The 68932-nt window shown below is 42.5% G+C and overlaps 1 protein-coding gene across 1 annotated transcript; it reads right to left on the bottom strand.

Moving 5' to 3' along the window:
• Positions 1 to 13234: 13234 nt before the first annotated feature.
• On the bottom strand, positions 13235 to 45408 carry LOC137658902 (uncharacterized). Its single transcript, XM_068394023.1, has 4 exons — positions 44017 to 45408; positions 43370 to 43590; positions 35328 to 36801; positions 13235 to 14483 (listed from the first exon to the last, which is right to left on the bottom strand). The coding sequence occupies exons 1-4, from the start codon at positions 45406 to 45408 to the stop codon at positions 14451 to 14453; spliced, it is 3120 nt and encodes a 1039-aa protein (XP_068250124.1). The 3' UTR covers positions 13235 to 14450.
• Positions 45409 to 68932: the final 23524 nt, after the last annotated feature.

Genomic DNA, 68932 nt, shown 5'->3' with positions numbered 1-68932 from the left:
ATATTCACAATAAAAATATACCTATTTCAAAATAAGTTTCTGTTTGGTTGGAAACCTTTTTTTTCTCAAGGTGTTTGTAAGTTTAATGTTCATAACTTCACGTCGAATATGTTTTATTAATTTTCCTTAGATTAATAATGTTCCCAAAATATTAATATTTTTATTATTCTAGTCACAAATAACATTGTAGCTTGTTTGCAGTATGAAAGCTTATTTTTGTGTATCAAAACATTAAATGACAAAATTGATATTGAAAGGATAAAATTTCATGCCTACTGGTTTTAAGCTTTGCATATTCTTTATACTAAAGATACAATCAATTGCCTCACATTCTAGTTTAGAATGTAGCTAATATAGTTAAACAGTTGTAGTTTGAAACATTTTAAAAATTGTTTATATTAAAAGATTTTATGAGGAATAGTGACTAAATTTGTTATATCGAAGCGTTAGTTTTTCCATGATAGACTTGAGAAGGAAAAAATTGGTAAAGTTTTTAATCAATGTTCATGTAATATTACTTGAAAGTGGATGTTCTATCAGTGTTTTTAATGTCAAACAAATAGATTGTTCCCAAGAGGTTTAAAGGGTTAGTTATACCTAAGGAAAGAGTTAAGATTGATATTTTTGTACAGAGAATTCTCAGACACATCTGGTTCTTGAAAAGCTAAACTTAAGGGATATAGAAAAGAAGGAATTGTACCCAAGGTGCTGCCACAGAGGGAAGAAAATAATCATGTGATTAGTTATTTAGGACAATGGGAGTACTAATTACCTATAGGGAAGTTCAAAGAAAAAAAAATACTGTAAGATAACTTTCAATGTAGCCATTGTCTTTGGTTAGAGTTCTCATGCTTGAGGGTACACTCGGGCACACTATGCTAGCTTATTTCTCTTCCACTTGTTTTGTTAGAGTTTTGTTATTTTGTATAGGAAATATTTATTTTAATGTTACTGTTCTTAAAAATATTTGATTTTCCCTGTTGGGGCCCCTGGCCTTACAGCATCCTGCTTTTCCAACTAGGGTTGTAGCTTAGCTAATAATAATGATGATAATTTTGGAGCAGTAGAGCTATGGTATTTCAAAGGTTATTTCTTGCAAATTTCTTGCGATTGAAATTTTCAGTTTTAATAAAAATGTAGGTTGTTCTTTAACCTACCAAAAGTGGTTTTATAGGTAAAATTACTTGGCAAATCTGATGAAAATAATTTCATATAAATAGGGTGCAATTTGAAAATGGTAGTTTTAGATTTATTCACATTTAGGTAGCAATACAGATATCAAATGCTTAAAACCAGTTGATTTATATATACTGTACAAGTTTTGTCATTTAAGATTTTATTAGATGCAAATATCAGTCCTTGAAACTTGAGACGAGAGATGCCTGTATAACTCGTGACTATATTAATTAGAATGATTATCTCAAATATTTTTTTGTAAATGATAGATGCTACTTCATAAGGTCTACTGTATTCGAATAATTAGTATAGATAATACTTGAAAATACAAGAGCCAGGGTTCTGAATGATATTTATGGAACAAAAAAGACAAAAATGCCAATGGTGTAACTACATATATTAAATAAGGTATATGTCCCAGCATTTGGACATCAGTGATTAGCAATATGGACATTACTGACTTACCTTAGTCGTATCTCAGGTTCGTTATTGTCAGAGAACTGCTAAAGGTTTATTCATGATATTAAGTAAAAGATATTTGAATCTCATTTCCAGTTTGGATGGAGTGGATTCTAATTTAAATATTTTGACTCGATATAATGAATTAAACCCTTAACAGTTCTCTGACTATAATGAACCTTAGATATGACTAAGGTAGTCTTTAATGTCTGTTACTAATCACTGAAGTCCAAATAATGGGATGTCTACCTTTACTTTTGTAATTATACCATTAACATTGTCCCTTTTTTTCATAAGTTTTCATTCAGGACCCTAGTTCTTGTAACTTTTAAGTATTCTTGTCTATACCAATTATTCCAAGTTATGCAATAGACCTTATGCAGTAGACCTTATGCAGTAGACCTTATGCAGTAGCGTCTCTTATTTATGGTAAAATATTTGAAGTGATCATTATAACTTATCTTGAAAATATTTTGTTGGTATTTGAATTGTGTAATTAACATATGTGTTAATATATGGCACTCTGCTTTATTTTCATGAAAAAGAAAATGTCTAGTGCTTAATTCCTATATCAATTTTCTTTTATGTAACATGGTGTGAATTCCGAAATAAAATGCATATAAAAGGTATTACAGTATTTAATTCAGTTAACCTCATATATACAAAGAAAACCTGAAAAAAAACCAAAGAAAATGCAATGAGACAGAGTATTCTCCTTCTATTAAACCTCATATGACAGAGTGTTCTCCTTAAATGGCCCCCCTGCCCCTTCTAGTACCAGCAAATGCCTTATTCCCCATGAAAAAAAGAGCTAAAAGGCTCATGAACTAGTCCTATCTCCTAACTAGCCACTTATCCCTTAGGACCGCTATTAATCCCCACATACAGTTCGTTCACTCCCGTACTGAGGGGATGAGAGCAGCAGTATAAATGTTTGATGAATATAAAGTACTAAGTCAAGATGGCCGAACTTTATCGGTATTTCATGTTGGACCAAAGTCCACTTCTTGAACCAGATGTCTGTCCAGCAAGTTTTATCCTAACTAAAGTCATGATAATAATATTTCCATTAGTTTACATTTCTCAAAAGCCTCTTATTCAGTCTTGAAGATACTAAATTAAAATATTAGGTACAAAAGTATACCTAAATTTGTTCTTAAAGCCTTCACTTAATACAATATGGCTGAAGAAAAACTTAGGAATTCATTAAAGACTTTTATTGTAGAAGATTAAATGTCAAACATGAAACAGGTTTCAGTGTAATCAATTTAGTTGTATACAATAATTGAAATAAACACAAGTCAATGACATATATCAAATTCATGAAACCCCTTTTTCTGAAAGCTTTAAATGCCTTAGATTCAAAGAAAAGTTGATGTGTGTCATGCATAAAGCTCTTGATTCGACCAAGAAAGGCTCTTTGGCGAGTCACCCTTCATATATGACAAAAACCCCGTTTTCTTTGTTTATCCATTTTCTATTTTTTTAACAACTGTACTTGCATTTAAAGCTCAGTATTTGGGGTTACATATTTTATGATTGTGTAAGTAAGTAGTGATTTCTCTAATAGAAAGTAAAATTATTAATAAAAAAAAAAAGGAGAAAAAGGAAAGCCCACCAAGGCCATCCCCTGTCCCACCTAGTAACCAGAAACTTGATGCAAAATTTTCTCCTGAAGAAGCAATGTTACTAGGCCCTTGAATGCTTTCCTTTTCCTTCTTTTTTTTTTTTTTTAATTTTATTGATAATTTTACAAACAATGATATCAGGATTGTGATTTAATGACTTCAAGAATAGTTTGTAGTTCTCCTGAAGTTAAATGGTAAAGCATTTATGTCATTATTTACATTACTATAAGGCAGATTCTAGTTATGGTTACAGTACAATAATTCTTTAATGAAATGAAATTATATACTTAGACAAGAAAAACATCATTAATATTTCTATATTGGAAAATAAATAAAAAAGATAAACGTAGTAAAAGAGTCATTTTCAAGCCTTTGTGCAGTTTCAGAACGATCCATTACTACAGACACCTGAAGCTCACTGAAAAGCAGACAAGATTCACAAATGCCAAAGTTGCCTCCCTGTCTCGCCCCATTTAATGCACATGATTGAGTCGGGTAAAAGAGAAGAGATGTGCAAGACTACTGCCCTGACCATCCTTGCTACTTCCCCCAGCAGACAGTCAGATCGGACCGAAGTACGCATTCATCTTACACACGGACACCTGAATCTCTTTAGCTGTGTAATAAAGTTCTCAAATGCAAACCCTAGAAAAGGCAATGCTGGAAAGCAAGTTTAACCTGAAACAATTCATATGAATCCTATTAAACTTAAGCCTATAACCAATACCCCAAAACTATACATTACTCCTAGAAATAAAATGGCTTATACAGATATAGAATTAAATAAAAGTCAACCCCACAAAATACCATCCTCAATGTTTGCTATCTTCAATTTATAATTCCTTAATGCAGTATACTATCCTCAGCATATAGGTCCTTAATATAATCTACTCCTAATCTTATAACCTCTTACAATACTATTCTTAGCTCACAATCCCTTACTGCATTACCACAAGCATATACTTCCTTACTAAGGCATCCTCAGCCGATAGTCAAAGACGATTCTTTATTATTTAACATGTATTTTACGCAGGTCCTGCGAAACTTAATGTATCGCTGCACGTTACGGTCAAAATGATAATTTTCGAGCTGTTTTAAGCAATCAAAATAATTTGATACTCTCTGGATTTTTGTCCTTAACAGACTTTAGATTAACCCAACATGAAATGGAGTTTAAAATAAAATTTTAACATCACCAGATGAACTCGGAAACAAGAGACAAACACAGGAGACGGACAGACGGAGATTGTTCGCAAAGTACAATATTCTCTGCTGAAAAGCAGTAAAAGATGAACAGATATTAAATTACAGATATGATTTTAGTATTGTTTGGAACACAAACGTCTCTGATTTCCTTATACGTTAGTTAAAAAAACGTACTAACGAAGGCAAATATATCTTTAGATGATTAAATACCCAATTATCTATAATAACCAGCAGTTGACCAACGCAATGACTTTTAATAATGATGAATCGTTACGCATTTTAATTCAAAATGATAATAAACTAGAATCGTTTTCGTAATAGAGAAACACAGGACCAGGAATTATAACTTATATTTAAGTTAATTATAGTTACGAAAATATATATTTGTAAAAGCAAAGCATCAAACTCAAATCTCTCTGAATAAAAGGACAATTTAAAACCTAACATTTATTTCTAAGTGACTTTATGACGACGGAAATTTTCTCCTTGATAATTCAGAAAATCATATAATTAATATCACAAAACTTTAAAATGGAGAAAAGAATTTGCTTTTTGAAGATTTTTCTTATAAAAAATCATAAAAAAATTTAATCCTTTAAGTTAAATACACAGTTATCTCCAAAAATCTTTATTTAGGCATACAGTGTACTAAAACTTCAAAGTGATTCTTTTACTTTATAATATATTTTTAAGATTTAAAAAACGACGTTCAGAAACTTAAAATACTCAATTTTCTATTACTGTATATACTCTGCTTACAGGATTTTACTCTTTGTGAATGCATTTTTGGAAGAAACTTGAGTTTGAAGTTTGTCAATGGGGTGACTGGGTGTAGTACTTATTAAATGGATAGAAGATATTTTTCACCTTTTCAGTTAAATAAAAAATTTTCATAAGCTATGCTACGTAAATTACAAGGCAAAAGCCACCCTAATTCTACTTAGAAAAAATGCAAACCTAATTCTATACAAAAAAAAGTTGTACCTACAATCCTATCAGTTTGACTTCCTTAAGAAAACATTGGAAAAAAAACTTCCCTTGTCCCCCTTGGAATGTGATCTATTGAAGAGAAATAATCAAAAGAACGACCTAACCTCTCTCTAATGATCTCACACCAATCACTACATATCAGCACAACACACTCACTCCTTGCAGTGGAATTCATAACACTTTTATACCACTAAGTCCCAAAATTAAATATTTACAAATTCTCATCACAACTCAGACTGATATCGAGGATCAAAATATACTGGGTTTTAATTATTTAGCTATACTGATGTGCAATGAATAACAATCTTGTATAGAAAAAGTGACTTAAAAAATATGTACTTGGTTACCAATAATGAAAACAAGAGAGAGAGAGAGAGAGAGAGAGAGAGAGAGAGAGAGAGAGATTTACCCTATCACACTGCATCGTGGAACAAGAAAAATAACACTAAAGTAGGTAGGTTATGCAATGTCCCAAGTGAGCTCCAATGACCTGTTATGAGCAAGCAGCTAAATCAATATGGTATCCTCAAAGAGTGCGGGCACAGACATAATTACTTACAAGGTCAGTAACAGGTACTTTAAAGGCATAAAAAAAACATAACCTTTAGTATTGTACGGTAACATTTTAAATTGTACCCTCTTTAAATATGACAGTTTGTGAATGTCTCATTACAAATAATAAGAAAGATTTTTTATTACTTTGACAACCATCAATGTTCTGAATGGGAACTATTTTAATCATTACAACTCTTATCAAAGTTCATGTCAGTTTCAAATATGATAAATTAATGCCAGTTATCTAATGAGTTATAAGAAAAACTGGCCTTACAATATAACAAACAACAAAAGCTAAAATGGCTACACAAAAAAATGTCATGTATGAACCTACCATTAATCCAATGTATAATCTAATAATTTTATAATTTCTGTATACTGTAAAGATATATAACCATGAAGTAGTTAACCCTTTTACCCCCAAAGGACATACTGGTACATTTCTCAAAACTCATCCCTTTACCCCATGGACGTACCGGTACGTTCTTGCAAAAAACTGTTATTTACATTTTTTTTTTTTTTTTGTATATTTTTGATAATTTTTTTGAGAAACTTCAGGCATTTTCCAAGAGAATGAGACCAACCTGACCTCTCTATGATGAAAATTAAGGCTGTTAGAGCAATTTGAAAAAAATATATACTGCAAAATGTGCTTGAAAAAAATAACCCCTGGGGGTTAAGGGTTGGAAAGTTCCAAATAGCCTGGTGGTAAAAGGGTTAATAGATTAAAAAAAGGAGTAAAGTGGATTATGAATTATCTATATTAGAGGGAATTAACAAACTTTTGAGTACGACACTCCAATCATTGTAAACTGCGCAGGTGTAAAATACCTAATATGTCTCTAACAATGTTGAGAATTTCCTCTAGGAAGTATACTATTTGAAGACAGGTCTATTTCTGCACATCAGTATTGCGTTAATCAAAAAAACCTACCTAGAAATCAATGCATCTTTAAAACACAGGTTAGGAGTATACGTAAACCAAGCAATTTCAGGGAAATGGAACTTGCATATCTTGACTAATGTAAGGAAATAAAGATTTCTTTGCCATAAATCCGGGAGACAGCATTTAAAACTTACAAACCTGATGAAATTCTTTGTCAATGTTTTATAAATCTATTCTTCTTACCAAATCAGTTTTCCTACCCTTTCAACAGCAGAAACATACACACACACACACACACACACACCTACACCTACACCTAGACAGCTTTCGTGTCAACGAGAAGATATTCAAGAACTTATTACACAATTCATCTAAAAATGATTAAAGTGTTATTTATCCCTCCTTCATGTCATGGGCACAAACGAAACGAGCCAAGAAACAAGATGGAATTTCTGAACCGAGCTGTGCACCTTTTCAGAGAGCCCAGGTATCTCGCCATAATAGAAAACTCTGAAATGCAAGACTCGAAAATGACCCTCTTACCATATTCCTTGAAACACTTACGTTAAGTACACTTATCATTAATCATTAACATTATAATTATACCTGAACTTTAAGTTTTTATGAAAAATTTGGAAATAACAATTACCATGAATTACACATTAATTTCAAAAAGAGCATAAACATATCTGGAGTACATTAAATCACAAGCCTTTTACATTAGAGAGACTTTACACTACTTACATTACACAGTTCAAAACAAATTTGATGTTTTTGTCATTGACACAAGTGCATAAAACTTGACTAGAAATGAAAATGATAGTACCAAAACCTGTACATTTGACATCATAACCTCCTACAATGTAAGCTTCATAAACATACTGAAAAATATGATTTAAATAAGATCATTTATACTAAATTCTAAAATCTGATAAACCATTACAAACTTGAAGAATTTGAGGCTTTTGAGCAAATTAATAATGGCATAACACCCAAATTTTTCATGACTTTAGCTGTCAGGATGAAACCTACACTGACAAGACACCTGAATCAAGAAGCATACTAAAAGTCAAACATATTTACCAATACAGACTGTCAGCCTTTGACCAGTACAATATATTCAAGCTAACACATTGTGCTACAGCTCTCAAGACACCAGTAAAAGAATGAAAAAGTTCTGTACATGAGGAATAAAATAACAGTCTAAAAGAACAAGTGGTTACTCTAGTTAAGATCAGGATCTACCTCATGAACCGTTCAGCCCTTTTTATGGTGAGGAATAAAACGGCAAATGCTGATGCTCAAAGAGGAGGGGGGCAGTGGGAGACACATCAGCCATATGAGGCGAAGGTCTTTTTTTTTATAACATTTCCAATTTTGGGATGAGGAAGGATCAAGGATGGGGAGTGGGAGATCTGAAATTGGAGGTGAGCATCAGGTTAAAATAAAAGAGAACATCTTCCTAATTAAAACTTATTAGAAAATGTATAAAATCTCCCATTACTTTTAACAATTAGCATTTTATTCAAGGTATATTCATGTAGCCCCAAGCAAATAAAAAAAAAGAGAGAGAGAGAGAGAGAGAGAGAGAGAGAGAGAGAGAGAAGAGAGAGAGAGAGAGAGAGAGAGAGAGAGAGAGGGGGGGGGGGCACACAGTAAAAAAATTCTACAGGAAAACTGATCATTAAAAGAAACCAATTTATTGAGAGAGAGAGAGAGAGAGAGAGAGAGAGAGAGAGAGAGGGGGGGGGGCAATACAAAACGTCAAAGGGAGGATGGGTAACAAGATAAAATTTGACTAATATTTAAGAATTATTCAAATATTAAACAATAAAAAATACGCGATACCATTCTGTTCTTTATCTTTACCATATAAATCAAATGAACTATGTTTGTTTTCATCCTTGGAAAACAGAATTGAAAAGAGGCATACATTATTTTCAAAAGCAAAAGTTAATTATTGGGCACTGTTTTCCTTAGCAACATACAATGAATTTACTGAATATGCTTTTAATATTTTCATATTTAAGAAACAAAGGGGGACAAAGCAAATCTTTAGCCAGGTTTATGATCGTTTGGCAGACAGCTTAGGAAGAAAAACTGAAGATACTACATGCTAACAATATACCTTGAATTCCATTAATACAGAAGTTCTCTTTTAAATATCCCCACAAAAATTAAAGCAAAATTATTAAAAATATATATAAATCTTAAACTCGTCAATTACAAATATTTTGTCACAGGAATCCCAAATAAATCTGGAACCTAAAGATTGGTAAGGAAACTGGAACTCTTGTAAACAAGAGTGATTGAAAAAAAGGAAACAAGGAATTGCTCAAATAGAAACAAGAAAACAGTCATAAAATAATAATCCAATGAGCGCACAAAACAGCTCCTAGACTAAGGTGTTTAGTGGATAATTCCATACACAAAGGGTAACTCAAATAATTACGTAGGCAATATAGTGTCTACGTAGGCAATATAGTGTTCTGTATAACTAAGAGATCACTTCATTATACAATGAGTGCCTAAGCCAACCCAATAAGTGTTCTAAATAACACTAAAGACAGAAGTATCCGGAATAATTTCCAACACCAAGAAGGGTCATGAATAACTGAAGTGGTGTCCTGAATAAACCAGTGTGTCCTACAAAATATTCTGCAAACGAGGGAATACTCCAACGGGTAAATCAAATAAGTGCCCCGATAGCTTAACGAATTAACAAACTCCTCAAATAACTCCATACATAAGGGATTCCAAGATTACGACATAGACTAATGAGTATTCACAATCCATGACTAAGTTGTTCCTCTAATAACTCCATAGACCAAAGAGTCCTACAAAAGGAGTTTTAATCACATCAAAACTAAGGAGTATAATCCAGAAAGCTTGGTAAATCAAGACATTATCCAACAGCCAATTTTTGCCCAAAGAAAATTCATAAAACAAGGGAACTCTCTAAGACTTTTTCAAATATCAAGTGCCCAAAAAACCTGATTACTAAAGAAAGCCCCCTTTTAATCCAAAAGTGACCAAAATTATATCTTTAACACAGAGTTATCTGAAAAAATCTGTAAACAAGCATTGCTCACAAACAACGCTATGAAGCAAGGAATGTCAAACGTAACTCAACAGACTCGAGAAATAACACACGGAATATCAGAATTCACTCTACAGAGATACTTTAAACCAAGCTGTATCACACCCTCACAAAAAAACAAGTCAAGGACATATCTAAAATCTCTTGAAACCAAACTGGCCCTTTCAAAACTGTCAGGTAAAACCAAACTGGCCCTTTCAAAACTGTCAGGTAAAATCAAACTGGCCCTTTTAAAACTGTCAGGTAAAACCAAACTGGCCCTTTTAAAACTGTCAGGTAAAACCAAACTGGCCCTTTTAAAACTGTCAGGTAAAACCAAACTGGCCCTTTCAAAACTGTCAGGTAAAACCAAACTGACCCTTTCAAAACTGTCAGGTAAAACCAAACTGACCCTTTCAAAACTGTCAGGTAAAGTGGCCTAAAAGTTTCCTTAAGGCAATCATAATCCTGGAACTTAGAAAAGCTTTGTAAAACTTTGCCAAGTCAAATATGAAAGAAAATATTTCAAATTGATATGGGAAGATCATAACTGTTTACATAACTTTGTTATAAATGTTTGCAACTAATAATAAGAATCCCAAAGAAGAAAATAATAGATACACTGGTGTACTTAAAGGTTTAAAGGCCGCTCATGAATGGCAGAGGCAAGGGACAGTGACATTACCCTATTGAGCTGGACAATGCCCTAGAGACTGACCACATACATATAATCAGGGCCCAAGCCCCCTCTCCACCCAAGCAAGGACCAAGGAGGGCCAGGCAATGGTTGCTGATGCCTCAGCAGATGGACCTAAAGGCTCTCCCAAACAAACATCGCCCCCTTTAGCTCATAAGGATGGTAAGGTTGCAGCGACCAAAGAAACAAACGAGTTTGAGCGGGACTCTAACCACAGTCTGGCATTCACCAGTCAGGGACGTTACCACATCGGCCACCATGTGGAAACAAACATGAGAAATTATTATTATTAACTAGTTATTGGTCTCCATAGATCTTATTAAAACATTTAACCCTTTTACCCCCAAAGGACGTACTGGTACGTTTCACAAAAGCCATCCCTTTACCCCCATGGACGTACCGGTACGTCCATGCAAAAAAATGCTATAAAAATTTATTTTTTCATATTTTTGATAATTTTTTAAGAAAATTCAGGCATTTTCCAAGAGAATGAGACCAACCTGACCTCTCTATGACAAAAATTAAGGCTGTTAGAGCAATTTAAAGAAAATATGCTGCAAAATGTGCTGGGGAAAAAATAACACCTTGGGGGTTAAGGGTTGGAAATTTCCAAAGAGCCTGGGGGTAAAAGGGTTAATACTCTGGATATCTAGAAATATTCTAAATTCAAATTCAATTTCAATGCTTTCCTCCAGTAACCACTAGAGCAAAATAATTTTAGATATTTCTTAAAAAGGATACAAACAAGAATCCTTCAGAAAACCTGAGATGTAAAGGAAACTAAAGTATGAAATCATCATCACATCTATGAATGAGATCCATATTTTCTATATAAAACAACACAATAAACCTATCATGAAAAGGGAAATAAACTTTTAGGTTTCAGGGCTTGATTAGGAATAAATTTTCAAGCTACACAGTCTTTGAACTGCGTGGATAGCCGCAACTCCTTAAAAACCCTAAAGTCTCCAACTCATCAAACCATCGATAATTAGCCAATGGTAAAACGTCAGCTTTCCCCAAGATCCCTGAAAAGAGACTACAAAACTTTTATTAAAAGTCTATATGTTCTCCGCGATAATAACTCAATGGACAGAACCTTCATATATAATCACTTACTAACAACATAAACTTGGTAGCTTGAGCAAAGTATACCACTGTCCGTTCAAATCAGTCAATTAACAAAAGGTAAGAATTACGATCTAACCAAATATATATCATGTGCAATTCTCCTGATTATTCAACATCATGAGCAGGTTTTAAATGAAAAAAGCAGGAAGAATGGAAGTAAATCACTGCAGCTGAAACTTTGTTATTCCCAGAAAATGCATCATCCAAGAAGTGAACTTAGAAAAAGCATGACAATTGTCTCATAGGTGCAAATGATGTGTTCTAATTAAAGGCAAAGCTGAATGGCCAACAAATATTCAAAGAATAGGAATGCCTATGGTAAGCAAAGACAAAACATTGCAATGACGAGCAAAAACACAGGGTCAAAATCCAAGAATTGTCCAACAAATACTCACAGAACAGGAAGCCCTAATGGAAAGTAAGGATAGAAACCAAACTTTGTAATGTCCTAAGCTTAACCCTTTTACCCACAAAGGACGTACTGGTACGTTTCACAAAAGCCATCCCTTTACCCCCATGGACGTACCGGTACGTCCTTGCAAAAAAATGCTATAAAAAATTTTTTTTTCATATTTTTTATAATTTTTTGAGAAACTTCAGGCATTTTCCAAGAGAATGAGACCAACCTGACCTCTCTATGACAAAAATTAAGGCTGTTAGAGCAATTTAAAAAATATATACTGCAAAATGTGCTGGGAAAAAAATAACCCCTTGGGGGTTAAGGGTTGGAAATTTCCAAATAGCCTGGGGGTATAAGGGTTAAATACATAGTCAAAACCCCAGAATTAAGTAGCTTTCCAATCTATCAGCCTTTGTCCAATATCCAAAGGTACCACCAAGAGAAATGGTACTATAGAAATACAATGAACAGTTGAAATCACTGTATGAAAGATCTTCACCCAGTAAGACCTCACCTAATTGAGAAATGGGTTATCAGTTGAACTTTAGGTCACAAAATTATATAAAGTTCAGATCAAATATCTGGACTTGTGATAATATATCATTTCAAAAACATACATTATACCATATAATCAGATTTACAATAGGTTTGGGTGGATGGATGGTGTGAAGAAAGCTCTGGGTGATAGGAGGATAGATGTGAGAGAGGCAAGAGAGCGTGCTAGAAATAGGAATGAATGGAGAGCGATTGTGACGCAGTTCCAGTAGGCCCTGCTGCTTCCTCCGGTGCCTTAGATGACCGCGGAGGTAGCAGCAGTAGGGGACTCAGCATTATGAAGCTTCATCTGTGGTGGAAATGTGGGAGGTTGGGCTGTGGCACCCTAGCAGTACCAGCTGAACTCGGTTGAGTCCCTGGTTAGGCTGAAGGAACGTAGAGAGTAGAGGTCCCCTTTTTTGTTTTGTTTCATTGTTAGTGTCGGCTACCCCCCAAAATTGGGGGAAGTGCCTGGGTATATGTATGTATGTACAATATTATTTTACTAAAACCAAGAAAAAAATGACCCAGAGATACCACAATGCTTGTTTGTAAAAAAAAATGGCTATCTAATATTAGTATTAAAAGTTTTAGCTATATATGTTTTCTGATTTATAAAAGTACTATGATCAAGTGGTTGAGTTACTTCAAATGCTACATAGAAATTTCAGCTATCAATTACAGTATACAGTAGTACAAATTTAGGTAGCATAAAAAAGTTATCCCATATGTGCTTAGAAGAATGACAAACATACAAGAATTGTGGTCAAATCAAATTAGAATTATGACACAAAACTGAAAATCATTTAACATTTTTCCATAGTCCTGATAAAACAAGATATTACCATCATTTTATACCGTGTACAAATACAAAAAAAATATATTTCAAGTAAAATTTTCAATCGATGACCATACAGTACATTCGTGAGAGAGATTTAATATTGAGGCTTCTAGTAAATTCAGTAAGACACAAAATAGCAGAAAACTCAGATGGTGATCAAAGTTAATGAAGAGGTGATTCGGTGATACTTCAAGTTGCAAATAAAGTATAACTTAATTCTACATTTTGTTCTATGTTGAAATTTTCAAATAGAAAAACTGACTGTAGTGTTTATGACAGTTAAGAATAAATTAGTATAATCTAAAAAGAAAACTATATTGCACAGACAGAAACAGATTTTAACCCTTTTACCCCCAATGGACGTACTGGTACGTTTCACAAAACTTATCCCTTTACCCCCATGGATGTACCGGTACGTCCTTGCAAAAAACTGTTTTTTACATTTTTTTGATAACTTTATAAGAAACTTCAGACATTTTCCAAAATAATGAGACCAAGCTGACCTCTCTATGACGAAAATTAAGGCTGTTAGAGCAATTTAAAAAATACATATTGCAAAATGTGCTTGAAAAAAAAAAAACCCTGGAAGTTAAGGGTTGGAAAGTTCCAAATAGCATTGGGGGTAAAAAGGTTAAAAATTATAGAAAAATAGTTTTGCAGTTGAATTCTAACAGCTAACTTCACCAGATTACACAGGCAAGATCAAGGTACTTGAAGCCTCACTGTTAACAGACCTACACAGGAATTTTAGAAAATGACTATTTCTCCCCCACACTTGAAACTATGGCAGGCATATTTGTTCACACTTGCACAGAAGAACAGAAGTTTTCTTGTGATTAACGGACATCAAAATTACATCTGCCATCAGTCATGGGTTAATCTCGAGCGACAAAATGTTATCCTGAAAATAAAAAACAATTATAAATAACTGCTCTTACCATTTAGGACAATAAAGATGCTTAAATCGGCAAGCTCAAAGATATAATAAAACATCATACAAAAACTATTAGATGAGATTATAGCAAAAAAAATTATTTTGTTTTTCATACCTATTCTTTCATGAAAACCAATAGAAAAAAAGGATGCATGCTTTCAATATATCAAGTTTATGAAAATGTTTTAACATGTAATCTAAATGAATAATATGAAAAATTTGTAGATAATTTGTATTTTTCCTAACTATACAAACCTTAGCTATTTATTAGGGGTTATACTTTCAGCGGAGCTGAAATGACGAGCCATTAAAATTTAGCGAGGGTTAACTATCCACACTGTTAGTTAGCGGGGGGTAGGGGGGGTAGCTCGCTACCACTCCCATTCACACATCTGTGATTTACCTCACTTTGCTTGGAGGTAGGACTTCAAGGGGGATAGGGCTGGCGGGCAAGTTTGTATAAATAGCTAAGGTTTGTGTAGTTAGCAAAAATGTTATTTTTATTAGTAAAATAAATTTTTGAATATACTTACCCGATAATCATGTAGCTGTCAACTCCGTTGCCCGACAGAATTCTATGGAGGGATACGCCAGCTATCACAATACTAGAAGGGGGTGTACTTACCAGCGCCACCTGTGGCCAGGTACTACAGTACTTCTTGTTGACACCTCCTCAATTATTCCTCGGTCCACTGGTTCTCTATGGGGAGGAAGGGAGGGTCGATTAAATCATGATTATCGGGTAAGTATATTCAAAAATTTATTTTACTAATAAAAATAACATTTTTCAATATTAAACTTACCCGATAATCATGTAGCTGATTCACACCCAGGGGGGTGGGTGAAAACCAGTGTACAAGATTAAAGGATAGCTAAGTATCCCATATTTCATATAACAGTTATCTCAAATAACAATGAAATAATAAGTACCTGGTAAGGAAGTCGAATTGAACCGTTACTCTGCCTCTTTTTTAAGTTCGTCTTCCTTACTGAGCGCAGCGTTCCTCTTGGAGGCTGAATCAACCCAAAGGTGCCAAAGTATATGGGGTTGCAACCCCTACTAAAGGACCTCTACAAAACCTCTAACCCAGGCGCTTCTCAAGAATGAATAGACCACCCGCCAAATCAAAAGGATGCGGAAGGCTTCTTAGCCTACCGTAACAACCATAAAAACAACAATAAAAGCATTCAAGAGAAAGGTTAAAAAAGGTTATGGGATTAAGGGAATGTAGTGGCTGAGCCCTCACCTACTACTGCACTCGCTGCTACGAATGGTCCCAGGGTGTAGCAGTTCTCGTAAAGAGACTGGACATCTTTAAGATAAAATGATGCAAACACTGACTTGCTCCTCCAATAGGTTGCATCCATTATGCTCTGCAGAGAACGGTTTTTATTAAAGGCCATCGAAGTAGCTACGGCTCTTACTTCGTGGGTCCTTACCTTCAGCAATGCAAGGTCTTCCTCCTTTAAGTGAGAGTGGGCTTCTCTAATCAGAAGCCTTATATAATATGAAACCCCATTCTTGGACATGGGCCTCGAAGGTTTCTTGATGGCACACCATAAGGCTTCTGACTGTCCTCGAAGAGGTTTAGACCTCTTAAGATAAAATTTGAGAGCTCTGACAGGGCAAAGAACTCTCTCTAGTTCGTTACCTACCATGTTGGAGAGGCTAGGTATTTCAAACGATCTAGGCCAAGGACGTGAAGGAAGTTCGTTCTTTGCTAGGAATCCAAGCTGAAAAGAACATGTTGCAGATTCGGTCGTGAAACCAATGTTCTTGCTGAAGGCATGAACCTCACTGACTCTCTTAGCTGTTGCAAGGCAGACGAGAAAAAGAGTCTTGAGGGTAAGGTCCTTGAAGGAAGCTGACTGGAGAGGTTCGAACCTAGGTGACATAAGGAACCTTAAGACTACGTCTAGGTTCCAGCCTGGAGTGGATAGACGACGCTCTTTAGACGTCTCAAAAGACTTAAGAATGTCTTGAAGGTCCTTGTTGGAAGAAAGGTCCAAACCTCTGTGGCGGAGAACTGAAGCCAACATACTCCTATACCCTTTAATCGTAGGGGCTGAAAGGGATCTCTCATTCCTAAGATGTAGAAGGAAGTCAGCTATTTGGGTCACAGAGGTATTGGTAGAGGATATTGAATTGGCTCTACACCAGCTTCGGAAGACCTCCCACTTAGACTGGTAGACTCTACGAGTGGAAACCCTTCTCGCTCTGGCAATCGCACTGGCTGCCTCCTTCGAAAAGCCTCTAGCTCTAGCGAATCTTTCGACAGTCTGAAGGCAGTCAGCCGAAGAGCGTGGAGGTTTGGGTGCAACCTGTCTACGTGAGGTTGACGTAGAAGGTCCACTCTTAGAGGTAGAGTCCTGGGGATGTCGACTAGCCATTGAAGTACCTCTGTGAACCATTCTCTTGCAGGCCAAAGGGGAGCAACCAGCGTCAGCCGTGTCCCTTCGTGCGAGAGGAATTTCTGCAGAACTTTGTTTATTATCTTGAACGGTGGGAATGCGTACAGGTCGAGATGGGACCAGTTCAGTAGAAAAGCATCCACATGAACTGCTGCAGGGTCTGGAACAGGGGAACAGTACAGCGGAAGTCTCTTGGTTATGGAGGTGGCAAACAGATCTATGGTAGGTTGACCCCACAAGGTCCAAAGTCTGTTGCACACACTCTTGTGGAGGGTCCATTCCGTGGGAATGACCTGATTCCTTCTGCTTAGGCGATCTGCTGAGACGTTCATATCGCCCTGAATGAACCTCGTGACCAGAGTGAGGTTTAGACCTCTTGACCAAATGAGGAGGTCCCTTGCGATCTCGTATAGGCTCCTCGAATGGGTCCCTCCTTGCTTGGAGATGTAAGCCAAGGCTGTGGTATTGTCTGAGTTCACCTCCACCACTTTGCCTAGCAGGAGGGACTTGAAGTTCAACAGGGCTAAATGAACTGCTAGTAGCTCCTTGCAGTTGATGTGGAGTAATCCCTGTTCCTCGTTCCACGTTCCCGAGCATTCCCGTCCGTTCAAGGTCGCACCCCAGCCCGAGTCCGATGCATCTGAGAAGAGATGAAGATTGGGGGTCTGAATAGCCAACGATAGACCCTCCCTGAGAAGGAGGTTGTGCTTCCACCACAGGAGAGTGGTCTTCATCTCTTGGGTGATTGGGATAGAGACTGCTTCGAGAGTCGAACCCTTGTCCCAATGAGCTGCAAGATGGAATTGAAGAGGGCGGAGGTGGAGTCTCCCTAGCTCGACGAACAGGGCCAGTGATGAAAGGGTCCCTGTGAGACTCATCCACTGTCTCACCGAGCAACTGCTCCTCTTCAGCATGCTCATGATGCACTCTAGGGCTTGGCTTATCCTGGGGGCCGAAGGAAAAGCCCGAAAATCCTGACTCCGAATCTCCATTCCCAGGTACACAATGGATTGGGAGGGAATGAGTTGAGACTTTTCTATGTTGACTAATAGACCCAGTTCTCTGATTAAGTCTAAAGTCCAATTGAGATTCTCCAGACAGCGACGACTCGTGGAGGCTCTCAACAGCCAGTCGTCTAAGTAAAGGGAGGCTCTGATGTCCGATAAGTGTAGGAATTTTGCTATATTCCTCATCAGATGAGTAAAGACCATAGGAGCTGTGCTTAGGCCAAAACACAGGGCTTGGAATTGGTAGACAACCTTTCCGAAAACGAATCTCAGGAAAGGTTGGGAGTCTGGATGAATAGGAACGTGAAAGTAGGCATCTTTCAAGTCCAACGAGACCATCCAGTCCTCCTGCCTGACCGCTGCTAAGACCGACTTCGTCGTCTCCATCGTGAACGTCTGCTTGGTGACATACGCGTTGAGCGCGCTGACGTCCAGCACCGGTCTCCAACCTCCTGTCTTCTTGGCCACAAGAAAGAGACGGTTGTAGAAGCCCGGGGATTGATGGTCCCGGACTATAACCACTGCCTTCTTCTGCACAAGAAGCGACACCTCCTGGTGCAATGCTAGCCTCTTGTCCTCTTCTTTGTAGTTGGGAGAGAGGTTGATGGGCGATGTGGTCAGAGGTGGTTTGAGGCAGAATGGAATCCTGTAACCGTTCCTCAGCCAACTGACAGACTGGGCGTCTGCACCTCTCTTCTCCCAGGCTCGCCAGAAGATCTTGAGTCTGGCTCCTACTGCTGTCTGGAGATGCGGAGAGTCAGTTTTTACCTTTAGATGTCCTGGAGCCTTTCCTGGACTTGCTCCTGTAAGAGTCTGGACGGGAGCTTCCTCGGCTGGGGGCTCTACCACGAAAGGGCGGTATGAACCTCGTAGCAGGGGTATCAGCCACTGGTGAGCGATAAGTCTTGGGGACTGAGGTAGTAACCTTAGACTTACGAGCCGATGAGGCTACAAGATCGTGTGTGTCCTTTTGTATCAGGGCAGCAGACAAGTCCTTAACCAGCTCTTCAGGGAAGAGGAACTTCGAGAGCGGAGCAAAAAGGAGTTGTGACCTTTGGCAAGGTGTAATGCTGGAGGAAAGGAAGGTACACAGCTGTTCCCTTTTCTTCAAAACCCCTGATACAAACATCGACGCAAGCTCACCAGATCCATCCCTAATGGCCTTATCCATGCAGGACATTAATAGCATGGCAGAATCCTTGTCCGCAGGAGAGGTCTTCTTGCTGAGGGCCCCCAGGCACCAGTCAAGAAAGTTGAACATCTCAAATGCTCTAAACAGTCCTTTCAGTAAGTGATCAAGGTCTGAGAAGGTCCAGCAAACCTTAGAGCGCCTCATTGCAGTTCTCCGAGGCGAGTCCACCAGACTTGAGAAGTCAGCCTGGGCAGAGGCAGGTACTCCCAAGCCTGGTGCTTCTCCTGTGGCATACCAAACGCTCGCTTTCGAAGTGAGCTTAGTCGGCGGGAACATGAAAGAAGTTTTGCCAAGGTGTTGCTTAGACTGCAGCCACTCCCCTAAGATCCTTAATGCTCTCTTAGAGGACCTTGCTAGGACTAGCTTAGTATAGGAGGACTTAGCTTGTTGTATGCCCAGCGAAAACTCAGATGGCGGAGAGCGGGGAATAGCAGAGACAAAGTGGTCTGGGTAAACCTCCCTAAGCAGAACCAAGACCTTACGAAAGTCAATAGACTGTGGAGAAGGCTTGGATTCATCCACGTCTGACGAGGGATCCAGGTGTGCCTCCTCATCATCAGACGCCTCATCACCAGAGTGTAGCGAAGATATCGGACAAGAATGCTGAACAGCAGAGTCAGAACGAGTAGGAACAATAGTAGTGGTTTCCTCTTCAAGTAACTGTTGAGGGAGAACCTGAGGCTCAGACTGCAAAGGCTGAATAACAGACGAAGCAGAAGGAAGGCGCATGGGTGGAGGAGGCTGACTCCTAGCATGAGTGGTTGAACCCAAGGATTGCGCTTGCTGAGCGGTTGGTGGAAGCGGAGTAGCAAGTTCCTGTTCCTGTGGTGTGAGCGGAGCGTGATGAGGTTGAGGCTGCGCAGAACAAGGTAAATGTCTCGCAAGCTGAGGCTCCTGAGGCGCAAGGCCAAGGTGTAGTGGAGCTTGCCTTGTGGATGGTTGAGCTCGCTGCAGCGAGAGCTGAGGAGACTGACTCATGGACGGGAGAGGTTGTTGTACCTCAGCCAATAGTTGCACCACTGGTGGAGCAGCAAAGGGAGGCGGAGGAAGAGAGGTATAATCCTCCTGATCCCATAGCAAAGGTTGCCTTAAAGAAGGCGGAGGCTGAACACCACTGGGAACAGCAAACTCAGACCGTGGCTCAACATCGTACGCCTGGCAGGTGGTACTGCGATCAGGCGGAGCAAGCGCAGGCGGAGCGAGCGCAGGCGGAGCGAGCGCAGGCGGAGCGAGCGCAGGCGGAGGGAGTGTAGGCGGAGGCGGAGGTGCAACACTCTCAGCCCGACACTCACGCATCAAGTCCGAAAGCTGTGCTTGCATGGACTGTAGTAGAGTCCACTTAGGGTCGGCAGAAACTACAGTAGGCTGAGGTAAAGCCTTAACAGTCGAGCTCTGTTGTGGCAGAACCTTACTCCTCTTGGGCGGAGTGCAGTCGACAGATGACTGCGGCGAGTCAGAGCTGAGCCAATGACTGCAACCTGGCTGAGCACTCGCGGACTGGACTCTGCGTTTAAGTGGTCTCGAGACCTGAGACCAACGTTTCTTCCCTGACAGATGATCAGCGGACGAGAAAAAGACGGGCTCAATCGTCTGCGGGTGGGAGTGACGGTCTTTGGAAGACACGCCCGCAACCACCGAGGATACTTCTGTGCGCCTAACAAGGCCTGCCGAACCCTTATGCCCTTCGACATTGCTTCTCCCCTGGGCTTGGGAGCTTGCAAGAGGTCCCGGACTGGGAGGACGACTGGCTCGCACAGAAGTATCCTCACGCACCACACTGGCACTGACACTAGCACTTGGCACTGCACTGACACTAGCACTCGTCACAGCACTGGCACTAACTCCACCCACTGCACTCTTGACCTTAAGTTCCTTGACTTCGGCCATCAGAGACTTATGGTCACTTACCACTGACTCTACTTTATCGCCTAAGGCCTGAATAGCACGCAAAACAACAGACATATCAGGCGGAGGGCAAACAGTAGGTTCGGGGGTAGCCACTACAGGGGTAGGAAAAGGTAGGGGATCATGAGGTGAGGAAAACAGTGAAGAGTGAGAAGAACTCCTCCTAACTCTACCTCTCTCTAACTTAGATGAATATTTTAAAAGACGGACAAATTCCAGTTCCGAAAGTCCGGCGCATTCCTCACATCGATTTTCTAACTGACAGGGCCTGTCCCTACAATCAGAACAAGCGGTGTGAGGATCTACCGAGGCCTTCGGAATACGCCTATTGCAAGACCTACATCGTCTATGGGAGGGGGCTTGCGAAATGTCAGACATCTTGAATCCAAAGAGTTAGCCAAAGGGGTTTCCAAAATCAAGCAAAAGATCGTTAACCGTTAATCAGGACTATATAAAAGCTATCTAGCTAATATAAGAAGGTTTCCAGTAATGCGACAGCCGAAATCTGAGAGAATACTTCACCAATTAGCCGTGAACAAACTCGAAGATCATAAGCGTATCCCAGAACGTCTTGCCGGAAGCACGACAGAGGAATAATTGAGGAGGTGTCAACAAGAAGTACTTGAGTACCTGGCCACAGGTGGCGCTGGTAAGTACACCCCCTTCTAGTATTGTGATAGCTGGCGTATCCCTCCATAGAATTCTGTCGGGCAACGGAGTTGACAGCTACATGATTATCGGGTAAGTTTAATATTGAAAAATACAAATTATCTATGAATCTGTCACTAGTTCCGTAACTGGAATACAAACCACGCTATTTATTAGGGGTGACTCACCCATTAGGAAGGGTGGATGTCCCTGCCAATCTGACTTTTGGCTTTACCCGGGGGCTCCTTATCTGAGTCCGCGGCCTAAGCAAGCTGTGTGTTGAGATATGCAGAAGTGTGACTGTCTAGCTAAAGTTATTCCGAGTATATTGTAGGAAAAACCTGATGTAACCAAGACTTTCCCAATACTACCACGCCAGGGTATGGGGACGCAACAGTATTAGCTTAATACTAGGTACACAAGGGAGAATGGTTTACCTGCAGTGGTTTGAGGTCAGCTTATGCAGAGAACCCAGGATGCTGCTTTCCCCACAAGGTAGTAGGTTGAAGAAAAGAATAAGAGCCAGTCAAATCTTTTCATTCACGCAGACTAAAACCGGGTAACAGTGCCCTCAACCTTCTGCTACTTGTCCAATAAGGAGCTTGAGGTATACAACCAGCTGTTGTGCAGCCACTACCGGACCAATAGAGATCGTATCGATTTCCTGTGGGTCACTTCTTGCAGGAGAAAGGTTGTGAAAGTCACCAAGAGCATTCACATCCTTTCTTGTAAAACCTGCGTCACAGAGTAATCTGCTAAGAAGGACCAGGAGCATAGCTATGCCACTGACATCGTGAGTCGTCATGTTAAGATGATGTTTTGGTGATCCTCCTCTAGTCTCTCCCAGTGCTGATGACAAGGGAAGGGACCAGGGTCGGCTGTTGCCGTTTTCTTGATGTAGAGTCTCATACCTCACCCTGGGTATAGTAACGGATGATCTGGATCGTCCGTTACCGAGTGGAGACTTGTGTAGGATCCGTCACCTCTGGAGACTGTGTCTGGCGACATACTCAGGGACGAAACTGAACATTGCCTTTTGCCCTTCTCATTAATGGGCCATGTGGAAAGAGAGACCATGAAGTTCCTTGACTCGTATGGTTGCTGTCAGTGTGTGTAGGAACATTGTCTTCTTAAATCAGGTGAAAAATTTGTTGCCTGGTGAAGTGGAACATAAGGAAGTCTCTTTAGAGATCAGAGAATTTGAACCATGTTCCGAGAGGAAGGTCTCAATTCCGACTGGAGAAAGGCAAGTTGTAAGTCCGTATGAGTTAGGAAAGGTCTATCGATGAGAGGATGTCCCTTCCTTTCAGTTTGAAGGTGAAGGATCAAGGTTGAGTGATCATCTTTACCTGTCGAAAGTGAATAGGGGGTCTTTTCCTCTTGTATATACTCGAGGATTCCGCTATTGCTGGAATAGAGGTATTGAGTGGAGAGAGACACTTTCATATGACATCAACCACACAAGATGTTATACTGCCTAGTAGACTGATGCTGAGGAATTCCTCAGATATCTAGACAACCTTTTCGCAAAAGAGGTACTGGGTAGTCTCCAGGCGTACAATCATAGCAAATCTATAGCTTGTGGTAGGTGTCGAAGTGGGTTGTCTGTGATGTGGAGAGGGTTCTCTTGGAGAGACTATCACGAGCTGCAAAAGGTTTGGAAACCGTTCTGCGTAATGCCATAGCGGAGCTAAGAGAGTCCTTGAGAGGCTGACCGATGTTCTAGCCTTCTTGAGTGCCCTTCTCCAGACAAAACAGGGACGAGACGTAAATGTCATTGTTGTACCCACCGTTGTTGGCCTGTTTTTTTCTTTTCTTTTTTTTGCCAGAAAGCCTTGGGGTCTAGGGCTGGGGAGCAACGGCAGCCTGAGGTTCAGGAGCGTTGCGAACAGATCCCTAGTTGGAGGACCCCGTAAAGTTGGGACTTTGTTAGCTACAAGGCGATCCAAAGACCATTCGGTATGCCTTATCTGAGATGCTGTGCACAGATTGTCGGCGAGCACATTCCTCTAGTCTGGAATGAAGCGGGCTGATAGTGGCACCGAACGGACTTTGGCCCATATTAGTGTTTATACTGTTAGATGGGAAGAGGCTAAGAGCAAGTTCCTTCTTGCTTGCCGATGTGAGGATGTATGTGGTGTGTGGTATTGTCGCCCATCACATCACTGAGTGGTCTGTTAGTAACCGATGAGGCTGCTGAAGGACCGGAAAGTTGGCCTTCATCTCTTAAGAGATTTAAGTGAAGGTACTTTCTGACTCTGTCCAGAGGGTTGAGGTTGTGTGGTGTAGCATTATGGTCCCTCCTCTCTTCTTTTGATATGTTCTACGCACAGCATCAAGTCTGAGGGGTGTGGAAGGATGAGAAGGTTATACCGCTCTGTAGATTCTCGACTGACTGCCATCCCTCGAGGTTCGTCCAAACTTCTGGTCTCATGGGGGTCAGAATGTCTGGGGGATAGAGGGCTTGATTCCAGTCAGACTCAAGTCACTCTGGGATGGGAGTTCTTCTCGTTTTGAGAAAGTTTGCGGAGATTGGTGTCTAAAATCATTCCCAGATACACCAGTCTTCTGGGAGGGAAGTAGGGAAGACTTCCACAGGTTTACCTTGATCCCCTGGATCTTGGTAAAAAGACTGTAAAGGAAAAGTTACGGTATTTAAATGTAAATTCCTGTTTACTTTTTTTTTTTTAAAGTAACTAGCTGTTTGAGAGTCCCTAGATAGTTTTCTTTGGACCTCTCTTTTGTTCAATCTAGCACTTTCTGTGCTACTCTCTCAAGCTTCAGAGGACAGCTGCGGGTGTGTCCCTAACCCGTCACGAAGTCCCGTTTTGTTCTTGGAAGAAATTGTTACATTTTAAGAGAAAGTCAAAAAGTGAAGGAAAAGTCTGCTTTTCCTAACCCTAACTTCCAATGGAAATGTGCAAGAGAAAGACTTAGTGGATGTTCCTTGGTACTACAGGAGAATCGTAGTATACATCGCTTTTCTCTGTTTAATTTCTTGAGAGACAAATATTCAGTGATAAATGTGACTAATATTAATGTTTGTTTTTCTGTTTTGATTTTGCATCTTGTATAGTTATATTTTGGCTATTATTATACTATTTGGTGCTTGTTATCATAACTTTTATTATATATTATTGTGACGTGAATTATTTGACTGATTTGCTTCAGAGTATTGGGCAACTAGTAATAATGAGGTTGTTTCATAACTGTAATTTCATAGTTGGGTTCTTCATTCATGTTTGAATTTGTTGTTCCTGGTAATTTAATAATTATATTTATATTGTTTTGTATTTAATCGGCATTCATAATTTTTTGTAATTTATATCTTATTTGTATGGAACCCTAGTTGTATGTAACTTTAAATATTATTGATAAATATAATATTGGTAAACTTATCTCTATTTGATTTTCGCCCTAGTATTTTCACAATATTGAGGTATTATCATGCTATAAACATCATTAAAAGAATCTGATAAGGATATATAGAAATATCCCTTACATATTGGCGACCTTGCCAGGATAATACTGCATATGTTGTGGGAATCAAGGTAAAATTCACTTAGACATAATCACATGTATATTTTGCGGGGTGAGTAAGAGTTTGTTGCGCATGCTCAATACAGTACAGCCTCTGTGAACAAATCTTTAAGTGACTTTAAGGGTAAAGGAGTGGGACAGGAATTACGCCAAGCATGATAGTGTTGGAGCCATAGTAAATTCCACGAGTTACCCTAGTTAAGGAGTCCAGCAAATGCTGACCCTTGTTTCTTAATGCATGTTAGCATTCAAGAAAAGTGAGTTCTAAGTAGTTGAAAGCTCTTTAGTATTTTGACTGTTAGTGTGTGGACTGGAAGTATATTTTATGGTCTAATCGAGCCTTCTTTATTATATTTTCTATTTAGGTTCCACCATAAAATCACGACTTGTTACTGTCCTTGGCAACACACTAGTTTAAATGTAACTGTTTGCTCTAGTTTCATACAATGTCTGAATTACAGTTTTCCTATTGGATCGAGCAAGGGAGAAGAATTGGTTTGGAAGGAAATGGACTTGATGAATGGGCAACAAAAAAATATGAAGCAGGATTACAAAGAGAAAGAAAAAACGAACAAGAAAGACAAGAACGAGATGAAAAAAAAGAACAAGAGAGACAAGAACGAGAAGAAAAAAAAGAAAAGGAGAGACAATAACGAGAAGAAAGGGCTAAAGAACGAGAAGAAAGAAACAAAGAATGAGAACTTAAGAAATATGAAATGGATAGAAGTTTAGAAGAAAGAAGATTAGCGCTTGAGGAAGCAAAGCTAGCTCTTGATAAACAAAGAATTGATGATGGTATTCAGGAAAGTACTGCTCCTAAGGTAAGTGGTATTAAGCCACAAAGACTTCTTCCTTATAATGAAGATGAGGACATAACTGCTTACATAATAAGATTTGAAAGTGTTGCTTTCTTATGTGAGTGGCCTGTTAGTGAGTGGGCTACCCATTTTGGCGTTATTGTTTTCGGGCACTGCTTTAAATATTTATTCTACCCTTTCTGAAGAAGAAATTGCAGATTATGTAAGTTTAAAAGCTGCTGTTTTAAGGGCTTTTAAGAGGACCCCTGAACAGTATCGTAAAGAATTCAGATTTGCTAAGATGAGCTCTAAGATTAATTTTTCTCAATTTATGACTCAACTCTTTAGACACTTTGATTATTGGTTTCATTCAAGTGATGTTGATAATTCTTTTGAAAATTTAAGAGAATTTATTGTTGTTGATCAATTTCTCACTGTCTTACCACATGACATCAGACTTTTTATTAAAGAGCAGGAATTATGGAAAGCTAAAGATGTTGCCGAAGCAGCAGACAGATTTGCAGGTGCACATAGATATTATCCTGGGGATAAGCAGACCCAAAAGAAAAGTCTGAATCCTAAACCATCTTCAGTTGTCACCCAAAGGCCAACACCACTTTGCTATGTTTGTGGTGAAGCTGGACACATTGCACGATCCTGTCCTAAAGGTAAAGCTGCAATGGCTTCTACTCCTGGCACTTCATCGAACAAAGCAGGATCAAATAAGGTTGGTCGCTATGCTTCTAAAGAAATTCACTCTAGAGCTCCATTTACTCATGGTGTGGTTAATGGTTCTCGTGTTTCTACCGTTTTACGTGATACTGGCTGTTCTACGTGTATTATATCCAAACACCTGTTTCCTAACTGGAATGAGAGGGAATTGCCAAAATCATCATTAATTGATTATTTATGAAGGAAAAATGTTTTTCCAGTGTTACCAGTTTATATTGTATGAAAATGGTTTACTGGAAAGGTTAATGCTATCATTGCCCCAATTAAGTTTTGTACAGTACTTTTAGGTAACATTGAAGGTGCTCTTTTTCCTGAAGATGGAGACTGCCCCCCTTGGAACTCCATTGATGAGGAACCTCGAAGAAACCATCTGCCTACAGAAAAGGGTAAAGCTATTGAACACGTCAATATAATAACTCGTTCAGCTTCAAGGAAAGTTGTTCACCCATTAGTTTTTCCTGATGTAGAAGCCCTTGAGACTACTCCTATTGACTTTATAAAATTGCAAAATGAATGTTCCACCCTGGAATCGATCAGGAAAGACTGTCAAGCCAACACCATAACAAAAAACTCAAAAGTGAAGTTTTGTATAAGGAAATTATAAATGCAAGCAATTCAAGAATTGCAAATAAATTTTATTTAGTTATTCCTCTTAAACTTAGAAAGGTTGTTCTTAAATTGGCTCATGATTTACTTGTGGCAGGACACTTTAGTCATCGCAAAACCCTAAAAAAAATCAGAGAACTATATTTCTGGCCAGGAATGTGTACAGATGTGTATGCATATTGTAGATCTTGCGATAACTGTCAGAGGAACGCAAGTTAAGGTAGACATAAAAGGGTCTCCATGGTAAAAATGCCAGTAGTTTCCATTCCTTTTAGCAGAGTAGGAATGGACATAGTGGGTCCACTGAATCCAAGCACATCTGAAGGTCACAGGTTTATTTTAACAATGATTGATTATGCTACAGGATTTCCTGAAGCAATTCCTATGAAGACCATAACCACTGTTGATGTTGCAGATGCTCTTATGCAAATATTTTTTAGGTTAGGAATACCAAAGAAAATAATATCTGATAGAGGAAAGCAGTTCACATCAGAACTTATGGAACATGTGTACCAAATGTTGGGAGTAAAACCATTGTTTACTAATCCGTATCATCCAGCTGGCAATGGTCGTTGTGAAAGACAACACTCTGTTCTCAAATCTATATTGAAGGAATTGTGTCATTTGCAACCTAGAGAATGGCATAGATATTTACCTTGTGCCCTGTTTGCTATGAGGGAGATTCCTTCTGACACTCTTGGTTTTTCCCCATTTGAACTCCTTTATGGATACCAAGTAAGGGGACCACTACTAATATTGAATGAGATATGGACTAATACTGGCCTTTCTAATAATACCCAAAATGTTTATTCTTTTCTTTTTGATCTTAGAAACAGGCTAGAGGAAACTTGAAAAATAGCCCGGGAAAATATAAAGACTTCAATGGAAATCTACAGTACGTACTTTGACAAGAAAAGTACTCGTAGGCAGTTTAAAGTCAAAGATGAGGTGTTACTATTACTGCCAACAGAACACAATAAGGTGTTAGTTGAATGGCAAGGACCATTTAAAGTTCTGCAGAAACTCAATAGTGTTAATTACATAATCGATGTGAAAGGTAAGCCAAAAACATTTCATGTTAACTTTCTGAAGGCATATTTTTACAGGTCACAGAATGTGTTATCAGTGGCTGATGAAAATCTGAATAGTTCAATTTCAGATTATTGCTGTGTAACCTCTCATGTAATAGTTTTGAGTGAAGACATTGAAGATCCCTTGCCTTGTGTTGAAGAAGAAATAACTTCTGAATTAGATATCTGTCCAAATTTAACTCCAGAACAAAAAGGGAACCTAGAAGAGGTACAGGATAATTTTACAGAAGTCCTCTCGGAGATACCAGGTTGTACTTCTACCATAATCCACAAGATTGAATTAACGTCAACAGAGCCTATTCGAAAGAAAATGTACCCAGTACCAGCACATCTTAAGGAGGAAGTATGTAAAAGAAGTAGATAAATTACTGAAACTTGGGATAATTGAAGAAAGTAAGTCTGATTATTGTAATCCTATTGTCATGATAAAGAAACCTGACAACACATTCAGGTTAGCACTAGATTTACGTGCACTCAATTCAGTAACAAAGTTCGATTCTGAACCTATGCCCTCAATTGATGAAGATTTATTTAAATTTCGTAATATGTCTTTTATTACAGAATTGGATATCACAAAAGCCTATCATCAGGTTATGTTGGACCCTAATGCAAGACCTCTAACGGCTTTCCCTACTTACCGTGGTTTAATGCAATATAAGAGGCTACCCTTTGGACTGGATACTGCATGTGCCACCTACATTAGATTGATGAAGAAAATCTTTCAGGGAATGAATAATATCTCTATCTATTTTGATAACATATTTGTGATGTCTAATACTTTCCAGGAACATTTGGAAACCTTGAGTGAGGTACTTCGAAGATTGAGAGATCATGGTCCATCAAAATGTCATTTTTGTTATGAGAAAGTTAAATATTTGGGTTTTGAAGTAGGTAATAATATAATCAGACCCCTGAATGATAAAATTTTATCTTTGCAACAAATTCAAATTCCAAAAACTAAGAAGTTATTAAGAAGCTTTTTAGGTTCTGTTAATTTTTATCGACAGTTCATCCCAAATTTGTCTAGCTTAACGTCATCATTAACAGCAAAGCTTAAAATGGAAGTGAAAGAGCCTCTACAATGGAATAGTGAGGAAGAAAACATATTTGAGATTATTAAGAAATACTTCATTGATGCTCCTATTCTTCATATTCCAGAGATAAATAAACCTTTTGTTCTAAGGACAGATGCCTCTTCAGTTGGTCTTGGAGCTGTGCTCCTTCAGTATGATGAAGAAACAGTCTATCCAGTGGCGTATGCTAGCCGGAAGCTTCTCCCAAGGGAACAACGGTATTCTACCATTGAGAGAGAGTGTTTGGCTATCTTCTGGGCTGTACGAAAATTCCACTACTATTTGTATGGGAAAGAGTTTTTCATTGAAACAGACCATAAGCCCCTTACCTACATGGAAATTCTGAAATCAGGAAATGATAGGATTTTGAGATTAATTCTGGGCCTACAACCATATAAATACAGGATTATATATATATCTGGTCAATATGACAAATTCGGAGATAATTTGTATTTTTCCTAACCATACAAACCTTAGCTATTTACATAGGGTATTACTTTCGGCGTAGCTGAAATGGCGAGCCATTAGATTTTTAACGAGGGTTAACTACCCCTGCGCTAGTTAGCAGGGGTAGGGGAGGGGTAGCTAGCTACCCCTCCCCCCTCACACACTGGTGAACTGATTCACTTCGCTTAGAGGTAGGACTTGACTTGGGGGACAGGGCTGGCAGGCAAATATGTGTAAATAGCTAAGGTTTGTATGGTTAGGAAATATACAAATTATCTCCGAATTTGTCATTTGTTCCGTAACCGAAATACAAACCACGCTATTTACATAGGGTGACTTACCCCTTAGGAAGGGTGGAAAGTCCCCAGCCATACTGGCTTTGGCTTTACCCGGGGACTCAGAATCCGAGTGAGCAGCACTTCGTGAAAAAGAGTCCCTGCACCTCGCAAGTTCCTTGCTCCGCAAGGAGTGTGCGGCCTACATAAGCTTGTGTGTGGAGGGAAGAAGCGTGACTTGTCCTAGGCAGTCGACCTGAAGACCTTTAGATGGAATTTTGGACTAGGACTTTCCCAATACCACCTCGTCAGGGTATGGGGGACGCGACAGTATCATTTTAATACTAGGAACACAAGGAAGCATGGTTTACCTGCAGAGGTTTGAGGTCAGCTATGCAGAGAACCTAGGATGCTGCTTTCCCCAAGAGAGGGGAGGATGAAGAAAGAAGTAAGGGCCAGACATACCTCTTTCAATCATGCAGTCTGACACCGGGTAACAATGCCCCCAACCTTCTGCTACCTGTCCATTAAGGAGCCTGAGGTTAGACCAGCTGTTGTGTAGCCACCACAGGCCGATAGAAAAACGTTTCGAGGCTCCTGTGGGTCACGTCCTGCAGGTAGTGAGCTGTGAAGGTCGTCCGACGCTTCCAGACTCCAGTTTGTAGCATCTGCGTCACAGAGTAGTCTTCTTAGAGAAGTTGCGATGCCTCTGACATCGTGTGCTCTAAGGCTACATGACGGAAGAGGGTCTGGATTCAGGGCGAGATGGATGGTCCTAGAATCCAGGCTGCAAAGGTATTCTTGGTGACCCTCCTCTTTGTCCTTCCTGTGCTCCCAAACAGGGCTGCACATGAGGACGAACTGCAGCTGTTCTTTAAGGTAACACCTCTGACTCCTTGCAGGGCATAGTAGGAGAAGGCCTGGGTCATCTGTTACAGAACGGAGACTCGAAATCCTGAAGGAGTCGAACCGAAGGTTTGGGACTCCAAGATCTTGAGTCTAAAAACCGACTCAGGGACGAACCCGAACGTTACCTCTCCCTATCTTCTTGAATGGGCGAAGTCGTACGAGAGACCACGAAGTACGCTGATACGCTTGGCCGAAGCCAGAGCGAGCCGGAGCACCGTCTTCTAAGTCAGGTGCCTGTCAGATGACTAGCGTAATGGTTCACAGGGAGAAGCCTTAAGATCCCTAAGAACCCGAGCCATGTACCATGGAGGAGGTCTCACTTCCGACTGGGTGCAGGTAAGTTCGTAGCTTTGTATGAGCGAAGAAAGATCCAGCGAGGAGGAATTGTCTAACCTTAAAGCCTGGAGGCCAGGCTTGAGGCTGAGCGATAGGCTTTACTGCCTAGAGCAAAAAGGCGCAATTCCTCCCGCAGATGGACAATAACACCGCTAACACTGGAATAGTGGCATCGAGGGGAGACATACCTCTCCCACGACACCAACCACAGAAGACTCTATACCTCGCCTGGTGGACCCCTGGGGATGACTTCGCAGGTGTCAAGACATCCGCTCCGCGACCTGTCGCGGAACGCCTCTCTCAGTGAGGAGATGCTGGATGGACTCCAGGCATGGAGCCGAAGCGGAGCTACGGCTTGTGGTAGATGTAGTGGTGTGGTTGCTATAGCTCTTGTCGTGGGGAAAACTCTCTCGGGAGTTCCATCAAGGGATGCAGAAGGTTCGGAAACCACTCTGCATGATGCCGTAGCGGAACTATCAGAGTCATCGACAGGTTGACCGATAGTCTGGTCTTGTTGAGCCCCCCTTACCCACAGACCCAGCAAGGCGTAGACGTTGATGTTGTCCCACCGATGTGGGAAGACATCTCGGCAGGGTGCCTTGGGGTCCGGGGCTGGGGAGAAGTACAGCGACAGCTTGAAATTCAAGGTCGTCGCAAACAGGTCCACAAGGTCATAGGCTTGAGATCCTTTGGTTCAGAACGTGCCCCCCCCCCTTTCTTTGACGCGTCCGAGGACAGCATCAAATGCGGAGGAGGGACGAGAAGATCCACTCTCTAGCAAAGGCTTCGTAGGTCCGCCACCACTGCAGGATCCCTCGTTTGGCAGGTCCCATAAGACCAGAATGTCTGGGGAATCGTAGTTCTGATTCCACCGGGACTTGAGTTGCCAAAGCAGGAGACTCATTCCGAGGCGAGTGTTTGGGACTAGAGGGGTCAAGGAGGAAGGTGACCTAGGAGGCGTAACCAGAAAAGGGCTGGAGACTCTCCTCGCCTGAGGAAAGGTTCTCCTACTCTCCTCCGCCTTGCTATCCTGTCATCTGAAGGGAAGGCTTAACGGAGATTGGAGACTAAAATTAAGCCTAGATATACCAGTTGTTGCGATGGAAATAGGAAATTTCTCGAGATTTACCATGATCCTTAGATCTTGGCAAAGTCCCAGAGGCTTGTCTCGGGGTCGAAGAAGGGTCGATACCGAAACTGCCCGGGTAGCCAGTCATCCAGAAAGCGAAGGAGGTGGATGCCGCTCCTGTGTGGACATGAGGGTTCGGGATGAACTTCCTGGTGAATGCCTGCGGAGCTGTGGAAAGATCGAAGCACCGCACCTTGAACTGGTATATCTGTTGCCTAGGCTGAATTCCAAGTACTTCCTGTAAAGACGGATGGATTGGGATCTGGAAGTACCTGTCTCTCGGATCCAGTATGCACGTGAAGTCTTGTGGTTTCCCTACAAGTCTGATCGAAACTGTTGTATCATACTGACCGACGTTTGTACGACAAACTTGTTCAGGGCTAAGAGGACGATGGCGGGTCGCCAGCCTTCAGGCGCTTCTTACAAGAAAGAGTCGTTTGAAGAACCTTGGGGGGGAGTCGCCGACAACCTTGGAGAGCATCCTTCTAGAGCATGGTCTCGCCCTCTGCCCGAGGGGCTAGCCCCTTTGCCGATCCAATGGCATAGGGGCCCAGCGACACCGGATTCGCTGACAGGGGAGGAAGAGATGCTACGAAACGGGACATGAAACCCCTGGCTGATCATGGAGATCGTTCAGGAATCGGCCCCGAGTTGCTGCCACTTGAAGGCGCAAATCCAAGCATTCCCCTCCACTGGGGGACGCAGGTAGGGGTTGCCAATCCTAGCGTTTGAGGCCTAGGCCGCCCCCTCTAGGATTATTGCCTTCCCAGGAGGGCTCCTCGCCCTTCGTCCCCGACAGGAGGGGGGAGGCTGCATAGACACCTTGTCTAGCTGCCCGTGCCGGTTCTGATGTCCTAGGCTGAATGAGGCTGTAGAAGTTGAGGCGCTGGAGGCTTGTAGGGACTGGATATAAGCGCCTTGGAGGAGCGAATCGTGATACGATTCTCCCCACCTCTCAGTTGCTCGTTCCTTGTCCTTGGGCTGAAACAAGCCCCTTCCAAGGATGGAAGAGAGTCTGGGTTGCCGATATCCACGGTAGGGACCTACGAGAGAAAACCTCTCGGTCACTGCATCTCAATGCTTCAACATCGAGTTTGTCCCCAAGTTCGACACTTGGTGTTGGGAAACGAAAGGTGCATGTGTCCGAGAGGAGGAAAGTTCCATAACCTTCCCGGAGCTTCCTTGTATAAAACCTCGGGTCGCGACCGGATGGCCAGAGACTCAAGCGCGACGATCAGCCACGAGGTGGCCTGCCTGGCACCCTTCGCGGCTTCCTCCTAGTTCAAGATTCCCGAAGATGAAAATGTCACCTGCCCGGCGGAGAGTTTCTCGAGGGAAAAACCGCGGAAGGTCCGTTGCATGGAATGGTGGAGAGGAAGAGCTAAATCAGGCTACCCCATTGTATGCTCAGGTACCAGATAAAAACTCAGCTTGTCGTAAAACGTTTAATTTCGACCTGTAACATTATAAAAGTCAGAATAACATACCCATTTTTTTTTTTTTTACGTATCACCTTAGCAGAAACATTAATCCTTATCACCATATGAACAAACATATATAATTTCTCACTAATAATTATCATAACAATAATGTCATCACACAATCACTGTTACCAACAAGTTAAAAGATAAGTAACAATTAACTGCAAAAAGTCACTTACAACAATGCCTCCTCTCTGATACCCAGCAGATTTCTCGTGCATTAAATATCGGCTAATTTCTTCTATCAGCTCTTACATTAACACATCCTAAAATACAACATTACTACAATATAGTAGAGGAACAATGTCAAAATGCCGATAAGACTATTCAACCGAAACATATCCATAATTTACAAATCTCATTACACAAACAATAGCATACCTTAAAGAACACAAGCTACATATCAACACCATTTGCTTGCATGAGTGCACAGCTGCACTCCTCAGCAACTACGCACGAACAGTTGGTTACGTGCACAACCTCCACCTGCCAGTCACTGGCCACGTCGACAGTCGACAGTACCACTGCCCACCGTCACAATTTTACACTGTCGTCAGTGAGCATGCGCAAACTTCACAAAACTTGAACATTACTAAAATACTTAAAAATAATTATTAGTGTTTAACTAATAATACACTCCCGCCTCCTTTATTGTTCTTCAACGGGTAGCAATACCACCAACTTGTGAACCGATCTCTTGATAACTGTGTCACTTTGTCCCTTATATTTTCCTGGTCTTTGTATTTTGTATCTAATGCTTACATCTCTCACCTTATTGTCTTTGCCTGTTTCTGTATCTACAACCTGCCCCATTTTCCATTTTCCTCGCACAACATTTGTGTCTTTAATCAGAACAATATCACCAGGTTGTACATTTCTTTTATGTGTGTGCCATTTTTGCCTTACAATGAGTGTAGGGAAATAATCTCTCTGCCACTTACGCCAAAAGGTGTCGACAACATTTTGTATAAAGTTCAACCTTTTCTTGGTGTCACCTGATGTAGACCATGAACCAGATGGTACTTTATTACTTGCTCTACCCAAAAGTAAATCGTTCGGACACAAATATGTTCCTAATTCTACATCCATACCAGGTTTTATTCCAATAGGCCTTTCATTCATTAAGTTTGCTATTTCAAAAAATGTTGTCTGCAAATCACTAAATGTCAAGATGGTAGTTCCTATGAGCATTGACAGACTTTTTTACGGACTTAATTAAGGCCTCACTTACCCCATTCTGCCATGCAGCATCTGCAGACCGATTAAATTTCCATTTCAAGCCTTCCTTTGCTCCAAATTCAGTGATCTCGTGTATGTTCCAGTTGTTATCACTCTTAAGTTCTTTACTTGCTGATACCAATTGTGAGCCTAAGTCAGAGTGTACAGTATCAGGATAGCCATGAACCGCTGTAAATCTTCTGAAACACTTTAAAAAACTATAAGTATCATATCCATCTACAACATCAATATACACGGCACGTGTAACAATACAATTGAATATAACACCATAAGCTTTACCAGTTGTCCTTTTCTTTACATTATCTTTGATTTGAAAATGTCCAAAAATATCCACAGCAGTGTGATAGAATGCTGGACAAGAACTCATTCTTTCATCAGAAATCTGACCCATTCTTTGACCTTCAACTTTGGCATCCAGTTTCCTGCAAAGAATACAACCTCTCTTTATCGATCTTATGATTTTACGTGCTGAAGGAACCCAAAATTTAGACTGAAGCTTACATAGTGTAACATCAACTCCAGCATGATCCAACCTGTGTAAATAACTAATGTACAAGACTGTAAATGGATGCTTACCAGGTAACAGAATGAAGCTATCTTGGTTCCAATTATGTTTCAACCATCTTTCCATTCTTTGTCCTACCATAATTGTACCATCTTCAGCTTGAAATGGTCCTAATCTTTGAAAACATTTTTCCCAGTTCTCAGGAAGACTTTTTTGTGCTTGCATAATCCAAAACCTCTCAGCTTCCTTAAGTGATCTAGGTTCAAGTTTCTTTAGAACACCCTTAAAAGATTTCACCTTAACAATGTTAAATATCCTAGCAGTGACTGCAATTAACATATTATAGTTGTTGAATTTCGACGCATCAATTATGGTTTCTTCATGAACAGAGTATTGTGCAAGATTAACATGAATTCTATCAGGTAACTCACAATTCACCGATTGACTGATAGGCCACACTTCTAAAGGAAGGGCCATGAACTCTGGACCATATTTCCATGAATAGACAACTGCAACATTTAAAGGGTCCTGGGGTCTGGTCAATAGATCAGCAGGATTTAATCCAGAAGCAATCCACCACCATTCATTTGGGTCACTTTTTGATTGAACTTCTGCTATTCTAGTGGCTACAAAAGTTCCAAAGCCATAAGATTCCTTTTGGATTTGTGCTCTAACAATGGAGGAATCAGTTATGTGCATTACCGAACTAAATTTATATGTCATTTCATCTTCAATGGCTTTACGCATCCTGCACGCTATAACAGCTCCAAACAAATCAAGCCTTGGAATAGATAACTGTCTACTAGGGGCTATCCTACTCTTTGCCACAATGAGCCTGCTCTCAAATGCACCAGACTCTAACTCCCACCTAGCATATGCAACAGCACCATAAGCATTTGTTGAACTATCACTGAAAATAACAAGTAAAGGCAATCCTTTGGCTGAGGTTGGCTTAACAATCCTTTCAAAATATGTTATTTTTATTAATAAAATAAATTTTTGAAAATACTTACCCGGTGATTATATATTCTGCAGCTCTGCTGCCCGACAGAAAAACCTACGGTCAAAATACGCCAGCGATCGCTATGCAGGTAGGGGGTGTACATCAACAGCGCCATCTGTCGAGCAGGTACTCAAGTACTCCATGTAAACACAGAACCAATTTTCTCCTCGGTCCACTGGGTCTCTATTGGGGAGGAAGGGAGGGTCCTTTAATATATAATCACCGGGTAAGTATATTCAAACATTTATTTTATTAATAAAAATAACATTTTTCAATATTAAACTTAGCCGGTGATTATATAAGCTGATTCACACCCAGGGGGGTGGGTAGAGACCAGCATTACGTGTTACATTATTATGAGCTAAGTATTTTGTGTTTCATTTTAGCAGTTATTCAAAATAACAAACATAAAATAAATAAGTACCTGGTAAGGAAGTCGACTTGAACAATTACTCTGCCTTTTTAAGTACGTCTTCCTTACTGAGCCTCGCGATCCTCTTAGGATGCTGAGCGACTCCTAGGAGCTGAAGTATCAAGGGTTGCCACCCATACTAAAGGACCTCATCAAAACCTCTAATCTAGGCGCTTCTCAAGAAAAGAATTTGACCACCCGCCAAATCAACCAGGATGCGAAAGGCTTCTTAGCCTTCCGGACAACCCAAAAACAACAATAAAAAACATTTCAAGAGAAAGATTAAAAAAGGTTATGGAATTAGGGGAATGTAGTGGTTGAGCCCTCACCCACTACTGCACTCGCTGCTACGAATGGTCCCAGGGTGTAGCAGTTCTCGTAAAGAGACTGGACATCTTTAAGATAAAAAGACGCGAACACTGACTTGCTTCTCCAATAGGTTGCGTCCATTATACTCTGCAGAGATCTATTTTGTTTAAAGGCCACTGAAGTTGCGACAGCTCTAACTTCATGTGTCCTTAACTTCAGCAAAGCATGGTCTTCCTCATTCAGATGGGAATGAGCCTCTCGTATCAACAGTCTGATATAATAGGAAACTGCATTCTTTGACATAGGTAAAGAAGGTTTCTTAATAGCACACCATAAAGCTTCTGACTGTCCTCGTAAAGGTTTAGTTCGTCTTAAATAGAACTTAAGAGCTCTAACAGGGCATAAGACTCTTTCTAGTTCATTTCCAACCAAATTAGAAAGGCTTGGAATATCGAACGATTTCGGCCAAGGACGAGAAGGTAGTTCGTTTTTGGCTAGAAAACCAAGCTGTAAAGAACATGTAGCCGTTCCAGATGAAAATCCGATGTTCCTGCTGAAGGCATGTATCTCACTGACTCTTTTAGCTGTTGCTAAGCAGACGAGGAAAAGTTTTTTAAAAGTGAGATCTTTAAAGGAGGCTGATTGTAGTGGCTCGAACCTTTCTGACATAAGGAATCTTAGTACCACGTCTAAATTCCAACCTGGTGTAGCCAAACGACGCTCCATCGAGGTCTCAAAAGACTTAAGGAGGTCCTGTAGATCTTTGTTGTTGGAAAGATCTAAGCCTCTGTGACGGAAGACTGTTGCCAACATGCTTCTGTAACCTTTGATTGTGGGAGCTGAAAGAGATCTTTCCTTCCTCAGGTATAATAGGAAGTCAGCTATTTGGGTTACAGAGGTACTGGTTGAGGATACTGATACCGACTTGCACCAGCTTCGGAATACTTCCCACTTCGACTGGTAGACTCTAAGAGTGGATGTCCTCCTTGCTCTAGCAATCGCCCTGGCTGCCTCCTTCGAAAAGCCTCTAGCTCTCGAGAGTCTTTCGATAGTCTGAAGGCAGTCAGACGAAGAGCGTGGAGGCTTGGGTGTACAGTACCTTCTTTACGTGTGGCTGACGTAGAAGGTCCACTCTTAGAGGAAGAGTTCTGGGAACGTCCACCAGCCATTGAAGTACCTCGGTGAACCATTCTCTCGCGGGCCAGAGGGGAGCAACTAACGTCAACCTTGTCCCTTCGTGAGAGGCGAACTTCTGCAGTACCTTGTTGACAATCTTGAACGGGGGGAATGCATAAAGGTCTAGATGGGACCAATCCAGTAGAAAGGCATCTATATGAACTGCTGCTGGGTCCGGGATTGGCAAGCAATAATTTGGGAGCCTCTTGGTCATCGAGGTTGCAAAGAGATCTATGGTAGGTTGGCCCCATGTGGCCCATAGTCTCTTGCACACATCCTTGTGTAGGGTCCATTCTGTTGGGATGATTTGACCCTTCCGACTGAGGCAGTCCGCCATGACATTCATGTCGCCTTGAATGAACCTCGTTACTAGAGAAAGGTTTAGATCTCTTGACCAAGTGATTAGGTCCCTTGCGATCTCGTACAACGTCATAGAATGGGTCCCTCCTTGTTTGGAGATGTACGCCAAGGCCGTGGTGTTGTCTGAGTTCACCTCCACCACCTTGCCTAGAAGGAGGGACTTGAAGCTTTTCAAGGCCAGGTGAACTGCCAGTAGCTCCTTGCAGTTGATATGTAACGTTCTTTGATTCGAGTTCCAAGATCCCGAGCATTCCCGACCGTCTAATGTCGCACCCCAGCCCGTGTCCGATGCGTCCGAGAAGAGAACGTGGTTGGGGGTCTGAACAGCCAGGGGCAGACCCTCTCTGAGGTGGATGTTGTCCTTCCACCAAGTCAGTGATGACTTCATCTTCTCGGAAATGGGGATTGAGACCGCTTCTAGCGTCTTGTCCTTTTTCCAGTGCACAGCTAAGTGAAATTGAAGGGGACGGAGGTGCAGTCTCCCTAACGCGATGAACTGTTCCAGTGATGAAAGCGTCCCTATCAGACTCATCCACTGCCTGACTGAACATCGGTTCTTCTTTAGCATGTTCTGGATGCATCCTTGGGCTTGACTTGTTCTGGGGGCCGACGGAAAAGCCCGAAAAGCTTGACTGTGAATCTCCATCCCTAAGTACACTATAGTTTGGGATGGGACCAGTTGGGACTTTTCTATATTGACCAGGAGACCCAATTCCTTGGTCAGATCTAGAGTCCAGTTTAGATTCTCCAGACAGCGACGACTTGAAGCAGCTCTTAGAAGCCAGTCGTCCAAATAGAGGGAGGCTCTGATGTCCGCTAAATGCAGGAATTTGGCAATATTCCTCATCAGTTTCGTAAAGACAAGAGGAGCCGTGCTTAGGCCAAAGCACAGGGCTTGAAATTGGTAGACAACCTTCCCGTAAACAAACCTTAGATAAGGTTGGGAATCTGGGTGGATGGGGACGTGAAAGTAAGCGTCCCTTAGGTCTAAAGAGACCATCCAGTCTTCCTTCCTGACCGCTGCTAGAACAGACTTTGTCGTCTCCATGGCGAACGTCTGCTTTGTGACAAAGACATTCAGAGCACTGACGTCTAGCACCGGCCTCCACCCTCCTGTCTTCTTTACCACTAAGAAGAGACGGTTGTAGAAGCCCGGGGATTGATGGTCCCGGACTTTGACTACCGCTCCCTTTTCTAGTAAGAGGGACACCTCTTGCTTCAAAGCTAGTCTCTTGTCCTCCTCTCTGTACCTGGGAGAGAGGTCGATGGGCGACGTTGCTAGAGGGGGTTTGCGTATAAACGGGATCTTGTACCCCTCTCTGAGCAACTTCACAGATTGTGCATCTGCGCCCCTTTTCTCCCAAGACTGCCAGAAGTTCTTGAGTCTGGCTCCCACTGCTGTCTGAAGAATGTGGCAGTCAGACTCTGCCCTTAAAGGACTTGGTACCTTTCTTCTTAATCCCGCGTCTCCCTTCAGCACGAGCACCTCCTCTGCTGGAGGCTCTGCCACGAAAGGGCGGAATGAACCTGGACGCTGGAGTGTCCATCCTGGGTCTAGACACGGTAGGCAAAGGGGTGGCTTTGCGAGCAGATGACGCAACCAGGTCATGCGTGTCTTTGTTAATCAAGGAGGCAGCAATCTCCTTGATCAACTCTTCTGGGAAAAGGCACTTTGAGAGAGGAGCAAACATAAGTTCCGATCTCTGACACTGTGTTACTCCGGCTGACAAGAAGGAGCAAAGGTTTTCCCGTTTCTTGAGGACCCCGGAAACGAACGAAGCCGCAAGTTCACTGGAACCGTCCCGTATGGCCTTGTCCATGCAGGACATAATGAGCATGGAAGTATCCTTGTCAGAAGGGGAGATCTTCCTGCTCAACGCTCCCAAACACCAGTCCAAAAAGTTAAAAACCTCGAAGGATCTGAACACTCCTTTCATCAGATGGTCTAAGTCTGAAGGAGTCCAACAAATCTTGGAGCGTCTCATGGCTAGCCTGCGGGGAGAGTCTACTAGGCTTGAGAAGTCGCCCTGGGCAGAGGCAGGAACTCCCAAGCCGAGAACTTCTCCCGTGGCATACCAGACGCTCGATCTGGAAGAGAGTTTCGCAGGGGGAAAAGTGAATGCTGTCTTCCCAAGGTGCTTTTTGGACTGCAACCATTCACCCAACACTCTTAAAGCTCTCTTAGACGAGCGGGCGAGGACGAGCTTCGTAAAGGCAGGCGCGGATGACTGCGTGCCTAAAGCGAACTCAGATGGAGGTGAGCGAGGGGCCGCAGAAACAAACTGATCAGGATACATCTCCCTGAACAGTGCAAGAACTTTTCTAAAGTCCAAGGAGGGAGGCGTGGTCTTGGGTTCGTCGAAGTCCGTATGCAGGTCGTCAATGTGTGCAGCGTCGTCATCATCAGAGAGTCCATCATCTGAATACTGAGGAGGAAGCGGCAAAGGAGTAGGAGTTGGCTGGTCAACTGAGTCCGGCAGCACGGGTGCATGCGTGACTGCACCGGACGCAACGTCATGGAACTGTTGCCCAGTCTGTGAGCTGGCAACTACCATAGCAGCGCGGGGGCGCAAAGCGTCTACTCCTGACTGCTTAGACTGCTGTGGGCGAGTAGTGGTAACCACACTGGGTTGCGGAAGTTGACGCACAGCGTCAAAACAAAACAACTTAGGTTGTTGTTGTAACTCGCGGACGTCAACGGAGGGTTCCGTGCGTCGCTGAACGTCAACATGCGGCTGGCAGCGCATGGGTGGCGGGACTCTCACAGCTGGAGTGCGGGAGAAGGTAGCCTCAGCGTCCACTGGACGCACAACCGTAGGTGGTTGTAGGCTAGCGGTTGGTGTAGCGTCAACCTTCTCCGCACGAAAGTCCTGCATTAAAGACGTCAACTGAGTCTGCATGGTCTGCAGCAAAGACCACTTAGGGTCTACAGTAGCAGGTGCGGCAACAGACGGTGTTACTGCCTGCTGCGGTACCGCTTTGCCTCTCTTAGGAGGTGTGCAGTCATCGGAAGACTGTAGCGAGTCCGAACTGACCCAGTGGCTACAACTGGGCCGTTGGACTTGCGCGGAAGGGACCGACTTGCGTTTAAGAGGCCGTGAGACCTTGGTCCATTGTTTCTTCCGAGAAACATCTTCCGCAGACGAGGAATAAATGGGCTCTCTCGTCTTCTTGTGGGTGGGACGATCTTGGATAGATACGTCCGAAACCACGGAGGGAACGTCTGTTCGCTGATTAAAACCTCTCGAACCCTTTGGTCGTACGACATTGCTTCTCCCCTGGGCTTGGGAGCTTGCAAGAGGTCCCGGACTAGGAGGACGACAGGCACGAACAGACGAACCCTCAAGCGCAACACTATCCACAACACTTTCCACAACACTGGCACTCACTTTGTCACTACCCACTGCACTCTTACCCTTCAACTCCTTGACGTCTGCCATGAGTTGGTTACGGTCACTCGCCAATGACTCGACTCTCTCACCCAGAGCCTGGATGGCACGCATCATATCTGCCATCGAAGGTTGTTGAGTGCTAGAAGGGGGATCAGGAGCAACCACTACAGGGGAAGGAAAAGGTTGTGGGGCATGAGGAGAGGAAATATCAACGGAGCGAGATGAACTTCTCCTGACTCTATCTCTCTCTAGCCTACGTGAATATTTCAGGAATTCGAGAAAATCGAATTCCGAAAGCCCAACGCATTCCTCACATCGATCTTCCAATTGACAGGCTTTATCCCGACAATTGGAACAAACGGTGTGAGGATCGATAGAGGCCTTCGGAAGACGCCTTGAACAGTCCCTAGCACTACACTTTCTGTATTTAGGGACTTGAGAAGGGTCAGCCATCTTGAATTAGTCAAAGGGGAATTCAAAATCTATCCAAAGTCGTCAACAAATAATCCAAAATCAATAAAAGAAAGCAAGGATGTATTGAAGATAACCTCTGCAAAGCGAAAGCTAATAACTAGAAATGTGTACTTCACCAAAATCTGTGAAAACCAATCCAGTAAGCAACAGCGAATTTAGTAGGTCTTGCCGGTGGCACGACAGAGAGAAAATTGATTCTGTGTTTACATGGAGTACTTGAGTACCTGCTCGACAGATGGCGCTGTTGATGTACACCCCCTACCTGCATAGCGATCGCTGGCGTATTTTGACCGTAGGTTTTTCTGTCGGGCAGCAGAGCTGCAGAATATATAATCACCGGCTAAGTTTAATATTGAAAAACAGAGTTTCAGTGCCAAATAACTCACAAAAATATGACACCCACTGTTCTTTTAAATAGGAAGGCAAGGGATCGTCCCATCCTAATTTAAAGTCACATTTCACAGTGTCTCGTAGCAAAATCTTTGCTTTTAGTGTGAATGGAAGCAAAAACCCCAGTGGGTCGTAAACAGAACACATCTGACTGACGACAACCCTTTTTGTTAAAACTGAAGGTATATTTTCAATTAAATTCAACTTGTTTAAGTCTGGTTCTGTTCTTACACCCTTATATTTTGGAGAGAAATTTAACTTAGTTTTAAAATAAAACACATCCTTATTGCATTGCCAGTTAAGGCCAAGTATTCTTTCATTACTATTCTGGGACACTTCAAAGTCAGAATGCTCATTATCTCCAGTAATGGTCCATCGTTTAATTTTAAAACTGCCTTTAGAGAGTACATTTTCAATATCTCTAATTAGGCTAAATGCCTCAGCTTTACTCTCAACAGAATGGATTATGTCATCTACATAGGAATTAGTCATTATCACACGTGATGCTTCTGGGAAGTCTTTTACCGACAATTCTGCAGTATGTCTGAGAGCTAACATTGCAATAATTCCTGAGGGCCTATCCCCGAAACCCATGCATGTCATTACATAGTGATCAGGTTTGCGATTACTTTGCAAATTTCTCCAAACAAATCTATGTACATGTTGTTCTAATTCTGGAAGCTTAATGCAATTATACATTTTGCTTATGTCACCGACTATGCCTATAGCCTTTTCACGAAATCTTAGTAATATACCAAACATTGAGTTCAAAATATTAGGGCCCTTTGCCCAAAAACTATTTAGAGACTGGCCCATATACTTTGCCGATGAATCAAAAACAATTCTCAATGGGGTTGATACAGATCCTGGTTTTAACACTTCATGATGTTGAATGTATGTGACAGGACCAACATAGTTTTTAACCTCTTCATCGGATAACTTCCGAATTACATTGCGCTTTGTCATGTCAAGTATCTGGTCATTATAAGCTTGAGCATAGTCTGAACCCAGTTTCATCAATCTTTTCTCTGTGCCTTTCAGTCTAGCAACAGCTACAGATACATTATTTTGCAACAGTTTGGGATCCTTAGTCCATGGAAATTTAGCAGACCATTCTTTTCTATCCGGGTAATACATCAACCCACTTTCAATAAGAGCCAGCTCCTTTTCCTCTTTTATACTATAATTGCCATTGCCTGTTGCACATTTCCCACAACGACAACTACCACATCTGGGATTACAATCAGTTCCTAAGTGTTCAATGGTGAAGAAATCATTTATCTGTGCTGTAATATCAATTACGGGTTCTACAGATATATCATAGTCGGATATTGTACTGGAAACATGATTAATGCTAATGCCTGGATTACTCCTAAACACTGATAAGGTAACAATGTCGGGATGACTGCCATACACACACATTCCAAACTGTGATTCTCTGAGCTGTAAATTTTCAGCCACAGTTTCCTTAACTGTTGGAATTAAAGAGCAATAATCAGAACCAATTAGGAGATCTATTTTCCCATAAGGTCTATCTAATGCACATACATTAACACCCTTGAATAAATGTTTCACTTTTGATAAATCTACCTTACCGACTTGAGATGTAATGTCATCGATTCCATAAGCAGTAACATTGACATCATTCCCATCCTTGTCGGTTAAAACTAGATCATACTCTTTACTACTGTATGTCACAGTTTTGTCGCCCAATTTAGTCACAGCTAATCTGACACATTTTCCTTTCAGTCCCAATGCCTTAGCCACATCATTTCTGATCATTGTTATATCAGCTCCAGAGTCAAATAAAGTTTGTAACTCCTGATTACCACACTTGATCTTGTTAACCATAAATAAAACACTGTTTCTTTTCAGACTTACAAAGGAATTTCCTGTTATGAATCCCTCATGTATAATAGTATGATGAAGTTTCCCACAAGTTTCATTGTTAACATCTACAGTATTACATCTGGACTTCTTTAGACATTTTCTTGCTATGTGAACACCTTTAAGGCAATTAAAGCAAATACCTTTCTTCTTTACACTCTCCATTCTGTCATTGATACTCAAGTTCTGGAAAGTTGTACAGTCTAAGATATCATGTCCATCTGAGCCATGATACCAGCACCTATGCAGCCTTGTGTTGTCACTGATCTTATTCCTGTTCCGTTCAGCATTTTCTTCTGTAATTTTAGTGAAAAGGTCAGTGATATTTGTAATAGCATTTTCAAGTCCTGCTATCCTTTCCATTACATCTGACTCTTCCTTGCTTTGTACTACGCTGATCTTCATAAGTGCAGGTATAATTCACTTTAGCCTTTATATTATTATTGCTTCTAATATTAGCATTAAGATATTTCATTGATTTCTTTTCACTCAAAAGGTATTCCAACAACTTTCCAAATAGGTCACGATTACCTACACACTCTGCTAACTTAACCCATTCACGCTTCTGAGTAGGTGGTAATAGTTTTTCTATCTGGCTAGTCATGTTAGCAGTATTTAATTCTGAAGCCAAACTCATTTGGTCTAAGTAAAGATAGCATTGCTCAATCTTATCAACCATCCTAATGAAACTCTCACTATCCCCTTCGGAAATAGGTTTAATTGACCTTATGTCCTCTACTACTACATCAATAATGGTTCTGCTGTTCCCAAAAGTTTCATCTAATCGCTCAAAAATTTTATCGAAGTCATGATCTGCACCACGAACTGTATCCAAGGCCTCTCCTGAGAGACACTGTCTTAGCACAAAGGGATCTTTCCCATAATTTGATTGCATTAGTCTAAAAAAATCACTCTTGAAATTGCTATAATCTCTCACATCTCCGTGAAACCTGGGCACATCAATCGGTTTTACTTTTAAAACTTTTTTCACCTGCATTTCGTCTTTAACTTTCACAAATATCACATGAGCTGCACACTTTCTATCTTCTAATGCTTTGATATAAACGTTAGCCTCCTCTATCAATTGAGCATCACAGTTCTCATCTAATAAATTGCAATACTGTTCATTAGCTAGTTCAACTTCATCATAAGCCTTAACAACACTCTCGTATCTTTCTTCTAAAATTTCTAATGCCATTTGATCTAACATATACTCATGAAACTTATCAAGCTTACGTGTTAGTTTTGCCTTTGCGGTTCCCCTCCGCTGTTTGGCCTTCTTCTGTGCTTCCAGTGACATCCTAGCACTATCATTTTCCCCCGTGGAGCTGCCGTTTTTCCCTTTACCTGTCATGATGAGTGTTGTCGAAATGTATGCTCAGGTACCAGATAAAAACTCAGCTTGTCGTAAAACGTTTAATTTCGACCTGTAACATTATAAAAGTCAGAATAACATAACCATTTTTTTTTTTTTTTACGTATCACCTTAGCAGAAACATTAATCCTTATCACCATATGAACAAACATATATAATTTCTCACTAATAATTATCATAACAATAATGTCATCACACAATCACCGTTACCAACAAGTTAAAAGATAAGTAACAATTAACTGCAAAAAGTCACTTACAAAAATGCCTCCTCTCTGATACCCAGCAGATTTCTCGTGCATTAAATATTGGCTAATTTCTTCTATCAGCTCTTACATTAACACATCCTAAAATACAACATTACTACAATATAGTAGAGGAACAATGTCAAAATGCCGATAAGACTATTCAACCGAAACATATCCATAATTTACAAATCTCATTACACAAACAATAGCATACCTTAAAGAACACAAGCTACATATCAACACCATTTGCTTGCATGAGTGCACAGCTGCACTCCTCAGCAACTACGCACGAACAGTTGGTTACGTGCACAACCTCCACCTGCCAGTCACTGGCCACGTCGACAGTCGACAGTACCACTGCCCACCGTCACAATTTTACACTGTCGTCAGTGAGCATGCGCAAACTACACAAAACTTGAACATTACTAAAATACTTAAAAATAATTATTAGTGTTTAACTAATAATACACCCATGATCTCGAAGTATTCCCGCTGTTGATGACTGACAGAGGCAGTGTCAGCAGCCACCGTTGGAGGGAAGGGAATCGGGCGATCCTGAGGAGAGGGATGATGGGGCCTGCCTGAAGAGGGAGAAGAATGTTACCCAGACTCTTCTGAAGATTCTTCATGCTTTTGTACATGTCAGGCTCTGCGCTTACGAGGTGAAGATCGTGACTATGATGATCTGAAAGTATGCGCTCCAGAAACACTCGCCAGGTTGCCCGTGTTGCGAAAACCCGACGGGAATCGCGGTCGAAATCGCCCTTGGCGCTCGTGCGATGGTAAAATCATTGGTTCGCGCGCGGGCGAACATGCGTGCGCAGGCGCGCGGGCGCGGTCGGAAGACCGAAAAACGCGTAAATGAGCGATGGCGCGTTGGCGCGATTGGCGAGCGATGGTTCATTGCAGGAGCGATGGCGCGTTGGCGGGCGATGGCGGGCGATGGCGCGTTGGCGAGCGATAGTGCGTTGGCGAGCGTTGGCGCGATGGTGCGTAGCGACCGATCGCATACAGGAAAGCCAACGCGTGGCCGCGTACAGCGATCTGAAGCGTGGGCGCGTTGGCGCGTTGAAAACGCTAGCGGGCAGGCAAAGAATCCCGCGCGATCGCTAGGAGATCGCCGGCGCGTAGGAGATCGATGGAACGTGGTTGCGGAGCCAGAAGATATCAGCGAGGGGCAGAACCAGTTGGTGAGGTTACGCATAATAGCGAACGCTCGTGGGCGAGTACAGAAGTCTTCTCGTGGGCGCACGGGAGCTCAGAGACTCGATCAAATCTAGAGCACAGAAGATCGTCGGCGAGGAAGTGAAGGAATCATGACTTTCGTGTCCACCCACATCTGGAAGCTCGTGGAGTACGCTGGTGCACCTTGCGCACATCAGGAAAAGGGCGAGCAGATGTGCGCTGGCGATAAGGCAAACGAGGGTGTAAAATGAAGGAACAATCTCCTTGCCTGTGCCTAGATCCAAAGATCGTGGGCGCGAGGGCGAACGTTGGCGCGCATTGCGCACATTAGAAAAGGGAGCGCAGATGTGTGCTGGCGCACAGGTGATCGTGGGCGTACAGGAGACCGTTGGCGCCCAAGGCGCGTAGCAGGAAAGAGCGTCCAGAAGTGCGCTGTCGAGCTGAAGAGGGCTGGCGCACAGAAGGTCTCCGAGGCGCAGGTGAGCGCTGGCGTGCAGGTGAGCTCTGGCGATCAGGAGATCTTCGGCGAGACTCAGCTATAGGAGATCGCAGGAGAGAAGTCTGGAACACAGCAGGAGAGTGCAATAGCGCTACTGCGCGCGAGTGCGCAGGAAAACGTGGGCGCGCAGGTAAAACCTGGCACTTAAGGGACTTACCCACAATGTGGAGTAAGCCCTTAGCCCCGAAAGGGACCGGTGCTCGTAGGAAACGAGGTATGTTGGCGCCCACAGCGCATCTGCGTCCAGGAAAAGGTCTGGCAGGAGGATCCTCTACGGGGAGGGTGAAGATGAAGACGACCACAGGCAGGAGCACCATCATCAGACCTCCGAAGAGGAGTCTCTGTAGTGAATTCCCCAAAGGGGGAGAAGCACTCGCAGGAGAGACCGTGGCATCAGCTGTCCCCGAAGGGGACTGAGCCCTCAGCAACAACAGCAACAACAGCAGAAGGAGACCTCCGAAGAGGAGTCTCTGTCATGAACTCCCCCCCCCCCCCCCCCCGGGGAAGAAACACTCGCAGGAGAGACCGTAGGGCTCAGCTGCCCCCCGAAGGGGACTGAGCCTTCAGCAACAACAGCAGAAGGAGTCCTCCGAAGAGGAGTCTCTATGAGTGTCCTCTCTCGCGAACGAGAGAGGAAAACTTCGTAGAAGAGACTGAAGATGGAGCCCAAGGGCCGAAGGGTCAGCCAGTGACCTAGGAGCCAACCTCCGAAGAGGCGCTCCTGCAGCTGCTCAGCCCCTTGAGCGTAGCTGCAGGTGAGACCGCTCAGCACTAAGGTCCGAGAAGTAACCGCTCAGCCCCTTGAGCAAGGTTACAAAAGCGGTCGCTCAGCACCAAGAGCAAAACCGCCGGAGGACCAGGAACATATCATAAATATTAAAGGTAAGAGAAGTTTCCCCCGAAAGGGAAAAAAAACTCAAACCTGGGCAGGTAACCTCCCTCGGAAGGGAAGTTACCCACCCAAGGAGGCGAACCTCCTGAGAGTTCTAACATGGACCGAAGAGCTGTCGGGTGCCTCGGGAGAACTACCAGGAGAAGGAGACACGCCCCTGACGAAGTCCTATAGAGGAGGCAGCAGCAGCCGACTCCCCGAGTCCCAACAAGACAGCTCTGCTTCGTTGTCACATTAGGCAAACGGAAAACAGATTGTTAACTGTGAAAATAAAAAGTAATTACAGTACCTGCCTGAAAAGAAGATGGGGAAGAATGATGTACTAACCTCTCCTCGTCCTGCACTACCAACCCGTGTTTGGGTGGAGGTGATCCCGAGTGCCGTCTAGGAACACGCGTTCCTGCTGCTACCACCGGCTGCGGAATTCGCCGCGAACGATGGTCGCGCGGGAGCGCAGGTGGATGATCGCGCGGGCGAGCAGGCGAATGATCGCGCGGGCGCACAGGCAAGCAGTCGCGCGGGCAAGCAGTCGCACGGTGTGGAGGATTAATTTTATTTTAATTTATTTTTGTTTGCCAAATCGAGAGAGAGAGAGAGAGAGAGAGAGAGAGAGAGAGAGTGTGTGAGTGTGTTTATTTAAGTTTTGTCAGAGAGAGAGAGAGAGAGAGAGAGAGAGAGAGAGAGAGAGAGAGAGAGAGAGAGAGAGAGAGAGAGAGAGAGAGAGAGAGCGAGAGAGTGTTTACAGTATTGGCTTTAGTTTTGTCACACAGAGAGAGAGAGAGAGAGAGAGAGAGAGAGAGAGAGAGAGAGAGAGAGAGAGAGAGAGAGTTGTTTTAGTATTGTTAAATAGAGACATTTTATTTGCTTTAGCTTTGTCATTAGAGAGAGAGAGAGAGAGAGAGAGAGTGTGTGTGTGTGTGTGAGCGAGTGTTTATTTACTTAAGTTTGTCAAACCGCAAGAAAGAAAGAAAGCGTGTTCATTTGCTTTAGTTTCGTCAGAGAGAGAGAGAGAATTTCATTTGCTTCGTTTTGTTAGATCGCGCGTGCGCAAGAGAGTATGTGTGTATGTGCGTTTGTGTGTGCGTGTTTTGTGTGTCCGCGGTGCGCGCTGAGGAAAGGGTAATTAGCGAATGATTGTTTGAAGTTGGAAAGATTGTTGGTATAATTGAGGTTGTTTGTTTACTTTTTAGCTAGGATAGGGTGATGATGAATGTCTTGGGCGAAAGCATTGGATATCGAACGATAGAAGAAGTCGGCTGTGTATTTTTTTGCTCTTCGAAAGCCGGCTGTGAAGCTTTTTTTTATATTCTGAGTAAGTACTGTTTTTATTTATTTTGTTAGGCGCGTTCATGAGTGATAGAAAGTTTATTGTTTATCTTTGATTATAGTGCGATAGTTTAGTTTAGTTAGGAGTTTTCGTAAGCGTTTTTTTTCTTTTTTTTGGCAGGCCGCGATTCCTCCTTTGGAGAGTTATTTTTGAATGCCGATCTTTAGTTGACGACCTGGCCTGCATTAGATTGTTTTAAGACTGCTCAGATTGATTTATTTGTTGACGACCCGGACCGAATTTACTTCTGATTGCTGTTGATGATGATGATACCGATGAGGATGATGATGATGATGATTACGCTTACGGACTAAATCAATGAAAGCATTTTTGTATTGACTGAGTGTCAAGTGTTGCCATATTGTGGCGTTGCTGCAGAGTTGTGGTTTTGGGCTTTTAACGACTGTTGGCCCTTGTGTGGACAAAGTGGTCCACACATAAACAAATATTGGTTTTGGGTGTGTTAATTTTAAGTTGTTAGGGTTTTTTTATTTGAATGGTGTTACGGTTTATATTTAATATTGTTTATGATTCGTGATAAGTGTTTTTTTTGGTTTATGATTGCGTTTACTTTTAAGAATATAGTGTTAAGGTTATGTTTTGTTTTCATTTTCCTTCTGTCCAAGAGTCCAGTTTGAAGTAGAGTCAGGGGAAAGTTTGTGTTGTGGGATATTTTGAAAGAAGAGTGATCAAAGGTGTGGGGGTTTGTTTTTGTTGACATCCCGCCACATAAATTTGGCGCCCGAACAGGGACTGCCGAGGTGGGATAGAAGCTGGACTGTTGGACGAAGGACGGAATTAGGATTAAGGTTGATGAAAAATGGAGGAGCAATTAAGGGTTTTGAGGGAGGAATTGCGGCTGAGTAAGGAGCGTGAGGAGAGGTTGCTAGTAGAGAATGAGAGGTTGAACTGGGAGAATGCGGTGATGCAGAAGGAGCTTAGGGAGTTAAAGGGAACTGTAGCGAAAGTGGAAGAATGTTTTGAGATGAGGATGAAAGAGAATGAGGAACGAATGGAGAAACGAATGGAAGATATGATAGGGCAAGTAATGGGGATGATGAAAACTGTTGTAGGTGAAGGTGCAGTCGGAGGAGTGGCTTCTGCTTCTGGTAACGGGTTGATTGTGGAAGAGGATAGGGTAAGTGATAATGGGGACGGTAGTGATAGTGATATTGAAAGTAAAGGGCCTAGACATAGTAAGATTGGAACGAAGGGTGATAGGAAGAAGGAGAAGAAAGGTAAAGATAATGTGAAGAAAGAAAAGAAGAAAGGTCAGGGTGTGAGTGAGGATGATCATGAATGGGTGAAGGTGGTAAGTAAGAAAAAGGGTAAGAAGGGAATAGTTAAAGATAGGACTTTGAGTGTAGAATTAGATTCATTGTATTCAAATGAAGAAGAAGGCAACAAGAAGGGAGTAGACAGTGAAGATAGTAGTGAGAATGAAGTAGAGGAAGTTTGTAAGACAGTGTTTATGAGAGAGGTACCTAGGTGTGCAAGTTTTAATGAACATAGCAGTAGGGATGTATATGACTTCTTTAGGGAATATGAAAAGTTTTGTCAGGCTAAGTATGGGGATAGTAAGAGAGTTTGGGCTAGGGAGTTGGGAGAATTTTTGTCAGGATATTTGTTGACGATGTATGGGGTGATAATGAGTGTAGGAGAGGTTGAGTATGAAAGTGTAAAGAATAGGATAATTGAACAGGTAAAACGTACGAAAGGTAGTGTTAGGTATAAGCGGAAAAATGATTTTGATGAAGCACGAATGAAGGTGGGTGAAGCAATCTCGATGTATGTATGTCGGTTAGAAACATTGGCTAGAAAGAAGTATGGGGACGAAGGAATAAATGAAAATAAGGAACTAATGAAGAAGTTTTTGGGTACAGTACCAGAGAGTGTGTGTGAGTTTATTAATTTGAAACGGAAGGAGAAAATGAGGTGGACTAGAGAGAGATTGACTTGGGATGATATTTTAGAGATAGTTGAGGATTACGAGTTGGATAGGTGTATGAAAGAAAGTAAATTTGTGAGTGTAAGAACTGGAATGGAGGAATGTGTGCCAGAATTTGGTAGTTTTAGAGATGCTGTTATGAGAGGGCCAATGAGGGTAGCTGATAGTGTAGTAGATAGAAGTGTTAGGGTGAGTAATGTAGGAATACCCATTCCGAGAAATGACGGGTTTAGACAGGGAAATCAAGTTTGGAGAGATAGAAGTGCTAGTACGCAGCAAGTTAGGTTAGGTAGTGGTATCTGTGAAGAGAGGTGTTATAGGTGTGGGAAGGTAGGACATAAAAAGAACGAGTGTAGATGGGCATTAGGAGCATGTTTCGGGTGTGGAGAGACAGGGCATCGAATTAGCGACTGTAAGAAAGAGAAAGTGGTTAAGTGTTATCGGTGTGGTATGACTGGACACATAGCGAATGGATGCCGTAATAATCGTATGAATGTAATTTGTGGTAATTGTGGTAAGGATGGTCATTATGCTAGAATGTGCAAGGAGCCGCGGGGTAAGTGTACTGAATGTGGTGCAGATGGGCATGTAGCTAGGGTTTGTAGAAAGAAGGGATCAAGTCAGCCAGGATGCTCGGGAAACTAATTCATCAGAGGGTTCAGCTGGGTGAGTCCTCGTGTGTGTGGGGAGTGAATGTGATGCATGTTCGTGAGGGTTTACTGCATGAAGATGTGATGGGAGAAAGAGCACATGATTGCATGAGTGTGAAAATGATTTTTAATGGTGTAGAGTTGGTTGGTTTGATTGATACTGGTTGTGGTGTCAATTTAATGTTTAGGAATGCATATGATAAGGTGAAAGAGGTTTGTGAATTTAAGGGATGTAAGGGTGAAGTAAAAGGTATTGGTAATTTGCGTATGCCTGTGCAAGGGAAGTTGCGGGAAAATGTTATGATTGGGGGGCTGATGATGGAGGATAATGATTTTTACGTGGTTGAGGGAGCGAATGAGAAATATGACGTACTGCTTGGGTATAAATTTCTGAAAAAATGTGGTATGATTGTACATCCAAGTGTGAATATGATTGAAATAAAGGTTAAAGGTAATATTTGTGGGGAATTTTATTTAAAGGAAGACGGCAGAGTGAGTACGAAGGTGTGGAAGGGAGTGCCGTTGGTAGCAAAGGAAAGTGTAAAGTTATCGGGTAAGAAAGGTGAGGTGATTAGTATAAAAGTTGCATGGCCGAGCAGTCTGGGAATTTCAAATAGTGACAAGGATGAATATGTAGTGGAAGGTATGGAAGCAGGTAATTTGGTGAAAACGAGTGCGTATGTATATGATGGTGTTATGAATATGCAGGAACCCAAGGTGTATGTAAGGTTGTTGCCGAGTGTTAGGAGGAAGAGAGTACGTGGAATACGTGAGGGCGATTGCATGGGATGTATGTATACACTGATTAATGTAGAGGATGGAAGATATGTTAAGGCGAGACAGGTAATGTCTGGTAAGGTAAAGAACGATGACGATTGGGATTACGATACGTTGAAAGGAAGAATTAAGTTAGATGAGAGTATAAGTGAGGTCGAAAGGGAACGATTGCTTAAGATGTTATGGGATAAGCGGAGAGTTATGAGTCTCGGTGACGATGATTGTGGGGGGTCAGACCTTCCAGAATTTAAAATAGTTCTCAGTGATGATACCCCCATATATCAGCGTCCCAGGCATTTTTCTCCGCCTATTGCCAAGGAGATAGAGGAGCAGTGTCAGGAATTAGAGCGTATGGGTGTAATAGAAAGGAGTGAGAGTGCCTGGAATAGCCCTATTGTCCCTGTACGAAAGCCTGATGGAAGTTTACGTATGTGTATTGATTATAGGAAGGTGAATGAGGTGACTGTTAAAGAACGTTTTCCAATGAATGTGGTGTCTGATTGTGTTTATAAGATGCATGGAATGGAAGTTTTTACTAAATTAGATTTGGTGCGGGGCTATTATCAGATGCCTCTGGCAGAGGGGAGCAGGCCCATTACCGCATTTTCAAGTACAAATTGTCACTACCAATTTAAAAGGTTGAGTTTTGGTCTTGCTAATGCGCCTGCTGCCTTCCAGAGGGCAATGAATGTAGTTTTGGCTGGGTTTGATAGACAGAAGGTGACTGTTTTTATAGATGATATTCTGATTGCGAGCGAGACTGTTGAGGAACATATGCGGTTGCTTGAGGCAGTGTTGATGCGGTTAATTGAAGTTGGTGTGAAAATTAAGCTTGAGAAGTGTACATGGTTGTCCAGGGAGGTGGAATTTCTTGGGCATGTAGTGGGTGAATCTGGTATAAGGAAGAGTGACAAGTTTGTGAATAAGGTGCGAGAATATCCACGTCCCCGGACTGTGCGTGAGTTGCGAGGTTTTCTTGGTTTGGTTGAGTTTGGGCGCAAGTTTGTTAGAGATTGTTCAGGTATAGGGAAGCCTTTGAATGAATGGACGGGTAAAAGGAATAGTACGAAGTTAAAATGGGATGATCGGATGATAGAAGCGTTTGAAAGGTTGAAGGAAGAGGCAGCGAAAGACGTCACTTTGGCATTTCCAGACTACAGTGAAAATGCGAATATGCTAGAGTTGTATACGGATGCGAGTGGGGTGAGTATGGGTGGTTGTTTGGTTCAAATGCAGAGAGTAAATGGAGAAGAGCAATTGAGAGTAATAGCGTATGTTAGTAAAGCGTTTAATAAAGCTGAGCGGAAGTATTCGACGATTGACAGGGAATTGGCTGCAATACGATTTTGTGTGAAAGCATTGAAAGTATTTTTGTATGGTGTAAAATTCATTGTGCGTACTGACCATCAGCCCCTAGTGTATATGATAAGGAAAGAGTGTGTGAATGCAAGGGTTGCTAGGACCATAGAGGATTTGAATGAATTTGATTTTAGGTTAGAATATGTACCGGGAAATAAGAATGTGATAGCAGATGCGATGTCGAGGATGCATGGGAGGATGGAAGATAAAGAGAGTAATCAGAATTCTGAAAGGTTGCCTGAAGGTTTAGTTGTGGAGCAGTGTTGTGAAGGGGAAGATATGGTATATAAGTGTATCCTAATGGGTTTAAGTAAGTTAATACAAGAGGGGTTAGATACGGAAATACCAGGTAGTGTAACTGAGCTTAAAAGAAGGGTGATGAATGAAGTGTCAAAAGAAATGGTATATGAGGAGGAGAGTAGTGTACTAGAAGGGGAAGTATTATCCAAGATATTAATGGTGGTAAGTATGTTGTATGGTGTAACTGTGTATTTGTATTTTGGATGGAATCGACCGATGGAATATCGGGCATGTAAGGAGAATGATAGGGAATATATTTTGAGGATTCAATGTAAGGAGGAATGTTGCAAATTGTTGAGTGAGAAGGATAATGGTGCAAGTGACCTTAATCTAAGATATGGGGGTATAGAGGACAGTGAACATGATGATGAACATATTGGTGAAGTGAGTGACAGAATTGAAAGGAGAGTAAATGTATGTATGCATGGTGTAAAAGGAAGGATGATGACGTATGTGAATATAAATGAGAATGAATATTGTAGTTTAATTGATACGGGTGCTCAAGTGTCATTAGTAAATGAGTCGGTTATCAGGGAAATTGAGAGGTACAATTGGGAAGTGAAAAGACAGTGTACGAGTGTGAGAATTCATGGAATAGGTCAGGGAAGTTTACTTGTTTGGGAAGAAGTGAGGTTGAAAGTGAAACTAGGGAGTATGGAAGTTGAACATAATTTTATTGTAATGGGAGAGAATGAAATGCCTAGTTGTTTTTTGATGGGAATAGATTTTTTGAGGTTGCACCATGTGTCAGTTGATGTTGGTAAGGGTTTGCTTTCAAAGAATGGCTGTAAGGTAATAGTAATCGAGGATAATAGTGTATTCATGGCGAATTTTGTTGGCATGATTGATATTGCAAAGAGTGAAGATGATTTGTTGAGCAAAGAAGAGGTGGAAGAAATGCAAGGTGAATGTTTCGAAATAAATAGGTTACGTGAATGTATTTTAAATGGTATTAGGGTGGAAGAATGGCCGTGTGATTTGGAAGCGTATAAGAAAGTTGTTAAAAGATTTATTGTTTGTAAGAATATTGTGTATTTTTTGCATAGGGGAATGGATGAAGATATATATGTTCCTGTATTTCCAATGCATGCAGCTGTAAGTATGTGTATGGTAGTGCATGACAGGTATGGGCATATGGGGAAGAATAAATTGTGGGAATGCATGCGAGAGAGGTTGTTTACGCCTGGGTTGAGCCAAATTTGTAGGGATGTAGCGACTACTTGTGAGGATTGTCAGAAGGGAAAGTATCAGAGCATGCATGCAAGTCCGCCTATTTTGAGGTTACGTATGAAAGAGCCATTTGAGATGTTTGTGATTGATTGTGTTTCGTTGCCTGTGACTGCGAGAAGACATGTGGGAATGATTGTCATGGTCGATCATATGAGCAAGTTTGCGTATGCCGTACCCATCAAGAATAAAAGAAGTGAGACTGTAGCGAGAATGGTAAGTCAAGTGATGTTGCCGATGAGTGTGTGTAAGCCTGCAAAAATGTTAAGTGACAATGGTCCGGAGTTTGTTGGATGGGAGTTTGAGCAGATGTTGAGAGAATGGGGCATTGAACATGTGTATTCGACTCCGTATATGCCAAGTGCGAATGGTTTGGCTGAAAGGACTGTAAGAACTTTGACAGAAATTTTGCGGATGATGAGTACATGGGATAATGATTGGGATTTATATGTTGGGCGTGCGTTGTGGGCGTATAATGCAACTGTGCACAAGAGTACTGGTATGTCTCCGTGTAAGTTTGTGTTGAATTTTGAAAAGATAGTAAGACCGAGATTGAGTGTGTCCGAGAATGATAGAGATGTTTGGAAGAAAGCAAATGAGAGATTTGAAAGCTACAAAGTGGGAGAGAAAGTGTTAAAAGAAGTAATTGAAAAGGGAAGAATGAATGTCAATAAGGTACGTGATAAGTTTGAAGGTCCATATGAGGTGTTAGATGTTGGTTCTAGTGGGTTGAGTTATGTTTTAGGTAAAGTAAGTGTGGATGGTAGTGTGGAAAAGGTTAGGGCACACCACAATCAGTTGCGGAAATGGAAGGAGGTACCAAGATATATTCAGGAGAATGGTATGACTAAATGGCTTAAAACGAACAAGTATGAACCGAGTATGTGTGAGGCATTAGGTTTAGAAGATAAGCAATTGGTGTTAGTAGAGTATGGACGGAAAAAGAAGTCTGAGAATTTTACTGGGGATAAAAGGCGGGAAAATTTTGTAGTTGTAGGCGGGAATCAGAATAAGCAGGACAAGGGTGTAAATGTACAGGTGAGTATGGAAGATAAATGTATTAATACAGATGAAACTTGGATGAGTATGAATGATACTTATAGTGTGTGTGGTTTTTCGTTAGATGAGGCAAGAGAACGTATGACGGACACGAGAATGAAAGATAGGAGAATGATAAGCAGTATGAATGATTCTTTTGTTAAAGTAGAAAATGGTTTGGATGTAATGGATGAATTGTTGACAGAAATTAGTGGGATTTTCGGGCCAGATGAAACTGAGGTAGATGAAATAGTGAATGATATCTTAGACGAGCAGAGCATAGACGGGAATAGTAATAGTACGTTGAATGAAAACGACATGGAAGAAGTGAATGAGAGAGTGCAGGTATATGAAGGCCCAGTTACCCGAAGCCGAGGCCCTGTTCCTGATTGCGACTGGGTAATGAGAAAATAGGTAAGTGTTGTGTGAGGATTTGGCAAAGTAAGGGGGGAGGAATGTGGAGGATTAATTTTATTTTAATTTATTTTTGTTTGCCAAATCGAGAGAGAGAGAGAGAGAGAGAGAGAGAGAGAGAGAGAGAGTGTGTGAGTGTGTTTATTTAAGTTTTGTCAGAGAGAGAGAGAGAGAGAGAGAGAGAGAGAGAGAGAGAGAGAGAGAGAGCGAGAGAGTGTTTACAGTATTGGCTTTAGTTTTGTCACACAGAGAGAGAGAGAGAGAGAGAGAGAGAGAGAGAGAGAGAGAGAGAGAGAGAGAGAGAGAGAGAGTTGTTTTAGTATTGTTAAATAGAGACATTTTATTTGCTTTAGCTTTGTCATTAGAGAGAGAGAGAGAGAGAGAGAGTGTGTGTGTGTGTGTGAGCGAGTGTTTATTTACTTAAGTTTGTCAAACCGCAAGAAAGAAAGAAAGCGTGTTCATTTGCTTTAGTTTCGTCAGAGAGAGAGAGAGAATTTCATTTGCTTCGTTTTGTTAGATCGCGCGTGCGCAAGAGAGTATGTGTGTATGTGCGTTTGTGTGTGCGTGTTTTGTGTGTCCGCGGTGCGCGCTGAGGAAAGGGTAATTAGCGAATGATTGTTTGAAGTTGGAAAGATTGTTGGTATAATTGAGGTTGTTTGTTTACTTTTTAGCTAGGATAGGGTGATGATGAATGTCTTGGGCGAAAGCATTGGATATCGAACGATAGAAGAAGTCGGCTGTGTATTTTTTTGCTCTTCGAAAGCCGGCTGTGAAGCTTTTTTTTATATTCTGAGTAAGTACTGTTTTTATTTATTTTGTTAGGCGCGTTCATGAGTGATAGAAAGTTTATTGTTTATCTTTGATTATAGTGCGATAGTTTAGTTTAGTTAGGAGTTTTCGTAAGCGTTTTTTTTCTTTTTTTTGGCAGGCCGCGATTCCTCCTTTGGAGAGTTATTTTTGAATGCCGATCTTTAGTTGACGACCTGGCCTGCATTAGATTGTTTTAAGACTGCTCAGATTGATTTATTTGTTGACGACCCGGACCGAATTTACTTCTGATTGCTGTTGATGATGATGATACCGATGAGGATGATGATGATGATGATTACGCTTACGGACTAAATCAATGAAAGCATTTTTGTATTGACTGAGTGTCAAGTGTTGCCATATTGTGGCGTTGCTGCAGAGTTGTGGTTTTGGGCTTTTAACGACTGTTGGCCCTTGTGTGGACAAAGTGGTCCACACATAAACAAATATTGGTTTTGGGTGTGTTAATTTTAAGTTGTTAGGGTTTTTTTATTTGAATGGTGTTACGGTTTATATTTAATATTGTTTATGATTCGTGATAAGTGTTTTTTTTGGTTTATGATTGCGTTTACTTTTAAGAATATAGTGTTAAGGTTATGTTTTGTTTTCATTTTCCTTCTGTCCAAGAGTCCAGTTTGAAGTAGAGTCAGGGGAAAGTTTGTGTTGTGGGATATTTTGAAAGAAGAGTGATCAAAGGTGTGGGGGTTTGTTTTTGTTGACATCCCGCCACAACGGGCGCGCAGGCGAGTGGGCGCGAGGGTGGGCAGGTGAATGAACGCGTGTCCGAGGCGGCGAACGCAAGCGTTGGCGCGACGGCGAGGAAACGCGCTGCCGCGTGGGTGAGGAAGACCGCTGGCGATGTAGATCCACAGGCGATCGATGATGAGCTGGTGAGCGCGGACGCGCAGGTTGGCGATGGCGCGTTGTGGCATGTCGACGCGTTGGCGAGCAATGGCGAGCAGCATGCGCAGGTGAACGATCGCGCGATGGCGAGCAGCATGCGCAGGTGGGCGATCGCGCGATGGGGAGCGATGGCGAGCAGCATGCGCAGGTGGGCGATCGCGCGATGGCGAGCAGCATGCGCAGGTGGGCGATCGCGCAATGGCGGGCAGCATGCGCAGGTGGGCGATCGCGCGATGGCGAGCAGCATGCGCAGGTGGGCGATCGCGCAATGGCGGGCAGCATGCGCAGGTGGGCGATCGCGCGATGGCGAGCAGCATGCGCAGGTGGGCGATCGCGCGATGGCGAGCTAGCAGCTGGCGAACCATGTTCCTTCAGAAGCGTTGGAGAACGTTGGCGCGCCGGCTGTAACACGCGGGCGATCTGGAGATCGCCGAGAGACAGGCGATCGCTGACGCGTAGAACGCTGTTTAATAGGCGATACTAAAATCGCCTGTGCGCGCTGGCGAGCAGGTGAACGCTGGCGCATAGGTGATCGCTGGCGAGCAGAAGGTCGACGCGTGTCATGTGAAAGGACAGGTGGCGCGGCGAGGGCAGGTGGCGCGGCGCGTTCACGAGCAGGAACTAGAAGATCGCTGGCGCGTTGGCGAACATGTGCTTTTGACACACGCGCAGCACGATGTTGCGTAGCCACAGGATCAGGCAGATGGTGAGCAGGGAGCTCAGCAGGAACTGTAGGATGGTCAGAGACCGCAGGGCGATGGTCCTCAAATGAGCGCTGACGCTCAGAAGAGAGCTGACGAGCAGGAGAGCGCTGGCGAGGAGGGCGAACATCAGGAGAGCGCCGACGAGCAGGAGAGTCTTGACAAGCAGGAGATCACCGACGAGCAGGAGAGCGCTGACGATCAGGAGAGCGCTGACGATCCGGAGAGCGCTGGCGAGCAGGAGAGCGCCTGTGCGCTAGCACTGCTCGTGGAAGGGAAGGATCCCTTAGCCCCGAAGGGACCGTTGCCCGTCGGGTGACGAGTTCTCCAGAAGGCGAAGATCTGGCAGGAGTTGGTGAACGGTCTGCAGAGAGGTTCAAGGAAGACGGAGCTGTAGGTTGAGGCTGACGAGGAGAGTCCCCCTCGGAGGATGAAGACCCAAAAAGGCGCCTCTTAACCCCCCTGTAAGGGGAAGGGAGGCCCTTGCGGCGTAGCGGACGGTGAGCCTTACGGCGGAGGCGGCCTCGGGGGAGATTGTCGGGACCATCGGTCCTCCGAAGGGGAGTCTCCGTCAAAGCACTTCCCTCAGAAGGAAGCTGAGCAGGAAGCAGAGACCGAAGGACTCACTTCCCCCTTCGAAGGATGTACGGAAGGGGGAGGAGAGCCTTTAGCACCATCATCCGCAACAGCACCTGCGGCGGATTGCCCAGCCACGTCGGAGGCCTCTGTCACCACGACGTCGACAATAGACAGAGGGTCTACCTCTGCTACTGCCGGCGACTGCTTAACAGCGGCCCCCCAACGAGACAAGGTCAATAAAAGCGACCCTGGAGGGCAAGCCCTTAAGCCCCAGGGACGACCAAATCTGTAAAAGATCATCATTGGTTAAGGCATTATCAATAACCTCCCCCGGAGGAGGAGGGGGAACCGCCTCGCTATGGGAGGCGCCGCCCTCTCCCCCCACCCAAGGTCGGGAAACAGAACTAGGGCCTGCGCTCCCACTCGGCCGACTCTCCTTAGGAGGCGGACGAGGGGGAGCTTCGGAGGAGGTTTGGACGGCGGAAGAAGAGTCCCGAGAACCTTCCTCCTTCAAGGCTAACCCCGAAGGAGAACGGTCTCTCTTGGACTTCTTCTTACGCCGACGGCCAAACCTCTCCCACTGGGAGGCAGACCACTCCCTGCACCCACGGCACATGTTCTCCTGGTCACACCGTCGGCCCCGACATTGAGGGCAAAGGGTGTGCGGATCCGTAGTTACGTCCGACATGAAAGTCCCACAAGGACGACCGGCAACTCCAGGGCAAGTACGCATTGTAAAGAAATAATAATGAAGGTCAACTTCCAACCAACACACACGCTGAAAAGAAAAAGCAGAAAATTAAAGGCTGTCACAAGGACGATGAGCAGACACGTCTGATCACCGCCGAGCCAAAAGTGAAGTGGAGCAAGTCACCGGTGTGTGGAGGGGGGAGGGGTAGCAAGCTACCCTTCCCCACCCCCCGCTAACTAGCGCGGGGGTAATTAACCCTCGTTAAAACTATTGGCTCGTCATTTCAGCTGCGCTAAAAGGTAAACCCTATGTAAATAGCGTGGTTTGTATTTCGGTTACGGAACAAGTGTATTTTAAGAATACCAACGTATCATTAAATCCCACCAAGAAAAATTGACGACCAAAGATGGGATCAGCTGAGAAATAATTACTAACAATTCTTCATCTATGTTCCAGGTAATTATTATGGTTAATAGAAACATCCTATTAACACATTAATAAGTTGTTTGCTTTCTTTTACATTTGCCTTTACCTTTCATCAAGTGATTCTTTGGCAAGATAGAGCATATGATACATTGGGGTTTGTGGTTTTTGTCAACATATTGAGCTGGAAAATGCCTTTCCGTTAGTCTAGATTCCATTGCATTTGAAAACCTACCCTTTCTTAGACTTTTGCTCCGCTTATACCCTTCTAACATAGTGTTAATAATTTTTTCCCTGAATTTTTTTCTGATCCAAATTAGCAGTGGGATTCTGAATGTTGTAGCATATGTTCGAGTCTACTAATGCTGCTTCAATGATATAATGCCAAATTGGTTGGTATCATTTCTGACTCTTTCTTTTGTAGTCATATGTTGAGCATAGTTGATCAAACTTATCAACTTCCCTCATATACTTATTGTATTCCACATGAACACATGGCTTGTCTATTTCTTTCCCTCTTTTTTTTTTAATGAAGTTTCACTTTATATACAGTATATCTACTGTTTAAAGATACTTGGCGAGAAGTAGAGGCCATATCACACATAAAAGAAAAGAAAAGAAAAATAATTCTTCAACCCAGAGTTAAAGGGAAAAATTAAAAGGACAAAGTCAGCTGACTGATAAAAGCAAAGCAATATTGAATGTTTTGCTAATAGTATAATAATATGACAAATTCGAAGATAATTTGTATTTTTCCTAATCATACAAACCTTAGCTATTTACATTGGGTTTACCTTTTAGCGTAGCTGAAATGGCGAGCCATTAGAATTTAACGAGGGTGTATTACCCCGCGCTAGTTAGCTAGCTACCCCTCCCCCCCTCAAACACCGGTGAACTGCTTCACTTTCAATTAGAGGTAGGACTTGTCTTGGGGGACAGGGCTGGCGGGCAAATATGTAAATAGCTAAGGTTTGTATGGTTAGGAAAAATACAAATTATCTTCGAATTTGTCATTTGTTCCGTAACCGAAATACAAACCACGCTATTTACATTGGGTGACTTACCCCTTAGGAAGGGTGGAAAGTCCCCAGCCACACTGGCTTTGGCTTTACCCGGGAACTCAGAATCCGAGTGAGTCGCACTCGAGAAAAGGAGTCCCTGCGCCTCACACGTTCCTTGCTCTGCAAGGAACCGTGTGGCCTACATAAGCTTGTATGTGAAGGAAGAAGTGTGACCCATCCTAGGCAGTTGACCTGAAGTTCCAGAAGGAACTCTGGGTTAGGACGTTCCCAATACCACCTCGTCAGGGTATGGGGGACGCGACAGTATTGACTCAATACTCGGAACACAAGGAAGCATGGTTTACCTGCAGAGGTTTGAGGTCAGCTATGCAGAGACTAGGATGCTGCTTCCCAGTAGAGGGGATGATGATGAAAGAAGTAAAGGCCAGACATACTTCTTTCGTTCATGCAGACTAAAACCTGATAACAATGCCCTCAACCTTCTGCTACCTGTCCAAAAAGGAGCCTGAGGTTAAACCAGCTGTTGTGTAGCCACCACAGAGCGATAAAAACGTATCGATACTCCTGTGGGTCACGTCCTGCAGGAAGCGGGCTGCGAAGGTCATTAGAATTACTCGAAGGCATAGGACGTTGCGATGTATCCGACATCGTGCTGTAGGGCGACGTGACGGGAGAGGGTCTGGATTCAGGTCGAGATGAATGTCCTTGAGTCCGAGCTGAAGAGGTATACTGGTGACTCTCCCCCATGTCCTTCTTGTGCTCCCAACCCGGCTGCACGTGAGGACAAACTGCAGCTGTTCCCAAAGATAACTCCTCGATTCCTTACTGGCAAGAAGGAGAAGGTTTTGGGTCATCTGATACAGAATGGTGACTCGAAATCTTGTAGGAATTGGACCAAAGGGCCGGGACCCCAAGATTCTGAGTCTAACCAACAACTCAGGAGCGACCTGAATGTTGCCTTCCCCCATTCCTTAGAAAGGGCGGAGTCGTATGAGACCAAGAAGATTGCTTACATACCGGCCGCGGCCAGAGTGAGCAGGAGCCCCAAGACGGAATACGATCAGAGGCCTGACGTAAAGGGTCTTGAGAAGATCTCTTAAGGGACTAAAAAGTCCGAACCATGCTCCATGTTGGAGGTCTCACTCCGACTGGGGCAGGGACGTTCGCAGCTTCGCATGAGCGAGGAAAGGTCCAGCGGGAAGGAAAAAGTTTATTCCTTTCAGCCTGAAGGTCAGGGAAAAGCTGAGCGACAGGCTTCACTGCCGAGAGCGGAAAGGAGTTTCCTCCCGCCGAAGAGCAATAAGTTCGTTATTGCTGGAGAAGAGGCCTCAAGGGAAGAGGTATATCTCCCACGACACCAACCACAGAATACTCTCCACTTCGCCTGGTAGACCCCTGCGGATGACTATCGCAGATGACGCGACCTGCGCCCCGCGACTGTAGCGGGTTGTCTCTTCTTGAGGAGGAGGCGTAGTGTCTCCAGGCGTGAAGCCGAAGCGATGCCCCGGCTCGTGAAAGATGTTGCAGTGTGGTTGTTTGAGTAGCCTGTGCCGTGGGAGAAGCTCTCCCGGGAGTTCCGTCAGGGAAAGCAGAGGGTCCGGAAACCGTTCTGCGTATAGTCCCAGTGGAGCTCTCAGGGCCATTGAAAGGTTGACAGACAACCTGGTCTTGTTGAGACCCATTCTCAACAGACAACAAAGGAGGGAAGACGCAGGCGTCGATGTTGTCCCACCATCACCGGAATGCATCTTGCCAAAGAGTCTTGGGGTCTGAGACTGGGGGGAAGAACAGCGGAAGCTTGAGGTTCCAAGCTGTCGCAATCAGGTCCCCCAGGCCAGGACTTGCTGGTTACTAAAGGCCAAAGACCCCCAGGTATACTCTATCTACGAGGCTCTGCTCAGAAAGTCGGAGAGAACATTTCTCTGCCCGGAATGAGCGAGCCAATAGTGGTATTGAGAGGATCTCAAATCATCTCATTATCTCTACTGCTAGATGCGAAGGTATGAAAATGCGTCCCTTGCTGGTTGGAACACGCCAGTACCATGAAGTCGTCGCGCACGGAGCGACTCGGCAGGAGCTGGCAGGAGAGGGATCGCTCTCCGAAATATACCATGTATGTAATATTAATGGTCAAATTAATGTCTGCCAAAGATAAACAAGGAACAAAAGGAAAACCCACTTACATCATCGTTCAGGAGTATTGAGGACAACCCGTAACAGAGTGAGCACAAATCCGGGAACCAAACCATATAAGAGGCTTGTCCCGGTTCCCGGATAAAGGGGATGGCACAGTGTGCGTGTGACCGACAGAGGTCATGCCCAACGGGGTCGTTGAACGAGGAAGGGAATCCTTGGGCAGTACAACGGACCTTCTGTAAAAGAAAGGAGACATAAGTCTGGATGTTCCTTGAGACTCTGGTAAGGGATTAAAAATCTACGAACAGAGCTTAGTGTAATGCAACACGTGTGCTTAAGGGAATTCCATGAGTGGGAGCCGGAGCTCCATATTAAAATACATTAAATATAAAAGTTCCTGTACCGGAGTGAGCCGGAGCAATGGCAATGGGACTGTATCATTATAAAAGGGATAATAATGAAATAAGAATAATAATCTAAAGCAATCTGCCAAACCTCTGAGGGTCGGGGAAGCAGTGACAGGCCCGTAAAATAAATATAAAAAACACAAGCCGTAGCTAAAGGCTAAGGCTAATATAAGAGTTAAACGTATTGGCAATCTCCGGTGAAGCCGGAGGTCGATGAAAGGTCCTGAATAATTCAATTGTGAATAATAATTCAATTGTGAATAATAATTCAATTGTGAAATTATAAAACACAAGCCGTAGCTAAAGGCTAAGGCTAATATAATAGTTAAGCGTATCGGCGATCTCCGGTGAAGCCGGAGATCGATGAAAGGTCCTGAATAATTCAATTGTGAATAATAATTCAATTGCGAATAACAATGGATATTTGTGTGGATATGGCCGTGGCCTGAGACCGGAGTAAGGGCCACCGGAGGGTCGTATCTAAACAATATGAAGGCCGTCCCAGAGGGTTGTATTTAAACAATATATAACAATAGTTCCAAACTCATTGAGAATCCCTCATGGCGGAGTAGAACTCAAGGCGGAGTGGAAAAAATGTTCAGAACTACTCCCAAGCCGTAACGGGGAGAGGACGGAACACGGGACCTATTAATAACGCTAACCATTGAATAGTAACCAAAAACTAAATAACTCGTAAGCTATCATACACCCGCAGCGGGAGAGGTGGGGGATGGAGAACTCGTTGAACGCACAAAACGGAAAACGGGAAATCCACTCACCCACCTGAGGTTAAGAAAGAAAACGAGAGAAAGGGGTAACTCGTGACTGAGAACATAAAACGGGAATCCCAATCTCTCGCTCCCGTGGTTACAAAATCAGGACCTAATAAGCACACAACACTATTATAAGCGTATAATAATAAAATTGTAACATCAAATACAAGACTACGAACGAAGAATAACGTCTGCTAAAACCTAAATTAAAGGGAAATAGTCGACTGACGAACGCCTCGGGGGGCGGGTACTAAACTATAATAAAGCTAGAACGTTATTCTCGTTCGCAGATTGGACTTGCTAGCAAAAAGTACCATGGGAATTAATAACGATAATAATAATGATGGTTCAAAAAGGCATAAGGCCAGGGACTTAACCAAGAACCTAAGTGACAGAGTACCAAACGGGCAAGACTAAGATGAACTCCCAGCAAGACAAGGGAAAAAACAATGGCCGCCGAGGACGCGGACGGGCCCAGACGGTAGTGATAAAACAGACTATACTGGGTAGAATACAAAAGCCCGGTACTACAAAAAGCTGTCAAAACAAACTATGGTACTTAACATTGGAATGGGTGAAGATGGAGCTTCGTTCATGACGAAATAAATCCACAAGAGTGAAAAAAGGCCGAGAGCACAACAATAAACACACACTCTCGCAAGTCCAAATAGAAGGATGTTGTTCAGATGGCGCTCGCGTCGGGGCGTGGGTGGCGTGGCTCTGGTAGATTGGCTGGTGCCTCTGTATCATCCCATCCCTTTGACGAAGGAATTAACTAAATGGAAGACAGCCTGTGAATAGTGGCTTTCACGCGCCTTTGCTTTATACACGACACCCACAAGGTGCTCGCGCGAGGGTAGTAACCTCTGCATTCCATGCTTTTATCTTTCTCTAGTATATTTGGAAGATTTATATTAGAAAAGAAGGACTTTTCACCGCCCGCCACAGGTCGACCCAGAAATAAAATTAAATAATTATTTAACAGAAATTCCCTAGGGAGGAACTCCAAAGAGGAACCCCAAGGGAATAACATAAAAATAAGAATTAAGTATACGCCCTTCCTTCCCCAGATGACATCCATGGGAGAAGGGGGGGAGCGAGTAACTGTAATAAAAACAGAATTATAACTATCTAAATCATCTAAGAATACTCACTAATAGTGAGAACCACTGACCCCCCCCGAAGGGAAGTGTTCCCCACGGAGAAAGCTGAAAAGTTAAAATACAATTAGATTTCACTAAAAATAATTTAGACAAACAAACGGAATAGCAACCTAACCCACACACGAGAAAGGAGCTTCCGTAATAGTACGTTGTTGTAGTAAAAGTGAACGACCTCGAGTAGAGAGAGACCGTAGTCAATCTTTAAAGGCCACATTCCCTTCGCTCAGAATCCAAGTTTCCCATAGGAAAAGAGGAAAAGGCGAAGATAATAGCTGAATGAAGAGGGTCCAGGAGATGACGATTCCCCTGCGGCGGCCGAGTTAACGGATATATGCCGATGGGAAGACCAATGGACCAGAGAGGGAGAGGCCGTTCCCCACGAAGTGGAACTGTGCTGGCCTTGCTACTACGCAAGTGTCGTTGTCGTATATCACACACACAGCACAAACACTGAAAAGAAAACTTACTACATTTCTATACACATATATATATATACATAAACATTAAGAATGTTTATACTTATATTTACAAGTACAGTGAACCCTCGCTACTTCGCGGTTCGACCATCGCGGATTTACCACTTTGCGGGTTTTTTCCATAACCCATACATATATACATATCGCGGATTTTCCGGAAATTTCGAAAATACCGCGATATCTGAAGACCCCAAATACGATATTTCGTTACCTGTAATTCCATTAATACTGTAATTAGTAATATCTGCTCTTACTGATTGTTCATTGCATTACATATGATATATAATTCAGCACAGAAAGAAATGAAACACGAAAAGAGAATGTGATCATACGATAAATCAGTACTGTATACAGTACGTAGTAAAATTAAAT

Source organism: Palaemon carinicauda, chromosome 19 (genome assembly GCF_036898095.1).
Source record: "Palaemon carinicauda isolate YSFRI2023 chromosome 19, ASM3689809v2, whole genome shotgun sequence".
Lineage (NCBI taxonomy): Eukaryota > Metazoa > Arthropoda > Malacostraca > Decapoda > Palaemonidae > Palaemon > Palaemon carinicauda.
This window is presented reverse-complemented; position numbering and strand designations above follow the sequence as displayed.

Bases quoted from the DNA above. Each gene is read 5' to 3' on its own strand.
- LOC137658902 (XM_068394023.1), bottom strand. From the start codon at position 45,408: ATGGAGAGTGTAAAGAAGAAAGGTATTTGCTTTAATTGCCTTAAAGGT. The intron at 36,802-43,369 runs GTGGGTGTCATA...ATATTTTGAAAG, and splicing joins CCTTCCTATTTAAAAGAACA to GATTGTTAAGCCAACCTCAG. The intron at 14,484-35,327 runs GTAAGTGAGGCC...TTTTATTTTCAG, and splicing joins ATGCTGCATGGCAGAATGGG to GATAACATTTTGTCGCTCGA.